Source organism: Ursus maritimus, unplaced genomic scaffold (genome assembly GCF_017311325.1).
Source record: "Ursus maritimus isolate PB19 unplaced genomic scaffold, ASM1731132v1 scaffold_32, whole genome shotgun sequence".
Taxonomy (NCBI): Eukaryota; Metazoa; Chordata; class Mammalia; order Carnivora; family Ursidae; genus Ursus; species Ursus maritimus.
In genome coordinates this window covers 5,738,029-5,809,951 of record NW_024425786.1, presented here as the reverse complement: position 1 = coordinate 5,809,951, position 71,923 = coordinate 5,738,029, and the positions used below count along the sequence as shown (strand labels likewise).

At 48.3% G+C, this 71,923-nt stretch overlaps 1 long non-coding RNA gene across 1 annotated transcript; it reads left to right on the top strand.

The window, feature by feature from the left end:
• Window positions 1-38,574: 38,574 nt before the first annotated feature.
• Window positions 38,575-40,336, top strand: LOC103666685. The gene is made up of 3 exons (XR_569598.2): window positions 38,575-38,751; window positions 38,916-38,956; window positions 39,163-40,336. It is a non-coding gene; the product is annotated as an uncharacterized LOC103666685 (long non-coding RNA).
• Window positions 40,337-71,923: the final 31,587 nt, after the last annotated feature.

Sequence of the window (71,923 nt, the reverse complement as noted above, 5' to 3'; positions counted from 1 at the left end):
AAAATCTAACCGTAGAAAGCTGATGTAGCTATTCTAACACAAGTGCCCTTTGAAAAATATGGGTTTGAACTGCTTGGGTCCATTCACACATGGATTTCTTTCCAGTAAATACAGTCCAGTAGTGTAAATGTATTTTCTCTTCCTTATGATTCTCTTAATAACATTTTCTTTTCTCTAGCTGACTTTATTGTGAGAACACAGTATATAATACATATATACAAAACGTGTTAATCGACTGTTTATGTGATCGGTAAGGTTTTCGGTCTGCAGTAGGCTATTAGTAGTTACGTTTCGGGGAGGAGTCAAAAGTTATGCATGGATTTTCTACTGTGGGGGGAGGGTGGGGAGTCGGCATCCTTAACCCTCAAGTTGTTCAAGAGTCAACTGTAGTAAGCACAGTAGACCTTACGTCAAGGAGAATTGTTGCAGTTACAGAGGAACTTTTCGTAATGAAAAAAGGGTCATTCCATCAGGAAGATTTAAAAAATGCTAAGTTTGGGGCGCCTGGGTGGCTCAGTCATTAAGCGTCTGCCTTCGGCTCAGGGCGTGATCCCAGGATCCTGGGATCGAGCCCCGCATTGGGCTCCCTGCTCCACTGGGAGCCTGCTTCTTCCTCTCCCACTCCCCCTGCTTATGTTCCCTCTCTCTCTGGCTGTCCCTCTCTGTCAAATAAATAAATAAAATCTTTTTTAAAAATGCTAAATTTTAATGCAGCCAATATGACAATCCCAAAATATATTGACAAAATTATGGGAAATAAACAAGTCCACTTTTACAGTGGAAGATTTTAACATACCTCTCTTCATAATGAACAAAGAAGATAAAATAATCATTAAGGCTACAGAACATTTTATTAACCTAATTAACAAATCTGACCTCACTGATATTTACAGAACTGTCTCCAATCACCATACGCACATCCCTTTCAAGTGTACCCGAGGCACTGACAAATAGTGACCAAATGCCACACCTGTATGCTAGTTGTAACACATTTCAAAGGGTTCAACTGCACACAGAATGTTGTCTGAAAATAGCGGAATTAAACCGGAAAATTAATAGCAAAAAGTCAATAGAAAATGCCCTGAATCTGGAAATTAACTGATCTATTTCTAAATAACTAGAGTCAGAGAAGGAAGCTTACTACAAACAACTTGGAGCATATTTTGAACTGAATGAAAATGAATATACCACACCCTCAAACCATGTTGAAAGGAAGACTTACATCTTCAGTGAGCACGTGGCATAGAGGAGAAAGGACAATCAATGATCTAAATAGTCAACTAAAAAAAGTGGGAGAAAGAATGGAAAATTACCCCTCCCAAACAAAAGGACATAAATAATAAATGTAAGGTCAAACATCAATGAAATAGGAAACACAGGTGAAAACAAGAATCAGTAAAGCCCAAGCTGATTTTTTGAAAAGATTGACTTGGGAGGAATTATCAAGAAAAAAAGAGAGAATGCCCAAGTAACCAGTATCTGGAAGGAAACAGAAGTCATTGCTATAGTTCCTACAGATGTTAAAAAGATAAAAATCTATAACTGTATGCCAATGAACTTGAAAATTAAGGGAAAAATTCCTAGAAAAAAAAAAACATACCCCAAATGTAGGTATCAAAGAAAGTGCATCCATCATTTTAAATCTTCCCACAGAAAAGCTTCAGGTCCAGATGACTTCATCAGTAAATTCTTTTGAACATTTAGGGAAGATAAAACACCAATAGAAAAAGAAACAACATTTCCCAACTCATTTTGTCAGCATCAACTCAGTGCCAAAGCCTGACGAGGGTGTTGAAAGAAAGAAACATCTCTCTTGTGATTATTGTTTATAAAGTCCTAAACAACAATCCTAAACTAGAAACAATTTCAGTGATTAGATATAAAGGTTAAAATATCACAACCAAACTGGGCTTGTTTCAGGAATGCAAGGTTAGTTTGCTATTCAAATTCACTACCTTACCGGAAAAGGAAAAGACATAGGATCGTCTCAATATATGCAGAAAAATCATTTGATAAAATTTAATGCCCACTCAGGATGAACATTTTCAGCACATTGGTTAATAGGAAGGAATTTCTTTAGTATTATAAAGGGTATGTACAAAAACCCTGGTCCTAGCCAGTTCAGTAAACCAAGAAAAAAAAAAATGATATGAAGATTCAAAAGCAGGAAGTAGACTGCCGTTATTCATAGACCTCATGATTGGTTAGGTAGAAAAATTTTAAATACACCAATAAACTATTAGAATTAATAACTGGATTTAGCAAGTTCTCACTGAATGCAAGATCAGGATAAAAAGTCATATTTCTCGGGGCGCCTGGGTGGCTCAGTTGTTAAGCGTCTGCCTTCAGCTCAGGGCGTGATCCCAGCGTTCTGGGATCGAGCCCCACATCAGGCTCCTCCACTGGGAGCCTGCTTCTTCCTCTCCCACTCCCCCTGCTTGTGTTCCCTCTCTCCCTGGCTGTCTCTCTCTCTGTCAAATAAATAAATAAAATCTTAAAAAAAAAAAATTTGGAACATAAATGCTACTTCCTATGGTCTGAAATTAGGATTTAGAATTTAAAAAAAAGTCATATTTCTCTATTCTGCTAACAACTAGAAAGCAAAATTTAAAAATAAGATAGCATTTACAAGTTTCAAAGAACATCAAAAACACAGGAGAAAACCTAACAAAAGAAGTTCATGATCTATATACAGAAAACTACAGAAGATTATCGAGATTAATGAAAGAAGACCTAACTAGCAGCAAGCATTATCAGCAATAGCCAAACTATGGAAAGAGCCCAGATGTCCATCGACAGACGAAGGGATAAAGAAGATGTGGTCTATATATATAATGGAATATTATTCAGCCATCAAAAAGAATGGACTCTTGCCATTTGCAACAATGTGGATGGAGCTAGAGTGTTTTATGCTAAGTGAAATAAGACAGACAGAGAAAGGCAAATACTATATGATCTCACTCATATGTGGAATTTAAGAAACAAGACAGATGAACATAGCGGAAGGGAAAAAAAAGAGAGAGGGAAGCAAACCATAAGAGATTCTTAACAATAGAGAAAGACTGAGGGTTGATAGAGGGATGTGGGTGGGGAAGGGGCTAGATGCGTGATGGGTATTAAGGAGGGCACTTGTTATGATGAGCACTGGGTGTTATGTGTAAGTGATGAACTTATACGTAAGTGACGAACCACTGAATTCTACTCCTGAAGTCAATATTACACTATATGTTAAGTAGCTAGAATTTAAATTAAAACGTTGAAAATAAATAAATATAATTAGATTAAAAAAAAAAAAGAAGACCTAAGTAAATGTTCATGGGTGAAATACATAATTTTGTAAAGACATCAGTCCTGCCCAAATTGGTCTGCAGATTCCATGTAATCCCAGTGCAAATCTCAGCAGGATGTGTGTGTGTGTGTGTGTGTGTGTGCACGTGCAAACTGAAAAACAGATTCAAAAAAATAAATAAAAATGCAAAGGTAAGAATATCCAAGGTAAGCCCAGGACAAAAGAGTTGGGGGACTCCCTCTATCAGAACTCAAGATACTTGAGTTTCTCCAGTCTTGTGCTGTGACACAGAGTCCTGCGCGAGGCCGGTGTTGCCTGTATGGTTCGGGGGTCTCAGCAGTGTACCTCACAGGAACACGTGGTGTCTGCTTGGGTGTCTTTTCCTACGACTAAAAGCCACTTGCATATTTAGTCTCTGCCTTGTGTGTTCATACCTCTAGTTGTTCTCAATGTGGATATTGCCCATTTAACTTCTAGAAGTTGTTTGCACATTAGGTATTAAAATGAGCTGTTATGAAATTGCTCTCTCGTTAGGTCAGAATGGTTAAATACCAGCAATTTCAGGTGGCTTAACTTAATGTATTAATCCATTTGTCTGCAATAAAACTGTAAATGTTTCCTGAACTTCGTTGTTTGTATTTGTACTTGGCTTATGACGCTGTTGGCCATGCAAATTTTATCGCATTTATGTAAACACATTAACAGTCCTTTTCCTTATTGCTTCTGGGATTTGAGTCATAGTTAGGAAGTTTCTTGGTTATAACTCCTAGTTCATAAAGAAACTTCCCCATGTTTTCTTCATTTTACATCTACATCTATGATCCATTTGGAATATATTCGGGTGTATGGTATGAGAACGGACTCAATTTTATATTTTCTTCATATACCTTCCAGTATCTCAATAACATAGATCAAATTCTTCCACTGATTTGAGATGCCACCTTCATCTATACTTTTTTTTTTTTAAGATTTTATTTATTTATTCGACAGAGATAGAGACAGCCAGCGAGAGAGGGAACACAGCGGGGGGAGTGGGAGAGGAAGAAGCAGGCTCATAGCGGAGGAGCCTGATGTGGGGCTCGATCCCATAACGCCGGGATCACGCCCTGAGCTGAAGGCAGACGCTCAACCGCTGTGCCACCCAGGCGCCCCCACTCGGTATACTAAATTTCTATATTCATTTGGGTCTATTTCTGGATTTTCTATTCTGTTTGATTTGTCTATATATGCGTTCATTCTGATACCACATTGATTTCATTATAGGGGCTTTATAATGTGCTGTAATAGCTGGCTAGGCTAGTCGAACTCCCAACACTGCATTTCTTTCTTTCTTTCTTTCTTTCTTTCTTTCTTTCTTTCTTTCTTTCTTTCTTTCTTTCTTTCTTCTTTCTTTCTTCTTTTTTTAAGATTTATTTATTTGAGAGGGAGTGTACGAGCAGGGAGAGGGTCAGAGGAAGAGGAAGAGACTCTCGAGCAGAATCCCCACTGAGTGGGGAGTCCAACGTGGGGCTCAATCCCACAACCCATGAGATCATGACCTGAGCTGAAATCACAAGTTGGTCACTTAACCAACCGAGCCACCCGGGTGCCCCCAACACTGCGCTTCTTTTCCTGCCTTTTCTTTGCTTGTTTGCTCTTCTTCACGACATTATGATCAACAGCTCCAGAAGCCATCATGAGATTCTCATTGGTGTTGTGCCATTCATCAATTTAGGGAAGATTGGGTTTTCTATTTCCTCTCCAGTTAGTTTTGACAAGTTTTATTTTTTCCAGAAATTTGCCCATTAATGTCAGTATTCATCTTCATTGGCATGAAGTTTTTATACTACTGTCTTTCTATAGTTTGCATTTCTGCTGATTTGTAGTTTTGTCCTTTTTCATCCTTTGTGTTGTTTATTTTTTTTCCTGATCTTTTTTTTTTTCCCCATGATCTACCCTTCCAGCGGGTGGGTTATCGATTTTCTTTGAATTTTCAAAAGGTAAATGTTCGTCTGTCTTATATGTCTATCTCTTATTTTTCAGTGGGTGTTTCACTCATTCCTTTCCATCTTTTCATGTTTACTCTTATGGGTGTTCAATGTTATAACTTTGCTCCAGGTTTTAGCCTTCTGTCACATTTTGAATTGTTGTGTTTTCTTCATTGTTATTTTCAAGACATCCTGCAATTTCATTTTATGCTTCTTCATTGATTTATCAGAAGTGTTTACATTTCCAGGTGAAAGGTCCTTTCGTTTTTTATTTGTCATTAATTTTGAACTTTTATGATATTATGGTCATTTCACAAATGAGGCCCAGAGAGGTTAAGTGACTTGCCCAAGGTCACACAGTTAGTAAGAGGTGGGGCTGGAATGGAAACTCAAAGTCCATTTCCCTTCCACTGCCCTTCCCTGCTCCTATGGCTCATGGGTAGATAGGCTATTTAATCATTACCAGCACAATTCCAGCAGGTGTCATTATGAGACAGTGAAGCTTAATTGATAACACTGTAATGGACTAGTAAAATTTAATTTCTTTGGGTAGGAAATTAAAATGTCAGTAGTAATAATTAAGTGGGGGGGATTTTTCGTGATACAAACTCAAATTATTCTCCATCTGGGTTCCCTCAAAAGCAGAGCTGGAGAAATGTTTACTTGGGAGTGTAAACCCAGGAAGCAGAAGGAAGGGTCAGAGAAGCAGACATAAAAGGGAGAGAAGCCGATTCAAGGATGTGTTACCGAGCTGGCCAGGGGCTCTGTCTGGTGGGGCTTCCTGAGGAGCCTCATGAAACCAGTCTCGGAACTGTCCTCCTTGGGCAAGAAGAGGGAGAAATGTACCCACCAGCTCCTGCCCACCACAGCTCCGTCTCCCCACACCTCTGGACTGGCCAGCGTATATGTGTGTGGGGGGTCAGTGCTGATAGGCACCCCTTCCCCGCATCACCTGCTACCAGAGATGCCCTTCGCGGGCTTGAGACAGGGCTGCCCCCCAGCCCACCAAGCTGATAGGCGTCAGCTCAGAGCCAGCCGGACGGAGCAGGGGGGGGAGATGGAGAGGACTGCAAGTGGAAGCCAGAGTGCCTGATACAGAGATACTTACAAAAATTTTTTTTGACACCAATCTTCGAAATTGCTGGTCTAGTGGAAAGTGTGGCTGCCTATTTTGAAAGGAATGACCATTATTATCGAAATGGATATGGGGAGCTTAGAATTTCATTACGACCAGGGAATATGTCATATTTAATAAGTTTGCTTCGTTTTTGCTTCTGTGTTTGTGTCTGTCAGGGGTGAGAAGTTCGAACCACCAGCAAAGATGTGATTATAAATGAAGGAGGGATAAAACGAAAGGATTAAAATCTGTCTTGACAGCGAACTCATCTTGAAAGCTCGGAGCTAAGTTATCACCGTTTCTATAAACACGCTCTTTTCCCCCTAGTTTCTCCTGTTAACCGCACGTAGGGACCCACATAAACAGAGGACTCGGGGGCGTTGACACACATTTAAAATCGAATCTCTTATTCTATACATTTATCCTAAGGCTAATTATTCTAACTTCCAAATCCTAAGTTAATGTTTAAAAATCTACACCTATCTCTGTGGTATTCATGACTCATTTGTACAGTTAATGCAGGCAGGGAAATAAATACCGTCCCACAAATAGCTTAATCCACACTCGACTGACACAATTTCCATCGTCCACTCAGAGACTTGATACAATCGGCCTGATTATCCCTCAAGAAATGCCCAGGGGTCGTTTCATCCGTAGTGACACGGGCAAAGTGACTTTTGCCCTGACACAGACCCCCGCCGGCTCTGGGGCACCGTTGAGCTGCTCTACCCTATAAATGCGGGGTGCTGTGCTTGTCAGCACACGGCCCGCGGAGAAGAAAGTGAGAGGGGAGACCCAGTGCCCACCCAAGGGCCCCCGGAGCACCTGCTGCACTGGGACTCACAGGGAATCATCCTCCCTCTTGGTTTAAACTTCGACTGTTTGCATCCTTCTGTGTTTCACAAGATAATGTTCTTGCCGTTCTGAACTTTCGGGGGAAGAGTTCCCATGTGACCCAACACGGGCTTGAATTTATGAACATATGTGGACTCCAGGACACATTTAAAAGCAGATGGAAGTTTTCCTTCTCCCTGACTAGTGTCCCTGTGGAAAATCACAGAAGCCCCAACTGTGAACATCCCTTAGAGGGAAAATGTCATCACTGTTATTATTAATATTACTGTAATAATCACTTCTCAAGAACTCGGTCTTTCACGGAAACCAATGAGTAAATGAGAGGCTCCCAGGGGAAAATGAAAATCTTTGGGCTGCCTTTGACATGTAGCTGCTGGGTTTGGTGAAATCAGAGAAAAGCCTATGGAAGACCTTGTCCCACCCCCGTCCTACACCAGTCACCCCATTAGCTTCATCCAGAGATGGTCAAAACAGCACAACCAACCTCAAAAAACCTCTGGAAGTGACCATCCTAGGACTGAAAGGGTAACAGTGCCTCATTAAGTCTCCGTGTGACACTGGCTCATTGACTCATATGTGTCATAGTTCAGATGAATAAGACTTTCCTGGATTAACTCAAATATAACTCAATTGCCCAGCGAGGAGGAGCAATTTTCATTTACAGAAAACTATGACAGCCCATAAAACTCTACCCGTGACGCTCGCCAATTACTGGTGACCCAGGATGGGCAGTTGCATGCTTCCTGTGTGCCCCGTGCCACCGGGGCGGCCAGCCTTCCCGCCTCCGCGGCATGGAGCCCTCAAGCTGGACATTGCTCATCTCTCAACAACTTTCTGGTCATAACGAAGACTCTCTCTTCTCGTCACACTAACGAGTGATGCCTGTCGTTCAGAAGATGTGTGCATTCGTTTTTAAGGTCTGAGTAGCAACCAACAGAAGTTTGACTTTATGGAAGTGTTGATTCTCACCAGTACTGTTCCCTGGACCCAGTATTGCAAACACTGGAGCGTGTTTTTCTGTGCTGTGTTCTGGGAGACATAATGCAACCATCAAGATGATTATGTGGTCATTCCAACAAAGGCATCCTCGTTTCTTTCCCTCATAGGAACTTGGACTGGAGAAACCCAATTACCTGCTTCCTACAAACCTGTACCTGATTTGCTTAGCACCCCTGACCGGAGAAATCTCCCAGCCAAAGATTGGGGTGCCACTCATCAACTTCACCTGTACTCTTGATCCTGCCAAGTGGTCCCCACCATGCTCACCTGCCCAGCCCTCCCAGCGAGGACTGTTTCTGTCTCCCCTCCTTCAGACACCCGGCCACCCTCCTTCCCGCTCTATTTTAGCAGGAGACTTGGTTTCCTGTTTGATACAGAAAATGGCAGCCAACAGATGCTCTCTGCTGCCAGCCATCAAGCGGGCAAACCCCTTTGTGTTTTCTTCTATCTTTTCCTCCTTTCCATCCTCCTATTCAAGGTCAAGTTCTCTGTGCACTGACCTACGGCCCCTCCTTCTCTGAGCTCTCCCTCTCTTATCATCAACTTTTCTTATGCCCTTAACATCTCTCTCTACTGCCCCTGTGGACCTGGGACCCCAGCGCTCCTCCAGCTAGTCCCCATCTCTATCCTTCACAGCCTGACTGCTTGGCACGGTCGTCTGCGGCCATGATTGCTATGGGTTCCTTATTGTCCACTCCCCTTTTTCCTTCTGGAAATAACCCCTCCCCCCCACCAGCGTGACTGGCCACAGGCTGGTGGATGTGAGGGTCTGATCTGGCTTTGGTTAGATGGACACAAAAAAACACCCTGGGGACAGCAGAGTGACTTGCAGGAGGAGCTCAGTCAAAGGACGACCTCATGGAACAGAGCCACCCACCTAAGGGGCGCTGGGCTTCACATGAGAGAGAATTAGCCCTCCCGTCCTGTCGGAGCCACTATGATCCGAGGCGGACTCTCCGTGCCTTCCTCCAGCCTCTGGGCTGTCCCCTCGCTGCTGCCTGCTCCTCTCTCCCCTTCCTCTTTTCTCCTGTTCTCACCGCACCCCTCCCTCCCAGGGTAGTTGTACTTCCTGCCATGCATTCAACCGCAGAGACAAGGCTCTGGCCAATTTATACTACAATGGAATTTATTAGGACAAGGAGTAGCCCGTAGGATAAAGTGAGAGGGGAAGAACCAGACTCAGAACAAGAGCAGACATCTAGGAACAGGAGCAAAGTGACAATTTCATCAGGCTGTTCCCTCTGGGACAACATATCTCCGGCCATTTGAAACTTCGGTGTAATTCTGCTAAGGATTTCAACTTCAGGGAGAAAGCATTAGACCGATCTACCTTAAACCATGAACCCAGCCCTTTGAAGGGGAAGAAGGAACATTTTAACTGACAGTGTTTTCATGACTGTATCCAATAAGAGAGGACTAAGTTCCCGACCAATGTTGGCATGCCGCATCAGAAGGGGAAAGAACGGATGCCAGGGGGACTCCTGGTTGAGCATCTGACTCTTGATCTCAGCTCAGGCCATGATCTCAGGGTGGTGAGATCAAGCCCCACATCGGGCTCTGCGATGGGCGAGGAGTCTGCTTAAGATTCTCTCTCTCCCTTTGCTTCTGCCCCTCACCCCCTACTCGCACTCTCTCTCTCTCTAAAAAAAGCAAGCGAGCAAGGAAGCCAGGCCAGCAGCAATGACAGATAGTCATCCCAGTCCCCCCCAACTGGCCAATGCCCACACATCCTGCTTTATATACAAATAATTCCAGATGTGCCTGAAATAGAATACAGCTGCTATCTGTGCAACGGCCGTCATCCGGCTCCCAATAACTCATACACGAATGCATCCAGCTTCAAACTCAGGGTCTGGAGGAAAGCCTGCTCTCCCTCTGGTTCCATCACGATCTCATGTGGACACAATGCAAGCTATGGATTAAAGGCTGAATTTAGCCCGAAAAACCTCTACCTTAGGTAACCCAGAAGTCAAGAGAAAAAGAGGTCAATTACCTAGAAACCAGCACACACACATGCGTGTGCCCAGACACCCCTGTTCTTTCTTCGCCTGGCACCTTCAGCTGGCTCCCCATTCTGAGCTGGTTGGGGTGACTCGGACCTTCACTGTGGGCAGATCAGACCCTGTGGTCATGCTGTCCTTCTAGAGGGACCAATTATTCTTTTCCATTAGACCCCCCAAGCACACAATGCCTTGAGCCTACCTACATTTCTTATTTATTCATTTTGAAAGATTTTACTTATTTGACAGAGAGAGAGAGAGAGAGCAGGGGGAGCAGAGAGGCCAATATGGGGCTTGATCCCAGGACCCTGGGATCATGATCTGAGCTGAAGGCAGGTGCTTAATCGACTGAGCCCCCCAGGCGCCCCGAGCCTATAAACATTTCAAGCATCTTTGGACATGATTGAGTTTTGAAAGAAATATTGGCCACAAAAAGAGACAGAGAAGACCAAACATCAAATGAATAATAATGTCAAAAGCAAAATTGTAAAAACCCTCTTCAGAAATTTAATATCAAATACACGTACGTGGGATGAGTGCATTTTAACATGACGTGATAACGGGAGGCAGCGGGGCCTCCACTGGCTGGAGTGTGGAGACTGCCCTGTGCAGGGCTGCGGGGGTCCCCCCATCAGTGTTTGCCTCCAGCGGGAGGGGGGAGCTTCGGCTCATAGACTCAGGGCCACAGCAACCTGATTCCTACCAACAGGATCGATCATTTCGACCAATATTATCAACCTGTCCCCTTTGGGCAGCAGGGAAACCTATTTGTCCAAAGGCATAAGATGTCAAAAATAGCCTGGGAGAGTCTCAGGGTAGAACCATTACTGTGTCTGGAAACTAAATCCCCTAAACCAACAGATCCATGGCCACAGAGGGGTTAGGAAGAAAACACTGGGTGCTATCAAGAGAGGCATCACTCCCACCTCTGTCCCACGGTCCCCAGACATACATATTTTAGTCACAAGGAGAAAAGCTTCGAGCATGGATCTCTGGATGGGGGTTGGACATCCTACCTCCTGAAGGATGGAGAACTTCGTAGGCTCTTGACTCCCACCTCAAGACGCCATGTCTGAGCTTCGGAGAATCATTTCCACATCCTTATCAGTCAGGAATCTCCAGAGAAACAGAACCTTTATATACATATATAAATATCTCCTTTCTCCGGAGCCCCAGGAAAGCTGATGGTGAAAGTTTCAGTCTCTATGCCAGCAGGCTCAAGACCCAGGAAAAGCCAGTGCTTCAGTTTGAGTCCAAAGGCAGGAAAAAGACCAATGTCCCAAGTCAAGGCCATCAGGCAGAAGATGTTCCCCTTATTCATGAGTGTCAGCCTTTCTGTTCTCTTCAGGCCCTCAACTGATTGGATAGGGCCCACCCACAGTGGGGAGGGCACTCTTCCTTATCCAGTCTACTGATTCCAATATTAATCTCATCCAGAAACGGCCCCCACAGACACACCCAGAATACCTTTTGACCGCATATCTGGGCACACCATGGCCCATCCGAGTTGACACGTAAAATAAACCATCACAGCATCCTAGAGAGCCACCAGCGGCTCCTGACGGTAGGAGGGTGGGCCGTGAACTCTGAGGGTCAGAGCCACCGAACTGTAGCCCAGCCCTGATGAAGAGCCTTCTCTCGCTCTCCAAGCTGGTGGCTTTCTGAGCCACCCAGTGGTAAATCGGCAAGAACAGGTCATCCAAAGATGCCATCAGCGACGTCCAAAACCCAAGCCTGTGCCGCATTCATATCTGATGGCAGGGGACCCGAAGGGCAGCAGCCGTCCCCTCACGTGGGAGGGGAAGTCCCAGCAGGCCCCAGACCACCAGACCCCCAGAAATTTCACAGAAGGGGACCCTTGCGCCTTCACAGGGCTTAACCTTCTACCTGCAGACATCCGTGTTTTTCAACAAGTTCCCTGAGACACCTGCTACCTCCTACAGTCTGAACGGGGAAAGTCAGGGTTATGGCTGTTTGCCTTCCACCCCACCCCCACCCCCACCCATCAGTGAGTTCAAGAGAAATAGTACTTTGTAACACAGGATGCAAGGACTGTATTACAAGGCACACGTATCATAGGAGAAAAACTGGAAGGGCACCGTGAGCAAGAAGAAAAATCAGCTTCGTTATTTTATAGCTGTGGATTTAAAATATGTATGCCTCATGTTTATGGGGCTTTTGCGAACCCTTTTGTTCTGTCCCATTGACTTGACTTAATGAGGGTAATGAACTTGGAAGCTGAAAAGAAGGACTGCCTGGGCAGCTCTTCCAGGTTCCCGACGTTTCTTTTCATGTGGTCTGTTTCCTGGTGGCCATAACATTTGTTTACCTTGAAAATGAGAGAAGACACTTTTATGGCCGCAGGTCTCCATGGCGCCTGGATCCGCGCTCACGAGCCTCCGCACATCCCGTCTCTGCGAGGAGCCCGGGGACGCGGTGAAAGCCGCCGACTCCAACAGGAGCAACATTCAGTCGCTGAAAGGGGAAAGGGACAGATTTATTCCCGTCCCACTTGTCCTCCAGAATGCAAAGGGCAATAATAGTCCCAGGAGAGAAGTTTGTATTGCACTGAATATTTTGTCTGGGGTTTGAGATCGGGAGTTTGGGAACATCAGCTCCTGCGATAGGTTCTGGTGGTCCCTGCGCTGCATTTTGAACGCTTCTAGTGTTTCATGGCTGAATATCTCCCCCTTCTTGAAATAAGCCAAGCTGTTATGAATGATCATATGGTAAACATTTTCCGAACTCCACTGTTTAGATCCTGTGAAAAAAGCAAAAATGTTCTCAAGGGAGTATGGGAAACAAAATTTCAAATACAGCCTCTAAGTGCTGACACCATTGTACCAACTCCACGTGACTCTCGGTCGCCCTCCATCCCCAGAGAAACACGGAGGTCATTCCCTTCGATCCACGTGTGCCCGGGACAAGTAGCCACCGTCCTATTCGATTCCTGGGAAGAGTTTTAAGAATGTTAATTTTTGTGATGAGTATATTTTTAGAGATTGTAACAAAAACATAAGAAAATCTGTTAGATTTTCTGCTTACATCTTTTTAAGGAGGGATATGCGAGAAGGATCTAAGCTTCTTTAGAAGTCCGAAGGACTCTGGTTTCCAAAAGAGTTTACATCCGAGACAAAAACGTTTCTGGGGAACACATCAGAGTACCCAATGGATAAATCTTGAGCAGGACCTAGCAGTGGGTAACATTTGTTAGAAGGGAGACAGGGGGCCTTTTTTAAAAAAGCATAAAGTGGAAAATCCCTCCCTTCTGCCTGGAAAAGCCAGCAGCACATAGACCTTCCCCATTTTGTGGGGCGACTATAATTCTTCCCATTTTTGTCTTCTTTCTCATGTTGAAAAAAGAGTTAAGGAAGGCCAAGAAGGATAGAAAGGAAAATTGATGTCTTTTCTCTGATTAGTTGGGGGCAATTCGAGAAGAATATTCTCACTAAAGAAGAAAAGTTACTGGCAGATTAAAGAAGTGGCCAAAGGCAGCTCGTAGCAACGGGACCCCCAAAAAAGCATCCTTGGAGGAGGGCACAGGACAGAAACACTCTGGCCAAGACTCCGTGAGCTCAACTGGCAGACATTAAGCGTGAACGTAGGCAAAGCACAGCGTCCATTTGTTTTAAAATCTGTTGAAACAGTTGGAAAATGTTTTATTATGAAAAATCTCAAACACATATAAAAATAAGAGAAGAGTGTTTCGAGCCTCATGCGCCCATCACGCAGCTTCAACAATCCTCAACCCCTTCCCCTCCAACACGTGATGAGACTCCCAGGTATTAGGTCATCAGTGAATTTTTCAGTGTGTATTTCTAAAGGATAAAGACCTTTTCAAAAAATTACTGCATTATGACACCACATAATTCACTGGAATCCCTATATTATCAGTGCTCAGATCTTACCATTGGTTCATTTGAAGCAGGAGTTTCACATAAGATCCACACACTGCAATTGGTCTCTTAAAAATGGGCACACTTTTTGGGGACTGGATTGGGGTGGCTTGTATATAACACGGTATGTGGGCGTCATTGCCCACTGCTGCAGTAATTCGGTTCTCTGCATGGATTCTTGGGTGAATGGGGCAGAGGTGACGTGGCTCTTGGGCTCCAAGGCTCAGGGAAGGTGGTTAAATAAAGATTTTATTTATTTATTTATTTGAGAGAGAAAGAGTGGCAGGGGGAAACAGCAGAGGGGGAGGGAGAGGGACAAGCAGACTCCATGCTGAGCGTGGAGCCCGTTGCGGGGCTCTATCCCAGGACCTGAGCTGAAACCAAGAGTCAGATGCTTAACTGACTGAGCCACCCAGGCGCCCCTGAATACATTTTTTTTTAAGTTCTATCGGATTATGGTTTGGACTTGTACTTCCAAGTCTGGAGTGCTTGGTCAAAGCTTGTGGCGCTGTGTGCGAGTGAGGAGAGGAGGCCCCGGGATTATGGCCTCATGTGACCCTGCAGAAGCCACTTAACTCCTGGGGCTCGGTCTCTGCATCCCTCAAGGGATCTGGGGAGCACTGCACGAGTTAGCACACGTGAAGTGCCTGATACCAACCAGACAGAAGTGCTAGGTGCCGTGACAGCCTCGCCACCTGCCCAGGTGTGGCCTGGCCTCCCACCCCTGCCTGCTGCTGGAAGTGCACCTGCTTCCTTTCTGGAAACTTACTAAGCTCATGCCTCACCTCTAAACCCGAGCGTCCTCCCCTGTGTCTGTCTCAGCCTCTGCTCTTCTCATCGTCCACACTCCAAAATCTTGCTTACTTTCCAGTCTCCTCTTCCTTCTCTTGACTTTGTCTATTACAGCGGCCTCCCAGCCATGTCTCTGCCTCCAGTCTTGCCCTCAGCAGGTGCCTTCCGCATGCTGCCCCTCCTCGGGGGCCATCGTCTCCGTCAGCGCCCTGGTCCCATAGGCACCCGTCACTCCTCTCACCTTCCTGATCTGAAAGTATCTTACTTGGTTTGTTTTTCCCCCTTGAAATGATGAAGCCCGGGGCTGCCTGCTGTGCTGTGAGCACCAATGTCCTGTCTCCGACCCAGAAGACCCACGTCTCCTGCCAGCATCCATGAGATGTGGCAGGCTGACAAGTTAGGGAAAAATCTCAGACTCTTTGCAGGTCTGGTAACTGAAGGGATTCATTCATTCATTCATGCGTATTCACTGTCCTCCTACCACGTACGTGGCGCTATTTTAAGTACTTGCACAGAATAAAATACTCAAGGGGTGCCTGGGTGGTTCAGTTGGTGAAGCGTTTGCCTTTGGCTCAGGTCGTGATCTCAGGAGAACGAGCCCCGAGTCGGGCTCCCTGCTCAGCAGGGAGCCTGCTTCTCCCTCTCCCTCTGCTGCTCCCCCTGCTTGTGTTCTCTCTCTCTTTGTCAAATGAATAAATAAAATCTTAAAAAAAAGAATAAAATGCTCAAATATCCCTGATCTCATGCTTATACTTTGTTGCAAAGGAAGACAAATAGTAAACTAACTACCTAAAGAATATAATATAGAGAGAGGTGCCCAGCGTATTATTATACAGCATAATATAATGTATGATGTGATAAGTTACATGGAAAGATAGATCAGGGAGGGGCTGGGCAGTGCTGGGCAGGGGAGAAAGCTTATCATTTTAAATGGATATGAAACAGATCTGGTCTAGATTTTTTAGTTTTGTTGGCTAAGGGAGGGAGTTCAGACTATTCTAGGGATAAGGGGAACCACTGATGGGTATAAGCAGCGGAATGATGACATCTGATTTGCTGCTTTAAAGGTTGCCTTGGCGACAGAGCAAGGAAGGGATCATAGTGGGGAAAGCAAGGAAGCAGAGGCTGTCGGGAGACCACTGTACCTGCCCAGGAGAGAGGCTAGATGGAGAAGGAGATGGAAAGAAGCACCATATTCTGAAGAAGGGAAGGGAGATGAGTATATTTGGGAAGTAGAACTGACAGGGGTTTTGGGTGGCTTGGTTGTAGAGTGTGAGAGAGAAGAATCCAAGACCACACCTGGATTTTGGACGCAAACCACTGGGTAAATGGTAATACCACTGACTGAGGGGGAGCAAGTCTACATTGAGACCGACCATGTTGTTTGTGATTTACAGATTTCATATAAATGAACGCCTCTCCAGTTACAAGTGAGAGCCATATTTCATTATAATCTGCCTGGATGTGGAAGCCTTCCTTATCCCCGGCATCTCGCTGCATTGTATCCAGTGCTTACATACACGAATGTGTGTATCTGTGTGTGTAGATGCAGGGGGTAGATCCAAAAATGTGATAATGTCACAGTAATAGAAATACATCATAATAAATATACAAATCATAGAAAGATGTAAAGCACAATATAAAACTTACATATTATAGTATATATTATATATAACATTTTATGAAATATATAAAAATTTTAAATGTCTTTTAAATCTCGAATATATATATATATATTTATAAAATGGTTACAAAGTGATAAGTTGTAACATAGATCATTCATCAAATCAGTCCAGGAATATCAAAATCTTTGTTGATGTTTGGAAATTGCACGTAAATTTGTGTTCGTTTGTTAGGCACGGCTGTCACTAGGCATATGACACCACCAGCAGGTGTAAGGTCTGAGCTGTCACTGGACATGAGGAATGACATTGTCAGGAAAAAGTATGAGAATTTGGAAATGGGTAAGACGAGAATACTGGTCCTTCTGGCTTACATGCTCCTTTGTTTTTGAGCTCGTTCGCAGCTCTGTATGTTGTAGAAACTGACGGTAATATAATTGATCTTTGTGTACAGAAATGCGAATGAATCTTGCCCTAGGGAGATATGATAGATCATTGCCTTGGGGATATTGACCTGGTTTGCACCATTTTGCTCATTTATTTCAGCATTTTTAATTTTCTACCTAGTGTATTCTCTGAATTCCCCTTTGATTGGATTGTAACTACTTACTGGTTTCTTCATAAGTTAATCAATTAAATAAACTTTGACAGGCATTCCTCTAATATTTACATGAGTTAAGCTGATTGGCCATTTAAGAAATTGTTGCTAACAGCATCAAATTTTTCCCAAGATTTCTAGTAAGAGGATAGTTTTTAGATTATCTATAGTCTCCATAACGAGAGATTTTCTCTTGACTTCAGTGATAATGGTCAAGATGCTGAATCTTCTCTTGACTTCCACTGAACTAGCAGCAATCACCTTACAATGGTTTCTCGCTTCCTTTATACTGCCTGAGATTTTTAAAAAATTCAACTTCTTTATTATCAAACAAGTCATAAACATTTTCTTGAAATGTCATTTAATTAACTGGCTTCCTGTATTAATTTTTTTCTTTATCCTCAATCCACAAACTCGGTAAACCTCACGGGCCAAGTTTCAGGATTCGGCAAGTTGGAATAGCTCAAAGTGTTCAAGGTTCTTCATGTGAATATGTCACATACAATTTCAAAAACAGGCTAAAGGTTCTAATCTTGCAATTGATAAAGTTTTCCCAAATTCTTATACCTCATTTTCTTGTTCCTACCATGTCTTTTTCTTCCTTTTCGTAGATTCCTCTACAAGGAAGTTCAAGGACTTTATCATCACTGCTCCCACGTTGCCTTTAATAGCGGAAACACTTCTTTCTTACAAAGCTAAGAAAAACATGGAGTTTGTTTTATGACCTCATTTAGTAAAGTCACATATGTAAATGATTTTTTGTTTTCCAGCCTGTTTACTTCCATTTCATCATTAATTAAAGTCCCATATCTAAATGATTTTTTGTTTTCCAGACTGTTTACTTCCATTTCGCAATTTATTAAGATTAGCCTTCCAGGCTTGCTATGATCTGCGGCTGGCTCTTGTAGTTCCAGGAGATTCAAATATTCCTCTAGCTTTCATGCTTTCTATTCCTACCTTTTTGATTTTTTTTTTTATAGTCACTCAACACGTGGTAAAAAATATGTAAAAGGATGTACTGGCTGTGATTCTTTCATCATAATGACCCCAAATAATCAAAAAAAACGTCTCTTAAGCGAGAGTGTCTTTGTGTGTTTTTAAAAATGGATTGTAAAATACATCCAATCAGCCCATTCAGATGCCACTGGGTATCGTCAAAAGAGTCACACAGAAGGTGTGTTCTTAAATGTCTGTATTTATAGTGCCCTAGAAATGACCTCTTCAGCTTGTTAAACTTAACATGAGCTATTTCAGATGTCAAATTAAAATATCGGAGGGGGAACATAGTTTTACAAAATCCCGTTAAAGGGCGCCTGGGTGGCTCAGTCGGTGAAGCGTCTGCCTTGGGCTGAGGTCATGATTCCAGGGTCCTGGGATCCAGCCCACATCGGGCTCCCTGCTTGGCAAGGAGTCTGCTTCTCCATCTACCCCTCCCCTCTGCTTGTGCTCTCTCTCTCTCACACTCTCTCTCACGCTTTCTCTCTCAAATAAATAAATATAATCTTTAAAATTTTTTTTAAAAACCCCAAATCCCGTCAAGGAGAATATGCACCAAAGCGTGGAAGCCCACGGCGGTACAGCATTCTACATAAGGATATTTTATGAGTTATTTGACCTGTTGATGGACGTCCAGGTTCCTGGAAGTTCTTTGCTGTCATCGACAATGTTGCGACAAACATCTGTGTGTTCACATGCCCCTGGGCAGAAGTTTCTCCAGCTTACACTGTAAGTGGGATTTCAGGGTGAAAGAAATGGGCATTTTTAACTTCACTTGGTATTTTCATCTGCTCCCGAAAGGGATTTCCCGTCTTTCCACAGTGTCTCGGCTCCTGATTCCCCACATCCTCAGAGACACTCGGCCCCATCAGACTTCTTGATCTTTGCACATCTGGTAGGTCTGGAGTGATACTAGGTATCCTGGTCATCCTCTGATTACCAGGCGCGGGGCCAGGCACTTAGAAAGGGACCTGGCCTCATCTCAGAGGTCACTGCTGAGCGAAGGGAGGTGAGTCCAGGATAACTTCCAGGGACACCAACCCATGTCGGGCTCATTGTACTTTCCCATCTCCAGTACCGACAGTCCTCCCCAGAGCGGGTGTATGTGGCAGAAATGATCCAAAAGCCACCCTCCTTGTGTTCTGGAAAAACCCGAACTCACTGGGGAGATAGAGCTGGCTGTCCCTGGGTGGGAAGAGTCCCTGAGACTGGTCAGAGCATTGAGAGCAAGTCCATTCCCCCTGGAGGACGCTTGGGCACCAGGGATCCGGTCTGGGGCAAGGTGCCAGTGTCCAGGAGTAGGTGGGGGCGAAGGGGACTGGAGTTACAGTGCCCTCAGATGACTCTGCCTGGAGCACTGGTCAGCATGAGGGAGCATCAGGAACCCCAAGAATGAATGACATTGACTTTCCTGCTTCCCTCGCAGGATGGAGGCTTGGAGTCAAATTTGATTGAAGAGGAAGAGGGAAATGGCTGTTTCCGTGCACCTGCGCGTGCCGATAAGTCACATGGTAAACCAGCAGTCTGCGTGCGTCGTAAAATGTGTGCCTCTACAGGGGAACAGAGTGCATGGGCACCACATGGGCATTCGACTCAGTCCCAAGGTCAGGGGAGATTGGAGGGGGGCATGTCCCTGAAGGGGGAGGAGGAATTGGACCAGAGGGTCAAGTTAAGGAAATTGGGCTGCTCTTTGGAGTAATAAATGAAGGGATATCCAAGAGTTGCTTTCTTTCTTTTAAGGAACGTGACGTGAGTAAATTTTCATTCATGAAAGATTACCCTGCCTGCAATGCAGACAATGGATGAGAGGGCAGGGGACTGGAGTGAGCCAAGGAGACTTGGCAGTGATGCAGGTGACAAAAGATGGTGGCCTGGACAATGGCAGGTGATCAGGAACAGATCCCTGAGGCTGCTCTGGGGGGCGGGGCTGGGAAGCCAGGCCACAGGCTCCCCAGGAGGAGGAGCCCGGAGAAGAGCAGGTACGGGTGGGTGGGTGGGTGGGAAGACGAGGGTTCTGTTGGGGCACGTTCCATTCAGGAGCCTTGGACTGTGGGGACCTCACGGCATGTGAAGGGAACCCGGTGAAGCTCATGAGCAGGACTGAGCATGCACAGTTTCGTGTAAGCGTCACCAGGCTGTGTGCTTATAAGCAAAGCTTTGGGGGTGATGACGTCACCCAGGGAAGAGGAGAAGGAAAGGGGGTCTGGGACAGGCATGGCTGTTTACGTAGTTTTAAGATAAATTCAAGTTCCATTTTGCACGGGCTGCCTCTGCCTTCTTATTGCCATCCCCAAACACTGTATTTATAGTCCTTTCCCCAGCCTTATCTTTGAGAGCATGTCATATAAAAATGGCTACTACGGCATCTAGCATCTCTTTCTGTTATCACGAACATCATTACAAGTCTGAGAAAAACCGAGTCACGAGCTCCAATGGCCACATGCACGGGGTTATGAATTCCCGGCTACCTGGTGTTTCGATCATGAGACTCTTAACTCATGGGTAGCTTATAAAATTCCTAATTAAATGGGAATGGGAAAATACATTTATTATGTATTTATAAGCAAACAGCCTTTGACAATGAAGGTAGGCATCTTGACGGCATACACTGACATGATCTTTTCCAATCTGGGCTCACCGGAAACGGCTATAAAGAAACGGGATGGGACAGACTGTTTTTGCAAACACACCAGAACTTACATATTCAAAAGGTGTTTTCCTCTTCAAAGCAGGAGATTTAATCAAATGATCTCAGCCTTTGGAAGGACATGATTCTCTGCCGAATCTTTGGGGGTAAGATTCTCAGCTGAGCATTGCCTCAGGGGCTCATGCGTCTCTTTGGGGAAGTACGAGGGGGCTTGAATTTTAGAATCAGCCAAGTCGTCGTTTGGAGCCAAGTTTGATGAATAGGAGGAAAGACTGAGCCAAGGAGTATCAGATCAGCAAACCTGCGGTGCCCCCTCCCCCATTCGAAACTGCTCCTCCCCAATTCTCGCCCACTCATCACCCCCCGCCAGCCTGAAAACCAACTTCTTTAAAGCATTTATTTATACTTTAAACCTATTTGCACCAAATTCTCCCCCAGTCCAGTCATGTTATTTCTCTAGCATACTTTCCAGAACTTTCCATTCCCTCCCTCTCACTGCACCATCCCAGACCAGTGGCCACCACCTTCCAGTGAGGTTCTGGGCTGCACTCCCTCCATCCCATCCACACCCTGCACACAGCCTTCCTCTTATAAGGCCCGTCCTGCCGTCTCCTGCTTGGCACCCTCTCCCAGCTCCCACTGCCATCACTGACAACCAGACGCATTCTCTGGTCACTGCCAGTGCTGTTCTGTCAGCCCTGGTCCCCTCTTCTCCCATTCTCTGTGTGCCTGGCTCCTACACATGGATATTAGTTTCCTGGGGCTGTCGTCACAAACGACCACAAACCGTGTGGCTCAAAACAGCAGAAATGTCTCACCATTCCGGCAACCAGAAGTCCAAATGCAAGGTGTTGGCAGGGCTGGGCACCCTCTGAAGCCTATAGGGGTGGATCTTGCTTGCTTCCTCTAACTTTTGGTGTTGCCAGCAACGCTTGGTACTCCCGGGCCAGCAGACGCATCGCTCCAGCCCTGCCTCTGTCTTCAGAGGTGTTTTCCTCTGCGTGTATCTCTCTTCTTCTAAGGATACCGGCCAGGTCGGATGAAGGGCCCGCCCCAGTCCAACATCACCTCACCTTAAGCAACTACATCTGCAACGGCCCCAGGTCCAAATAAGGTCACACAGGTACCAGGGGTGAGGACTTTGACATGTCTTTGGAGGGCGGTGGGGACATAATTCAACCCGTAACAGTGGCCTTAAGGTCTCAGATAGACCCCCCCTCCTCTGAAATGATTTAGCCAGCCAGGATGGGCTGTTCTATTCAGCTCAGCCCTTGGCTGGTGCCCTTGGCCGAGCTTCCCTCCTCTTAGATGAACTTGTATATTCTGTTGACTTGTCTTGGCGTCTGTCTCTCACTCGAGTGCTGGACCCATGTGCCCACTGTTCCTCCAGAGCCTGGGAAAGTACAGAGGCAGAGTAGATGTTCCAAAAACTTTTATTCATTGAACTTCAGATGGACTTGCAGGCTGGAGGAAGTAGGTGGCCTGACATGGGACGACATAAAGTCCCAAGACTGTCACCTACATCCATGTCCTGTCCTCCTCAGTGATTTCAGAGCCATTATGTCATGTAATTTGCATCCAGCAACCGAGCAAGATAGGCCAGGCAAGTCTAAAAATCCCTATTTTCAGAAGCGAGCACAAAAACCAAGCTTATACTGAAAGGAAATGCCATGGTTAAGACAGGACTGAAGATCGTTAGAGCTGGAGGGACTCTCATCAGACATCGGGCTGATCTCATTGACGGAGGAGAAAACGGGCTGTGATTCACTTAACGGCATCTTGGCTGCTTACGAGGAGAGCGAAAACTAGATTCCAAGTCCCTCAGTTTCTAATCAAATTCCAAGAGAATAATTCCAAACATGTTGGAGAATGGCAAGACCACTGCAGTAAATTAACGTGTGACCTCCCCGTCGTGATGCAGCAGGAGGACACTCATTTGGAATGCAGGGTGCCCGACTGCCTGGGTGGGAATCCGGACTCCGCCCCTTTGGGGTTTGGTAAACTTGAGGGACCTCATAAATTGATTGAGACATCCATGATTAATGTGATGTCTATCCTGGTTGAATCTACTTTTTAACAGAGAATGCCTGGAAATCTTTAGCCCCCAGGCACAAGTCTCTGGGGCTGGTGCCTCACAGAATACCTGACGGGAAGTTGGCACTCAGTACATAATGGAGCTAGGCACAGTTGACCCTGAATGTGGCGGAGGTTGGGGAGCAAGAGGGACCGTCCTGAAATTCCTCAGTTCATTCTACAGATGGAACGCATTACCTATTCTCCACACGCATAAGGTTTTGGTAGCCCTGAAGACTTGTTTTGCGGAAATCTGGCAAAATTGTAATGATAGGGTAGTAAGCTCGATTATATCAGTTTTTAGGGAGTTAGAGTGGATCATTCCATGAAGGCACTGGCCAATAGGTTTCTGTGGCCAAAAAGCCCATAAGACACTTGAAGGATTTCAGCAAAGCTGAAAATACGTCCCCACTTTTGTCTACAACCTAGGATACCGTACACATTTTTAATTATTGTATGTCAAGAAAATATCTGAAGAAGAACCATTAAAATAGTTAAGAGAACAAGAGGCTGATATTGGGGTTAGAATAAGTACGTTAGGATCTTTTTTGCCTAGAAAGAGGACAGCTGCAGGGAAAAATCGAGAATAATTTCTTGATGGATTTTCTGTTCATTAGACAAATGTATCAAATGCCTACTTGGTCCAGGCACGCCTAGGTGCTGGAACTTACCAACACGCAAGACAGACCAAGCCCCGTCCTTGCGGGGTCAATGGATACTAATATAAATTTTTTTTTTCCAAATTTTGGAAAATTAGGTAGAAAGACGATCTTATAAAGCCTGGAAGGGGTATATTTAGAACAAACAGAAGAACCGTGCACGATGCCCAGGACCAGAAAGGTGCCTCATGGATAATTGGTGATTTTATCTAACAGAAGAAGTGCCGATATTCTTAATATCCTTATTCTATCTGCCATTAAAACTCGAAGAAAACTCCAGAAAAAGTAGGCAAAAGACAGCAGGCAATTCAGAAAGAAGAGCTAGAGGGGCGCCTGGGTGGCTTAGACGGTTAAACTTCTACCTTCGGCTCAGGTCACGATCCCAGAGTGCGGGAATCCAGTCCAGCATCGGGCTCCCCGCTCAGCGGAGAGCCTGCTTCTCCCTTTCCCTCTGCCTGCCACTCCCTCTGCCTGTCACTCCCTCTGCCTGTCACTCCCCCTGTTTGGGCTCTCTCTCTGAATAAATAAATAAAATCTTAAAAAAGAGAGAGAGAGAGAAAGAGGGGCGCCTGGGTGGCTCAGTCGTTAAGCGTCTGCCTTCGGCTCAGGGCGTGATCCCAAGGTCCTGGGATCGAGCCCCACATCAAGCTCCATCCTCCGCTGGGAGCCTGCTTCTTCCTCTCTCACTTCCCCTGCTTGTGTTCCCTCTCGCTGGCTGTCTCTCTCTCTGTCAAATAAATAAATAAAATCTTTAAAACAAAGAGAGAGAGAAAGAAGAGATAGAAACGACCAATCAAATTAAATACAAATTAGAATATATGCAAAATTAAATGCAAATGAAAACCTAACAGTGCGGCGTTGCTAGTCAACTTTAGGAATTAGTAGTTACTCAGGTAGAAAGGGCTAAGAGATTCTGATAAATCCACACAAGGAATGTAACGATTGATGAGTGAGAACTGGACATCGGGGGATAGGAAAACTAACACCTGAAAAATAATTTGCTGCAAGAGGCTCCTTGCACATCCGCTCACAGAGGTTCCCCCGAGATTTCTGTTCCACACGCTCACAAACCCATTCCTCCGGACCACCATGGGGAGGCAGAAAAATGCTGAGTTGAATTTTTGGCCCGCGGCCCAGCCGGGCTTTCTTGTGTAACAATGGCTTGAGCTAGTTAGTATGAGAACTTTTGAAATACGAGCTAAGGGTGGCCAAGACAAATATGTGGCCAGATTAAAACCAACTTGGCCAATGTTTCTCTAACATTCCTGCTTTATAAACATGGAAAACAGGAATAAAATAGAAGGCTGTGTTTTTGCCACAAATCATGTTGGTGATCCCTGTTCGCCCTTGTCTGTTACATTGTCTTCACTCTCGAAAGCTTGAACATTCCACAGAGTCCATCCAGAGCTTTCGAAACACTAACCAAAACAAAACAAAAGTCAGGGATGGAGAGAGGCATGTTCGCTGCTCTCCGCGTGGGTGTCGCAGAAGTTTTCTCTTTCATAACTGCTGTGGGATCTTTCAAGCAAACACCTAGAACGCTCCCCTCTCCGGAAACCAGGTGTTTGTGGACCAGGCGATGTCCTTGATTAGTATGCTGTGCCTTTATTCCCAGAAGAAAGGGAATGGGACAGAACACTCTGTCAAATAAACAATTGCCCAAGGTCTTGGGCAAGAGAAATTGGGACAGGAAGCAGACAGTGGCCTCTTTGCCCCAGGTAACTGCCTGATAAGGTAAACACGCTGTGTACAATGAGTTCCTGTCCTCCTGTGATAAATATTTATATGCTGAGCCCTGTGCTTGAAAGCACTAAACCATTTCTCAGTCTGAACATTGACCTTTGGATGCAAAACACAAGGCTAATTTTACAGGTGATGTAATTAATTTCTGTGGCTCAAAGCCGTAGTGGGAACAAGAGAAATTGTTGTTTTGGTGATTGTTTAAGAAGGATTCAGCAGGTGTGCACACCTTCCAGGGAACAGTGTGTCGACTCACAGTCTGGAGATCTTCTCGGTCACACCTGGAACTCAGGGCGTTTAGGAAGATGGCGACGTGGAAGTTTGTCATCAAACAAACTCAGGTTCTCCGGGCGTCGGAAGAAGTGATGAACTTCTTCACTGTGTTGAGGCATGGCCTCGTGTGATTTCTCAGAGCACACCGAGGACTTTATTTTTAACATATGGGTTCAGCATGGCCCCAAATTTCTGTGACCTAGGTGTATTTCACGTTAATATTAATAAAATGTACAGGAGAACCAGTCTTTCATGGTGAGCTGAATTAACCCCACCCCCCACCCCCAAAGGAAAAGGCCAATCACAAGGGAGGGAAGATATTTGCCACACGACAGCACCATCTTTCTAGGTGGGAGAAGCTGGAAACGAGGGTCCAATCTTAACACTTGCCTCTCTCTCACCACTGTATTCTGTGTGTCTGAAGACCTTGTTTCACCCCTGAAAGATCTCAGATCCACACACTGCCCCCATCCCACTCTGCTAATTCCTTGGCTTCTCCAACTTGTTCTCTGTACAGGTGCCCCCGGGCACTAACTCACCAAGACCAAGCTCAAGGTCTTTCTCCTACAGCAGGGCCTTCTGGGCTTCTATTTCTCATCAAATAGTACCCTCTCCAGTTCTACCCGAGGGAACTGGGACTACTTCTTGGGTCCCCCCTCTCCCTCCAGTAACCCACCCTTTGCCAGGCCTTGGGGATTGTCCTTCTGGAAGGCCTTGGAGCCATCCACCCACTCACGGGGTGTTCACTGCCTCCAGCCTTTCTCAGGACACCTTCACCTCCCACCTGCACCACAGAAATGGCCTCCCGTGACCTCTGGGGTCCACGCAGCACCCTGGCTTCATCATCCCCAGAGAAGCCAGAGGGACCTTTCCCAACCACCAACGTGACGGGGCCGCTTCCTGGCTGAAAACTGTTTTTGATTTCCCTCCGCCCTCAGGATGAAGATAAAAATCCCCATTGCACTTTCAGGGGCCTGGCCACTACCCCCTGTCGCCCCCAAGGTGTGGCCACAGCAGCGCCCAGCACAGAGCCCAGCCAGCGCCCCACCCTGACATCCCTACAGTGCACTTCCAAACACTCGTCAGCCTCTGAGATTCGCTTCTTTACTGGCTGCACGTCACAGGTGCCCAGTGAATGTCTGTGGGATAAACGAGCGGGTGAAAGAGCCAATCAAGGAAACTTCCAGGTGATGGGTGATGAACTCATCCAAGAAAACGGCAGAGCTTAAAGAACCATGAGCTGTGCGCCTGGGCCCTGGAGGGCTGTCTTATTCACAGCTGTGGACACGGAGTCTAAAATAATTGCTGGTCACCTTAATCTGGAACTCTAGTCTCTGTGCCCACTCCCCACTTCCCTTCACATGTCCTCCTTCACCTTCCAGCTGGAAGCACATTCTCTCCTGTGTCTGGACACACCCGGCTCCTCTGGGCCGCAGGGCCTTGCACGTGCTGACATCTCTCCAGCAGCCCCCCTCCTTCAAACTGCAGCTCCAGCATCCCTTCCTGAGAAGAACCTTCCTGAGCCCTGGACTCGATCAGATCTCCTCACAGCACGCAGGCCCTTGCCTTGACATGGCTTATCTCATTTTGTAATCACATATTCGGGTAATTCTGCCCCTACGGGCTCTCGTCCTGTCCCATGAAGGCAGGGACTGTGGGGTTTTCCTCGCCCCACCACACAGGCCAACATCCGACACAGCAGCTTGTCTAGAGAGGTCCCCAATGACCATTTGGTGATTTTTATCTTGCAAAACAAGTGTTGCTACTCTTATATCCTTTATATATGTGATCCTAAAAGTCTAAGAGAACAGGTAGGCAAGGGATTCAGCACACAAGTCAAAAAGGAGAGGTACAGGAGTGCCTGGGTGGCTCAGTCAATTGAGCATCTGACTCTTGGTTTTGGCTCAGGTCATGATCTCAGTGTTGTGAGATTGAGCCCCACATTGGCTCTGCACTGGGCGTGGAGCCTGCTAAAGATTCTTTCTTTCCCACTCCCTCTACCCCTCTCCCCCCTCTAAAAAAAAAAAAAAAGGAGAGATACAAACAGTTAATCAAGCTTATTAGCAATAAAAGGAATGCAGGTTAAAACAAAACAAAGTATCATTTCAATATGATAATTTGCAAACTCCTTAGAAAGTAATTGTAATGTCTACAGGTTCAATGCAATCTCTATCAAAATTCTAGCAATCTTTTTTGCAGAAATAGAAAATCCATCCTAAAATTCATATGGAATTGCAGGGAACTCCAAACAGCTGGAACAATGTTGGGAAAAACAAATAGGAAGCCTCCCACTTCCTGATTTCAAAACTTCCCGCAAAGCTACAATAATTGTAACAGTGTGGTACAGCCATGAAGACAAGGCTTCTAGACCAGTGGAACAATTAGACCAGGAGAATAAAATAGATACCCCAGAAATAAATCCTCACATAACTGGTCATTTGATTTTCAGCAAGGGTGCCAAGACCATTCCATGGGGGAAAGGACAGTCTTTTCAACAAAGGGTGCCGGAGGGGCGTCTGGGTGGCCCAGTTGGTTGAGGGTCCAACTTTTGATTTCGGTTTGGGTCATGACTCAGGGTCATGAAATTGAGCCCTGCGTCCGGCTCCATGCTGAGTGTGGGGCCTCCTTAAGGTTCTCTCTCTTCCTCTTCCCTCTGCTCCTCCCCTGCTCATGCTTTCTCTCTGTCTCTCGAAAAATAAACCAAAAAAACATGCTGGAAAAATTGGATATCCACACGCAAAAGAATGAAGCTGAACTCTTACCTAACACGATATGAAAAGTTAACTCATAAGGAGAGCACATATTGCGTGGTGCACTGGGTGTAATACGCAAATAATGAATCATGGAACATTACATCAAAGACTAAGGATATACTGTATGGTGACTAACATACGTAATAAAAAATTACTATTAAAAAAAAAAGAAAAGTTAACTCAAAATGGATCAAAGACATAAACATAAGAGCTAAAACTAGAAATCTCTTAGAAGAAAAACAGGAGAAAAGCTTCATGACACTGGGTTTTGCAATGATTTCTTGGATATAACACTTAAAAACACAGGTAACAAAAGAAAAATAGAAAAAAAATTTGACTTCACCAAAATGAAGAATTTTGGTGCATTGAAGGACACTATCAACAAGAGTAAAAAGGCAACCCACAGAATGGGAGAAAAGATGTGTTAATTGTACATCTGATATGGGATTAATATCCAGAATATATACAGAACTCCTAAGACTCAAAAACAAAAAAACAAACTACCCAACTTGGAAACAGCCCAAAGACTTGAACACGCATTTCTGCCAAGAAGATAATCAAGTGACCAAGAGGCACATGAAAAGATACTCAACGTCACTAATCATCGGGGAAACGCAAATCAAACCCACAGTGAGATACGACGTCACACTTGACTTACACTTCCCATCGCTTCACTCCTTTAGGATGCTCTTATAAAAACAATGAAAAAATGTGGAGAAACTAGAACCCCTGTGCATGGCTGGTGGGGATGGAAAATAGCAAAGCCTGTGGAAAACAGTACGGCAGTTCCTCAAAAAATTGAAAACAGAATTACCATAAGATCCAGGGATTTTACCTCTGGGTGAAAAAGAATTGAATCGAATTGAAGTCAGGGATCCAAAGAGATCTTTGTACACCCAAGTTCGTTGCAGTGATATTCACAGGAGTGGAAACAACCCAGGGTCCACCAGCACGTGAATGAGCAAAGAAAATGTGGTGTATCCACACAACGGATGCTAAGGATTCACGTGTGTCGCCTCAAAAGTCCAATGTTGAAGCCTTAACCCCAAATGGGATGGTATTTGGAGGTGGGGCCTTTGCAAGGAGATTAGGTTTAGATGAGACTGTGAAGGCGAGGCCCCGTGATGGGGTCAGTGCCCTCGTAAGAGGAGACGCCAGTCCACTTGCTCTCCCGCTCTCTGTCCCCACCACTGACGGTGTAGACAGAAGGTGGCCCCTAGAAGCCAGAAGAGCATTCTCACTAGAAATCAACCATGCTGCCATCTTGATTTTGGACTTCCAACTTCCAGAACTGTGAGAAAATGCGTTCCTATTGTTTGTCTCCCAGTCTCCGGTGTCTCGCAAAGGCAGCCCGAGCGAAGACAATGGAATATTATCCTGCCTCACAAAGGAAAGAAATCCTGATACACACTAAAACAAGGCTGAACCTCGAGGGCATTCTGCTCAGGGACATGAGTCAGTCACAGAAGGACATCACTGCAGGATTGTGCCTGCATGGGACAGCTTGAGAGACAGGTGAGGTAGAAGCTGGCTGGCAGGGGAGGGCGGGGGAGGGCGGGGAGGAGCACAGGGAGTCAGTGTCTCATGGGGACAGAGTTTCAGTGTTGCAAGATAACAATGGCTCTGGGGATGCACGGTGACGACGGGTGTGCCACGGCGTGAGTGTATTTGATACCACACAGCTGCACACTCACAATTGGCAAATTTTGTTGCGTCTAATTTACCACAATTTAAAATTTTTTTATATTATTTTTTCCCACAATTAAAAAAATAAATAATATTCTTTTCGAAGGTCATAGCGGCTCACACGACATAATGCTTCCTGTTCAGGCGCTTTATTTGTTTCAGGGACTGGTCCTCAGAACCGCCCTGGAAGATGAATAATATGCTTCGCATTCGTCCCATCGGGAAACTGAGGCACTGGCTCTCGTCGGCACCCGGCAGTGCCTGGGCGGGATCCAGCCCGCAGACGGATTTGCAGGTAGGGTTTTACTGGAGTCCGGCCATGCCCATTCATGACCCATCGTCTCGGCTGCTGTCACGATCCACCTGCGGACTGGAGGGGTTGCCGCAGAGACGGCGCAGCCCCCGAAGCCCGGAATATTCGCCTCCAAGTCAGGGCAGCTTCGCGCACCGTTTGCAGGGCCCAATGCAAAACGAAGGTTCGAAGCCCCTTGTTTATAGACTGTTGAGACTCTCAAAGCAGAGGCAGAAGAGCGTTAAACCAAACGTGGCCCCTCTGAGCCGGTGGCCCCTGTGATTGTCCAGCATGAGGCCCAGGAAGGCGCCTCCTCCGCCCTTCACAGAAGAGCCGAGCAACCCTGCGCTAGAAAATCCGGGGAGCCGCCCTAACGTCAGAACGAGGGTTCGGAGCGAAGCAGGGGTCCCGGATCTGTGCTCCTGACCTCTCTACTTCTCTGGGGGCTCCCGCCAGAGCGCCGGTGCCCTCAAGGAGACTCCGAGTTTGAGCACAGGGTGTCCACAGAGCCCAGAGACCGCATGGACGAGGCAGCTCTAACCGGTTCCTGCGACAAGTCCTGAACCGGTGCCCTGCTCTCCACCTCCCCCAGCACCGCGGCTGACTCACCTGGATGCCTGTGAAGGCTCCTCCCCCGTTTCCTGGTCGCCTCCCCTCCGACCCTCTCCCCTCCACCACCCATTCTGCTCACCTGTCGCTTCCTCCCTTTGGACCCCTGTGGCCTCCCGGCTCTGTCCCAAACAAGCCTGGCTCGCTGGCCTCAAGCCCTTGTCCTGGCTTCTCCTTCCAGGGCACCCGTAGGCTCTCCGGGTCTCACGGCTGCCCCGTGTCTTCCAGGTCTCAGCTCAGATGTCCTCTGCTCCGAGGGGCCTTCCCGAGCCCCTCAGTCCCTGTGACAGCAGCTCGTAGCTATCCTGCAGACTCGCTTGCCCCCCGCCCGTCTCCCTCCTTTCCCCGCGAGAGGGCAGCTCCAGGGCCCACGCCTGGCATAGCAGGTGCTCGGTAAGTGCTTGCTGACTGAATAAATGGAGTATCAGAGTGATCTTCTTCTTTTTTTTTTTTTTAAAGATTTTATTTATTTATTTGACAGAGATAGAGACAGCCAGTGAGAGAGGGAACACAAGCAGGGGGAGTGGGAGAGGAAGAAGCAGGCTCATAGTGGAGAAGCCTGATGCGGGGCTTGATCCCAGAACGCTGGGATCACGCCCTGAGCCAAAGGCAGGCGCTTAACCGCTGTGCCACCCAGGCGCCCCTCAGAGTGATCTTCTAACTGGAGAGTCCATCGTCTTAAATGCAAAAGTTATCCATCTACCGCGATGTGTTCACTCCCTAGGGGCCTGAGGCCAACGACCTTAGGCAAGTCATTTGACCTTCTCGAGACTTGGTTTCCTTTTCTGTGACACCGAACGTCAGCCGAGAGGGCTCGTAAGACTCTTCCCCAATTCTGCATCACTACTCACTGCAGACCCCTCTGTTGCCATTTGCCACCCTTCCCACTGGGGAAGGAAGAAAAAAGGACCCATTTATTGTGTCCAGGGNAAGAGATGAAGCTTCCGACCCTACAAAGAAAAGATGTCCTTGTCTCGTCTTCACGTGTCCTGCCTTCGGCACCATGTTTTAATGCTGTAGCTTTCGAACGTTTTGGGACATCAAGTGCAGCCCTGAGCTCCTCCGGAGGTCCTGACGGGGCTGCCGCGCCTTGGACCGAAGGGAGCAAACCCACCGCCAGCTCGAGGCTGGTGCTGAAGTCGCTTTAAGGTCCCGTCACGTGGAACGCTGAAGAGTGAACGTGCAAAGATTCCTTTGAGTGTCTTCAGTCTAGACTCCAAATGCCTGAAAGTCTGCACATAATCATTAACTTTTATTAGGGACGTATCGGGCTTTACTGCAGAAATAATGTAATTATTTGCTAGCTCCCCATTAGCTCTCACTCGTAGGGGCAGGAGGACCTGTGTGGAGAGCTGCTAGATTTGGGACAGAGGTTTTCCTCGGGCACTTTCCAGTTATTACAGCCAGGGAAAGGCCATAAAGTTGACATCCGGCACCAGATCACTTTTACAGCTGGAAACCACCGAAGCTACTGTAGTTTTGTTCTAAGACTACAGCTCGAGTGTGAAACATCTCAGCATCCCACTTGCTACCTGTATTTTTATTTTATTTTATTTTATTTTATTTTATTTTATTTTATTTTATTTTATTTTATTTATTTTTTTGGTGGCAATAGCAGATACCAGAGTCAGGATATTATTTTCTCTACCTTGAGTGCTTTCATGCACTTCGACTAATAGGGCCTTCCCCTTCCTGGCTCCCATTATCAGGTTGCCTGCGACACCGTGACCCTTTCCATCTCTCCAATATCCAAATCTGTGCGATGTGTCTCAGGAGAGGCAGAAGTTAGTCACCAACACCCAATGTTACAAATAGCCTGTCCCCAGCTTTTCTAAAGAGCTAGCCGAGCTTGGGAATCCGTGTTAGCGAGGACCCAGGTGACTGGCTCACTGCTCTTGCAGAGCGAATAGTCACAGGATGAATATAGGGTCACTGAAAATTTTTCTTTTTGGAAAATGGGAACTTTCATTTTTCACAGCTTTATTGAGATACAGCTCACATGCCAGCCAGTTCACCCACATCAAGTGCACAACTCTATGGCTTTTCGTGTATTCATAGACTTGTGCCACCATCACCATGATCAATTTTAGAACATTCTCGTCACCCCAAAGAGAAACCCTCATCAATTAGCTATCATCCCTTCCAGTCCTCCCTTGCTGCCAGCCCCTGGCAACCACGAATCTGCCTTCTGTCTCCATGGATTTGCTTATTCTGCACATTTCATATAAATGGAATCCTACAATATGCGGTCCTTTCTGCCTGTTTCTTTCCTTTTGCGTACTGTTTCCAAGGTGCACCCCCACTGTGGCAGGTGTCAGTGCTGCGTTCCTTTTACTGCCAAATAATAGTCCATGGTGTGGATGAACCCCTTTATCCATTTATGGATTGATGAGTTACAGAATTTTAATGCTGGAAAGGACATGGCAGGTCCTCCGATGCAGCCCTCAATTTTACGAAGGAGAGAGGAAGCACACAGAGGGGAGGTGACTTGTCCAAAGTGACACAGCCAGACTGGGAGGTCTGACAGTAGGGCTTTGGTTTTGTAAATCATGAAATATTTCATGATACTGAAAAGTATAGAAAAAAAATGTAGTGAATTTTCAGTTCATAGTCTTCACCCATTTCCCTTTTGTGTTCCCTTTTATTTAATTACTTGTAAGAGTTCTTAGTAAATCCTAAAAGTGAATCATTTGTTGTTTATAAACTGTACCTCTCTTTTCCCAGTCTGTGGCTTGCATTGTCCTTTGTTTCTGCTGTTGCTGAAGTTTGGTGAACAGAAGTTTCTAATTTTAATGAATTGTCTGTCTTGTTATTTGTGGTTTGTACTTTCTGAGTCTTGGTTAAGAAATCCTTTGTGGGGCGCCTGGGTGGCTCAGTCTTTAAGCATCTGCCTTCAGCTCATGGTGTGATCCCAGGGTCCTGGGATGGAGCCCGCATCGGGCTCCATGCTCTGCTGGGAGACTGCTTCTTCCTCTCCCACTCCCCCTGCTTGTGTTCCCTCTCTTGCTGGCTGTCTCTCTCTCTGTCAAATAAATAAATAAAAATATTTTTTTTAAAAAAATCCTTTGTTAGTATTCTCCTAACTTTCCCTCCCAATGTTTTCAAATTTTGCTTTTCACATTTAATTCACCTGGAATGTACTTTTGTGTTTGGTATGAAGTGAATTAACTAATTTTTTTCTGGATGCACAATATGATTTTCAGCACCAATTATTGACCACTCCAGTCTTGTATCACTAACTTGTTGTAGGGGAGAAAAAAATATCTTTTTCCTTCTACCCTTCTAGGTTCTTTGGCAGGGGCTCTGTGGCAAAGACAGATCAACAAAAAGCATACAAATTTACTTAGTATAAGCTCTACATGACCCAGGAGTCTTCCCAAGGAAACGAAGACCTGAAGAATAGTTAAATCTGAGTGTTTTTATACTGGCTTTGATGAAGAGTGGAAAGTCATGGGAAAACATGATAGGACAATGGTGTATGAGCCAAGAGGAGTAAACTGGGGGAAACTTAGGAAGGTCTATTCATTCAGATTTCTCTTGGCATCCCCCAGTCTTTGGAGATAAGGATGCTCCTTTTCTCTGGGTACGGAGAGGGCACCTGTCCCATGAAGGCCTATGATCTATTTCAGGGGAATGTCAAAGAGTCCTTCCTGCAGTTGTCATTGCTCAAATTCCTTCCATTTAGATTATTCAATATGCCCAGGTGCCATATTTGGGGGAAGCATGCCTCAAACCCTGTCATGACAGTGCCACCTCTACCACATAAATAATACCCATATATCTCAGGTTTAATTTGGGGCTCTGTTCCTTTAGTCTGTTTGTATACCTCTATGCCAATACCACAAGTCTCAATTCCTGTAAGCTTATAATAAGTCCTAATATTTAGAAAGGCAAGGCCCACAACCTCTCACTTTTCTCTCTTTCTTCAAAATAGTATTAACTAGTTGTCCTAACTTGTTTGCTTTTCCATCTAAACTCCAAGATAAGCTTGTCAATTCCTCAAAATTCCTTTTGGGGCTTTGACTGGTATTGCATTGAGTTGATATATTAATATGGCATGTACTAACATTTTTATGAGATATTTAAGATCTCTATCCATGAAGATGGTATATAGCTCTCCTTTTTAATACATTTCAATACGTCATTTTAAATAATTTTATAAGTTGTCTAATTTATGTTATAAATTTTTTAATTGTAGTTCTACAAATTTCTTTACAGAAATCATACACATATTTTGTTATATTTATTCCTTGGTTATATAATTTTTCTTGCTCTTATAAATGGTAGTTTAAAAATTGTACTGTTGTTGGGGTGTCTGAGAGGCTCAGTCAGTTAAGCGTCTGCCTTTGGCTCAGGTCATAATCCCAGGGTCCTGGGATCGAGCCCCACATCAGGCTCCCTGCTCAGCGGGGTGTCTGCTTCTCCCTCTTCCACTCCCCTTGCTTGTGCTTGTGCTCTCTCTCTGTTAAATAAATTAATTAATTAAATCTTAGAAAAAATAAAAGTAAAAATAAAAAATAAAAATTCTACTTTTGCCAATATATAAGAATACACTTGAATTTTAAGTATTAACCTGAAATTCAACAACCATGATAAACTTTTAGTTCCAAAAAATGTATTAGTTCAAACATTCTCTTGCATTTTTATGCAGATGATCACTTTATCTGTGATCTATGACGGTTTTGTTTTTTCTTTTATACCGTACACCTTTTATTGATTTTTCTGTTCTTAATGCACAGGTTAGGACTTGAATCCTTCATATGGTTGAATGCAAGTGCAGACAGTGGGCACTGCTGTGTCATGCCTGACATTAAAGGAAGGCTTCTCATTTAATCTTTTTTTTTTTTTAAGATTTTATTTACTTGAGAGAGAGAGAGAGAGAACGAGTGGTGGGGAGGGGCAGAGGGAGACAGAGAAAGAAGCAAACTCCCCGCTGAGCAGGAAGCCCAACACCGGGCTCCATCCCAGGACCACGAGATCATGACCTGAGCCGAAGGTAGACGCTTAACTGACTGAGCCACCCAGGTGCCCCCTCATTTAATCTTAAAGTATGATATTTGCTGTAGGTTTTTGGCAAATGTCCTCCACCCCGTTATGGGGGATCCCTTCTATTTCTAATGAGTTATGAATCTTTAATCTGGTTTTAAGAACAGTTTTTATTAATTCATATTTTCATTACAGAAGTAAGATATGCTCATAGAAAAGAAATCAAATAGGAAGAAAGTAGAAACGCACCTTTCCAGCCCCAGCCCTTCTCTTCAAACAAAACCACTGTTAACATTTTGTTTTTCCTTCCAAAAATTCTCAGTGCACATATTAGCAGATAGTTGTATGCCCTGTTTTTCCACACGAAGAGATCACACTGTACTCCCGTTCCGTAACTGGATTTTTTCAAATAAAGCATCTTGGACATGACGCTATGCCAGCACACATAGGTCTACTTCATTCTTTTGAATGGCTGCAACATATCCCACCGGATGGATGCCCATGGTTGTTTAACCAGTTCCCTAGTAAGGTACCTGTAGGCTGTTTCCTCGCTTGTCTGTTAGTCTGCGTGCGGCTGTTACACATCACGCCTTAACGAGCAAATCTTTGTGCTTTTGTGCCGGTACATCAGCAGGACCAACAGGAAAAGTTCCCAGTTGTGAATCTCATTGTCTAACTCCCAAGCTTCCTTCCCTGAATCACCCTGCTCTTCACTAAAGGAGACTCAGGAAGACCGCCCTGGCCTCAATCAAGACCCTCCAAAACACGTGGGTCTTTGCGTCTCCTTCTCTCCCTGACAAGAAGTCAGGCCAGGGACACGGAGGGCAGTCAGCCCGCTTGCTGGTGCTGTTCCTGTGGACCCATGGGTTCCTCTTGGCCTGTCTCAGCCACTGCAGACTTTGGACCCAATTGTTTATCTAGACTCGCAGTGTCTCCTGCTCCTTCCTCGTCCATGTCCTGCCTACTTGGGTGCCTGGTACGTGTGGGCTCCTCCCCACGTTCAAGGACACCCGGGGTCTTGGACTTCGCTCCATGGTCTCTGCTTGCTCTTCCTGACGCTGACTCGCACTCTGCGTCTCCTGCCTCTTTGACTTTCGTTTTGTCCTTCTTGTAAAAACTGACTTCCCACCCCCACCCCTTGCCTGATCTTGGTCCCATGCCTCTGAAGGGGGATCAAAATATGCCATCCTAAAATATGCTACTTTGGCAGAAGGATAATTTTGGACTGAAGGCAACTGAGAGTAAGTGACCACAGGAAGGGCTTTCTGCCCCCAGCTGTCTGCCGGACCCTGCCAGTGAGGGTGTCCTAGGCTTCTCTTGTACCAGGACAGGGGGAGCAACGCTATCGCCAGAGATGGAGGTAGCACTGAGGCGGCTCTGCATAAGCAAACCTTATGAAATAACCCTGTCTGCCATTGGTTCCCCCATGTATTTCCCTTCCCACAATTTGCTGCCCCCTAGAAACCCCCCCTTTTTGTCTTGGCTCTTTTCCACAATACAGTGCCTTTTGTTGAAATGGTACACAACCCCCAAGTCTAATGGGGGGGGGTTCTTTGTGTTTTCAGTTTTCTGTGACACCCCCGTGTATGTAAAACTAAAAATAAAATCGGTATGCTTTTTTCTCCTATTAATCTGCCTTTTGTCAGTTTAATTTGCACACCCCACTCACAAACCTAAGAGGGCTGAGGAAGCTTTTCCTCCCCTCCATTCTCAGCCACAACCCTGTGCCGACCAAGTTCCCACGGGGAGTGCTTACTCCACTGAGCACAGTCTCTCACATACGCTCTACCCTCCAGCCAGGTGATCTTTTAAAATAAACACCAAATCGCCTTACTTTCTCTTTTAAGATCTTTTTATGGCATCTCAATGCACTTCGAGAAAACCCAGACACCACTTAGTGACCTGCCTCTGGTTCCCCCTGGCAACTCCTGTCACCACAGGGGGCCACAAGCTGCTCCTTCCTCAGTTCCAGCCCTTTCTCTCTTCCTGGTTTGGGTGTGCTGCTCTGTCTGCCGGGCGTGCCCTCCACCATCTCCGCGAGGCTCAGCGTCCTCCCCATTAGAAGGGGATATCCTTTATCGCAGCAGCCCCTGTCCTCCTCTGCCGGCTCATCATGTTTCCCCCACCAGACTGCAATGGATTTTCCTGGGAGGAATTACCTGTCCCCCAAAATACGGTGTCGACCAACAGGCCCCACCTTCCCAAAGGATGTGGCAAAAACCCAGCCACTCAGACTCTCTCCTCTGGAATTTGACCCCTGACAGTCTGGCATTTGAATTTTCAACAACAACAAAAGAGTTGGAGCAGATTTATTTCAAAGGTGGCGCCCTGAAGGGAATGGCCCTTGGCTGTTGTTCTTTTGACAATCTGTCCCCCTGGCTGCTTCTCCCCACCCTCTCTCCCCCCATTCCTGCCCATCCCCCTCCCTTCTTTACACCCCCTCCTTTTCCTTCTTTTCTAAGAGTTTCCCCTTCTCTCCCCTAGTCTCCCCTCCTCATCAATCCAGCTGACTGAATTTCTCTTCTTTGCACTCAAAGAACCTTCTGACACTCTCCACCGCTTCCCTCCCCTCCTCTGCCCCCGCCCCCGCCTCCCCCATCTATCCGGCGCCCTCTATAAATATTTGGTGAAGGAATTAACAAAGGCTAATAATGAACGTGTGGCACTTTTCAAGGGGAGGAAAGACACACCGAACAGGAGTGAAGCCTTTCGAGAAAAGCGCAAACAGCGGAACGATTCCTGAATCATATGCTGTTGGCTGTTTATGCCGCTTCCTTGGGCGCAGCCACGCGGCTTCTAGGAGCCGGCTGGGAGGGATGAACGAAGCTCTGTACCCACATCCCTCTGCACTGAATCACCCGTCGCACCACCTTCACCCCTGTGGCTGATATCCGCGGTAAAAGTATGGGATTTTTTATTATTACTAGTATTCTGATGAAAGGGAACCTTTACTTGATGAAGGAGTGGAACTCCATTTTCCAATAATTTTCTAAATGCTGGAGACCGGCTGTTTCACCTCTTGACCTCATGTGTTGCTAAACGGATTCTTTTCTCTTTCGGACCAAGATGTGTTGCTGCGTTCCAGTGACCCAGAGGAAGATGTGGAAGTGAGTGCTGGGCGGGAGGGAGACCGGCACAGCACAAGGAGCTGAAGGTGTCTGTCCCCAGGCTCCGCGACGGCCACCGAGTCCCAGCTCCCAGCACGCTGCAGGAGCTCAATTAATCCATGTTCCATGGCTGCCTCTTGCTCCTGGTGTTTTTGTTCAAAGGCTAACGTGGCAATAAAGCAACTTCTTTTTTCCTCTTGTTTCAGACGTAAACTAGAGAGATGGAATTCGGAGTTGGAAGATCCTCTCCCAGCGTCCGTCTGAACAGGAATTCCCTCTAGACCCTTTCTGCATTTCTGCACAGTTCTGGATTTGGGCAGTTTTCCCTTCTGTGAGGCCAAAGACCATATTGCAAGTGTAGACAAAACGAGTCTACACTCGAACATGTGATCAGTCCTCAAACATTTGGAGGCATCCTATCCTTTTCTCTGGGACCAGCCCCCAAGCCCTCAACTAAAATAACCTCCCGCCTCCCCATCCGACTCACTCTTTCCACTACCACTCCACCCCCTTAACCGTAGACCAACCTCTGTCTATTCCCCAAAACCGGGGTCTCCAGGCCTGAGTCCCGGCCCTTCTTCCCCAATCACTCTAAAGGGTCTATCTCACTCATGCCCATGACTCTAAACATCTTAGTCACTTAATGTTTTCCAGATTCACACGTGCGGCCCCGACGCCTGGTCCCCACGCCAGACCCACACCTTCACTCAGCTCTCTGGCCCCTCCCTTGATGTCACACCACCTCACACTCTACCTGCTCCCACCTGGCCCCTCTCTTAGCGAGCAGCAGCCCCTTCGCCGCCGCTCAGACGCAAACCTGGGAGTCCCGCTGCTTTCTTCCTTTCCCTCCCCTCCTCAATCCCAATTAATCTCCAAGGCTTATTGCTTGTATCTCCACGGCTTCTCGAATCCCTCCTACTCTCTACCACCCCTGCCATCACTCTAGTGCAAGAATTTCTTGTCTGAGTGGTTAGAGGAGCCTCCCCTCACTCCTTTCGAAAAACCCATTGATGACTTCCCATGGGACCTAGAATAAAATCAAAATATGAGCCACCGTCCCTGACTCTTCACCTTCATCCTCTGAGTTTCTACTCTGATCACAACCGTCTACACTCTGGCCTTATTTTGGCTCCTTGGGAAAACCAATCTCTTTCTACCACAGGGCCTTTGCATATGCAGTCTGGGTCCCCTCCTTCTGGCAAGGTTGCCTCCTGCTTCCCTGAGCCCCCTGGTACTTTCGTATAACACCTAGACCAATGTGTCATTTAACAAGAAATTTGTGAATACTTACTTATACATATTTTTGCTGCATGCCTGTTGCCACAACTAGATTCTAAATTCCATGCAGGCAGAAATCTGGTCTGTTATCTTTCTCCCATGTCATTCCCAGCACCTAAGAAAGCTCTTGGCACATAGCAGGTGTTTGCTAACTATTTGCTGAGTGAACATGCTAATGGTTCAAGCATACATCTCCTGCCAGGCTCTCCGCTGGTGGCCCATCGGCTAAGCAGCTCTAACTACTCAAAACCCACCTCATGCTCTCTCTCCCCAGTCTGTTTCTCCTTGCGTAACCTGGGTCTCAGTGAACAGCCCCATGACCCTGGGGGCCACCATCACCCCCACATTCAGAGTCAGGCCAAGTCTTGTCCATCCTATCTCCTTAATAACTTGTATTTCTGTGCCGAGCTTGCTTGCTTTTTCTTTTTTTTTTTTAAGATTTTATGTATGCATTTGAGAGAGAGAGCATGATGGGGAGGAGGAAGCAGAGGAAGAGGGAGGGAGAAGCAGACTCCTCACTGAGCAGGGAGCCTGATGTGGGGCTCGAAGCCAGGACCCTGAGATTGGGACTGAGCCAAAGGTAGACACTTAACCGACTGAGCCACTCAGGTGCCCCTCTGGGCCAAACTTTCTGTCCTTACCGCTCTGAAGGTTCTGTTCAACCTGCAGACCTCACACCCAGTTGCCTTTATAGCTTCTGATCCCAGGACACCCTCCTTCCAAAATTGCTGTCTGCACCCCATCAGCAAAGCACCGTTCCTAACTTCCGCATGAAAACATCACTCCTTCCTTTGTCATTGGTTGGGGGGACATCTCTCTGTCCCACTCACCCCCCCCCCAAGAGAGGGTCAACTTCCCCTACCAGTGTGTTTGCAAGAAGGGACTGAGCGCCCCTTCCCACACCAGCCATGCCCTGCTCCTTGGTGCCTGCAGCTTTCGAACTTAGGGAAGACTTGGCAGGTCCACTTGGCTAGGAAACCAGCAAGGCCATATCATGTTCTGGGATATCCTCTTTGTTCAGAAATAAAAATGATGCTTTGATCTCCACCTGCCGACTCCTGTCCCAAGTGCACCATCCTAGTGCCTACCCCCGGAACAGCGAACCTTAAACGTAAGATAAAAGCGTCTGGCACAGAAGTTCTTCAGAAATATCAGGTAAGAGAAACTTGATAGGGAAGAGGATTATTATCAGCCCCGGTAAACCTCAGCAGTCCTGCCAAGCCCCGGCTCTGGGGACTCACACATCAAGCCAGGGGATGTGTTCATCCAAAGTAAAGCTGTGCACTCGAGTGGGAGGGAAAGAACAGCACTTCATGAGCAAGCCCCAAACCACACCATGATCCCTCAAACCAGAGTGGGGCTGCCCAGAACCAGCGCGCCCGGTCTCTGCGGGGGCTGCTTTCATTTCCTGCAGCCTGCAACCCACTTACTCTGCACTGAGGGCCAGTGCTCGCTGGGGCCATGACTCAAAGCCTTGTCATCTTCCGATTAGCTTCTCCTTCTTCCCCCTCCTTCTCCCCCTCTCCCTCCTCCCCCTCCTCTCCCTCCTTCTCTCCCCCTTCTCCTCCTCCATCCCCTCCTCCCCCTCCCCCTCCTCCTCCCCTTCCTGTACCTTCCCCTCCTAGTTCTCTCTCTCCCCCTCCTCCCAACCAAATCCCAGGTCTGCCAGGTCTACCTCTGAATGATTCCGGGACTGTGTCCTCCCTGCACTGCTCCTGCTGCTTGCTTCTCCGGAGGATTTATTCCCACTTCCCAGCTGCATGGCTCCCAACCAACCCTCCCCCACTCTGCAGCCAGAGGCCTCCTTGCTCTTGTCATCCCCAACTTGGAAACCCCTTGACAGCTCCCACTGCTCACAGAATAAAGTCCAGACATGTCCCTCATCAGCTCCTTTTTCAGCTTCTGGTCTTCTCGGCCTCCCCCTGGGCCCATCAAGCAGGCAGGGGAGGGGGGGAGGGGGCAGACACACGAGCCTTCTTTCCCCCACAGGCCCTGCCATCCGCAGACGTCTCCTGTCCTATTAACCTCTCAAAGGTAGGACGCCCGTCCAGATTCTTAGTTCGAAATGGCAAAACTGACTGGCTAATTTAGACAGAAGGACAATGCTGGCAGGGGACCGTCTAGAGCAGCAACCAGTAGGAAGGCTCAGAACCAGACTTTAAAACGGCCAGGGTGCCGCACACCTTGGGCCAGGCCATTTTCGGGGTCCGGTCACGTGCGCTGTAACCACAGCTGGGGCACAGTCTGCGATCACCATAACTTGCTGTGGGTCTGTACTTACTTCGAAATAAGCAGTTTTAACGAAAGAAAGACGAGCCAGAGCCAGACACGGACAGGGCAGGGATGCTGGCCACGGCAGACAGGCCCGTGCTGCGCACACCCATTATTGTGCGGGGCCGACGGTGCTGGCGAAGTCTCGCACCAGTCCCCACTTCCACATGTGCCACCCGAGAGCACCGGATCAGCCGCACCCAGGTCTCCGATCCATGCCCCAGCTACGAGGGAGGAGACAGGCTCGTCCTCACCCGTCTGTCCAGGCAAGTGAGGTCTGTTCCCACCAAGGCTCCCAACTAGGCAGCTAAAATCAATGATGGGAAGCCAAGGAACAGGGCACAGTCCTCTGCAGGGAAAGTCTGTGGCCCCGTAGCCAGGAGAGTTTGCATATCTTTATCACAGCAGCGCTGCGACACCCGAGTCATCGGTCATTCAACGGACATTAACAAGCGCCTACCTGGGCCAGCCGTGCAGGGGCTGCTGCAGACAGCAAAGCAAGCAAGACGCGTGTGCTCAGCGTGCTGGCCGTCCTCCCCGGCCGTCCCGCAGGTTTCCTCCCTCTTTGCCTGCTGGGACCCCCTCCACAGGAACATGCAGAAACAACATGGGACAGGAGAAATCCTGCTTTCCCGTGGCTCCCGTGGCTCCTGTGGCTTCCATGGCTCCTGGCAACACTGCTCCTTTGTCTGCTGTGACCCCCCAGGTGTCCTGCCCTGATCATTTTCCGTTTCCCTTTCGATTGTGCTATGCATTCCTGAGATTACTCTCAGAGGTCCCTATTTTGTATTTGCCCATGGGTAGGTAACTTTCTTTTCTTTTTAGGTACCTGCTCTTAAACATCTCATCTTCCCCCTGGAACGAACCCTGGGGAACCCTCTTCGGAAAGAAAGTCGTTTGTAATGACACAGTTGGAACTACTCTGAACCGATCTCCCCTTTTGAGATGCATGTCTTAGAACCATGAGACTTCCCCACACCTTTTGAGATCTCCCATGCCTAACTCTGTGTTATCCTTCCCGGATATCGTGAATCCTAAAATCACACAGTTGGCTACTTCCAGATGTCTATCATGTCTATTTGGCTAACAGTCCCTCCATAGGGTGGCCATTCCTGGGAGTAGTTCTGTTGAGACAAGAAATTGTTAATAAATCAAGAATTTGTCAGAAGCCTCACGATCTAGTTTCCACATAGTAACAAACATGGCCTTCTTAAAACATGTCACCCCCACTGTTGAACACCCTGAAATCCTCTGCCCTTCTCAACAAGCTTGTCCTGCACCACTCCTACTGTGTTCTTTCCACTCTTTGAATATCGCCAACCCTTTCCTGCCCCAGGACCTTTGCACCTGCTATGTTCACTCTCCTTTGCTTAGCTAGTTTCTCCTCTTCCTTTAGATCCTAGGGTGGATTTCACAACCTCCAGGAGGTTTCCTCTGATTACACTTCCCTCCTTAGGTCCCTCTCAGTTATTCTCCACCTTAGCTCCTTGCTTACTGAGTGCCGAGGTCATCTTGCAATTACAATATTTCTTAGTCTGTTAACTTGTTTGGTTTTGGTTCTGGTTTTTGCTTGCTTACTGCCGTTGGAAGGCCAGGTTTGGGAGAACAGGGACTATGACACCTGTCTCGTTCACCACTGTGTCCCCAGCACCTATCCCAGTGCCTGGGCAATGATGGATGCTCAGTAAACATGGCTGGGGGGGGGGGTGCGTGAAAGAATCTGATTTTTGTGAAGATGCTTCCAGTGGATGTCTCACTTCTAGACTCTGCTCTCTGCACATTTGCAGAGCTCGGTTGGAAACAGGATGGACCTTCTCCTGGGTTCAGGTGGCCTGCAGTCTGGTGTAATGACAGCTACCTTCTGTCCTTCTCTTAGCTTTACCGTAAGTCCCTCTTCATCCCACGTCCCTCAGACTTACAGCCAGGTCTCTCTGTTTTGGATGGAGCCCTGACTACTTCACTCTGTGAGATCCCACTTCCGGGCCACAAGTATCACTTCTGCCTGTCCTCACTGTTCTCCCGGTGAATCACCGGGTACTTCCTGGCCTCCCATTCTTTCTTCATCACCCGCTGTCCCACACAGCAACCCAGATCGCTGGTTCCTGGGAGTTTTTCTCCCCCCTCTGCAATATTCAGCTCACAGCATGCTCGGTATGCAGCCGGGCCTTGGGCAAATGCATTGTGTCCCTGGCCCCTGCGTCCCACCTCCAGCGAACAGCCTCCGCATTCTGGACTCTTAAGATCTGCAAGATCCAGGAAGTCAAAATTCAAATAACCAATCATTCATCTCTCTCATTTTCTTTTTCAGCTCCCCACGTCAGCAGGAAGAGGTTGGGAAACCTCTCTGCTCCCTCCCTCAGTGCTGGGCCGGGGCCCCAGTCTTCTGAGGGTGCTGCCGGGCGGCCAGTGCCACAGGCTGGGGGTAGGGGTGGGGCTGGGCGGCCACTCCAGGTAAGACTCGGGGAGACCACACATCTCCCATGGCCATGTCAGGTCCAGGGGGCCCCGCCACGCCCCTTCGCTGGGAGTACCCCACCCCTGTGACTCATCCTTCTCTCCCAGACAACCTCCCTGATTCTCTGGAAGACATGGTTTCTCCCCGGGGCCTTCCCACCCCCACCTGACTCGGGTTTTGATTCCTTGAACTGTCCTATTATTCTGTGAGCACATGTGACCGGGCCCTGCTCTCTGCAAAGGCCCAGGCGCCACACCAGACCGGCTCACACCTTCCCTGAGCCCCAGCCAGCAGCTAGGCTTTCTCCTCTGTGCCGAGCCCCAGTCTCCTGCTCTCTTTGGTCTTGGCCTGGATTTAGAGGGATCGACTGCTTGCTTCCTTCATTCCTACTGGAATGTAAGGCTGGATCCATTTAGAAATGGAAGCCTGAGGTCAGGACCACCTCTGCCCCATTTGTCCCGCAAACCCCAGCACCAAGCAGTCCCTGCGCAGTGCAGGCTCTCCGATCTTCGTCGAATGAATGAAGACACTACTTCTGGGAACTCTTCATCCTCCCCAGGGAAGCCAAAATTCGTCCTGGATGGCTTCGTCTGCTCTCTGGGCTTGACAACCAGCTTGTATCTGCGGCTGCTCTCACCCAGAACGATGCGTGCTGCTTGTCGACCGTCCTTGGGACTGCCGTCTTGGTGTCTGGGTTGGGAATGGGATCCCCAGAGGGGTTCTGAAGGTCCACGGCTGCGAGGTGATGAGTGTGAAGTACCCATTTGGGTGCCCGGCACGGCCAATACAGGCAGGTACCATGACTACAACAGTCAGGAGCAGAAGGAAGAGGAGGAGTTTGACAAAGGTGACAGTGCTGACCAAGGTGAGGACGAGGACCCTCCCTGGCTTACTACCGAGCTGAACTGCGTCTATTTCCTAAGCTTGGTTTCATCCCTACCCCATCCTGAGGAAGCGTTAAGCCACTCCTTCTCATACTTTCATATTTTCTCCTACCCGGGAGCAGGAATAAAGGCTTGGCTCCTATCAACCAATGACGACCAGTCAGCACGGCCAGTGAGAGCAGCCAGGCAGTGAATCACCTGGCAGATGGGAGGAAAACCTTCCAAGGAAGAAAAGCATTCACATTTCTTTTTTTTAGATTTGTAAGTCTGTGCAAGCAGGAGCTCTTATCGGTTTTGTCTCCACACTCAGGAAATGGATATTCTTGGGATCTGGAGAGGATACAGATAGGTCTAGAAAGAATTTTCAAATGTTTCCATGCCACAATGATAAATGGGATGTTCCTTTCCCCCAGTGATTTATCATGTAATAAAATCTTAGGGATCAGATTTAATTATAGAACAACCCATCTTAATGAATTGAATTAGAAAATATTGTAGGGGAGGAAAAAACTTTCCTTTTCTCTCTTAGGTTCTACGCCTGGGGCCTATGAATTAGGCTGACAAAAGACAGATTAGCAGGAAATAGGCATATAAGTTTTATTTGTCGTAATATTTTCATTTTCACATGGGCAGAAGCCTTCATAGAAGAGAAGCACTTATACTTGGGGAGTTTATATACTATTTTAACAAAGGGGGATAAAATGTGGAGAAGTGACAAGACAAAGGAAAAGGTGGGTGGGCTTCTAGGGATGGTGAATGTGGGCAGATAAACGTACTGGGGAAAGTAATGAAGACAAGGGTTATTTAGTAAGGTTTTGTTTATGTAGACTCATGTCAGCACCATCCCCATCCCTGGTGATATAGAATCTTCTTCCCTTCCTCGTAGGAGGAAGGGGGGAAATCTTCAAAGGAAAATATAGACCCTACTTTCACGTAGATAGCAGGAGGGCAGAATGCGTTTCCTGTGTCTGCTTTTTCTCCTTTGCCTTCAGCTCAAAATAATCCTCATGACAAAGTAGCATATTTTGGGGTGGCATAACTTAATCCCCTTTAATATTTTTAAAGAAATGTAATTATATTACCCTCAAAACTGTATAGAAACACAAAGGAGAGGAAAAAAGAAGCTTGCTCCTTGGAGACACAAGATTTATTCAGGAAACAGAGAAGGATCATTGAAATCAACATTAAGTTACAAATGAGGGCAACTAAAATCACGGCAAGAATGTTTTTCTCTTACACAATATGTTTTCCCTCCGATCTTTCTTGTGCAGCAAAACTTTTTTTTATAACGTATATGTAAATGATTGTATACTTCAAACTAGTGAGGCTGACATAGGTAATGCTTGATGTGACTTATTATTTAGAAGAGGGTAAATCATTCAAAAGGAAAAGTATCTTATTTGTAGGTTTCCTAAAAAGTGTGGTCTTAGTATCCCTGTGAACGGAGGGGACGGGTTCCCTGACCTTCTAGGAGCCTGTATCACATCACGCCTCTGCTCAGCCCCAAGGTAGATGCCTGGGCTCTCGTCAGCTTGAGCACGAATGCCCAGGCCTGCCTTCCCCTCTTGAATTATGCATAGCACGGAAGGTAAGGGAGTTATTGCTTTGGGCAGAGAGGATTAACTCCGGGCCTTCCAAAGACATTCATTAATTTCAGTGGAGGCTAAGACAACTGACATTCACATCCAGGATCGGGACGACTGACGCTACTCAGACTCTGTCCTCCCCAAAGCCCAGTGTTCTATAAAATGACATTTTAAACATTTTCCCATCTCCTGAAGAAAATGGAATTAATTTCATTATATATGAGCACAATCACAGAAGACCATACGGTTAAAGTTGAGAATTATATTTACTGTAACATCAAAAGTAGTGGTTTTTTGCTCTTAGGAGCTTTATAATTTTTGTAGCTATTTACTAAATAACTCTTTAAATTAACAAAGCATCAAGGAGCAAAGTCAAGAGAAGGAAGCATTGTTTTAAATAACCCAAAGTTGAAGTCAGATTTTCTCATGGGTGTTGCCTACCCACTTGAGGTTGGGTCAACGTCTTGGACGGTGACCTAGTGCCCAGAGAGAGGAAGCTTTTAGTAAGTACCCAGCTGACTGAAGTAGCCCTTCTCCTTCAGGGTAGAAATCCAGAGTAATCACCCACAGCTAGCAACCTGCGAGCCCCAGTGGGCTCCCAGGCAGGGGGCATGAAAGGTGTCCAGCCTGAAGGCGGTCCTAGTGGGACGGCTCCTGGTCCCTACAGGAGGCCAGCCTAGGCAGTTAGTGTTTTCTGCCTCAACTCCCTCTTTTAAGAGTTCTTGCCCTTTGCACATCCATCCATCCCTCTGCAAACAAAACACACACAGGGTGCCCGGCACTGCTCATCCCAAAACAGGGGTCCCTCCCGTCACCAGGAGCTGCAGAATCTCAGCTGGGGACCATGGGTCTGTAAACCCTCCACTCCCACCCACAGACCCATTTTCTGGAGAATAAAAGCAAATCAGACAAAAGAGCATTATGCTCTGACCCTTTCTTTTTGAGCTCAACTGCTGGGGTTTTGCAGTTTTGAGCTGAATGAGGGTGACTTCAGCCAAATCCGGCTTGTTTCAGAATAAATGTAAAATAAATTCAGACGGCCCTGACTCACAAGAGATAACCGTCCAGCTGCTCTGGGCAAATGTTAAAGAACCGAGATGGGGTGTATTCAGCACTGAGCCGTGCCTGAGGCCCGGAGCCCCGAGAGTACCTCGATAGTCTCCACCAGGCCTGAGCAGCCTGGTTATGTTATATGGCAGAGACACCTGCGCGCTCAAGTCCAAAGCCAGAGTTTTCTGCCAGAGCTGTCTTCCAGGACTCCAAGCTCACGCCCTCTCTGGGCAACCCCTGGGAAATTTCTGTAAGTCATGGTGATTAATACACGGAAAGGGCCGGCAAGTGGCGGCTTTGAAACCCATTCTTATGTCACACCTTGTCTTTTTTCTAGCTCTAGAATGGCTTTTTGGGGCGCCTGGGTGGCTCAGTGGGTGAAAGGTCTGCCTTCCGCCCAGGTCATGATCCCAGCATCCTGGGATCGAGCCCCACGTGGGGCTCCCTGCTCCGTGGGGAGTCTGCTTCCCCCTCTGCCCCTGGCCCTGCTGTTGCTCTCTCTCCCTCTGCTCTCTCTCTCAAATAAATAAATAAATAAAATCTTTAAAAATAAATAAATAAAATGGCTTTTTTCTGGGGCAGACAACAAGGCCCATCAAATGTCAGGGCGGAGAAGCAGCAGCTCCTTGTGGGGCACCATCCCACCATCCCACCCTCCTGGGGGTAACTGGGTGCCACCTAGTAAACTTCTGTATTCTCTCCGTCAAGTGCGGATCCATGCTGCGGCCCTGAGCCCCCAAGAAACAGGACAAGCCTAAGAGGATGAGCTATGTCTGACCTTTAGGAGGAATCAAAAGCTAAATCTGTCCTCCAGTCTGACATTGCTCCCAGCTCAGAGGGGTTCATTACCTAAGAGAGGATGGGGCTGGGCTGATCTTGCAGGCGCTGGCGGGGGGGGCGCTTGTGCGCAGCCTGAGTGCCCCTGCTCAGGGTCTCCAGCAGCACCGCACAGCCCCCCACCCCAGCCCAACCCTGAACTTGGGTCAGTCCCTTTTCTCGGCCCCCAGGGACTCCCCCAGGTCACAGACAGTCCTGGAAGGTCCACCAATCCTGTCACTGGGTCAGGTGGCAGGAGAGCCAGGGTTCACTCCAGACCTGCGGCCGCTCAGACGAGCACTTCCAGAAGGCTCAAGTTCAGGAGTTGAGTAAAAATAAACACCGGCTATAAATAAGCGGGTAAATGTCTTCAAGGCACAAGCGCGACAAGGAGAAGGTGCCACCGCACAAGTGCTCACTTGAAAAATTCTCGACGCGTAAAAATAACTTTGATAACCGCGAGAAGACGCCTGGCTCAGGGGAAAGGAATGGGCCCGTCGCCCCAGCCCGCTTCCCGCGGCGCGGCCGGCGGGCCCCCCCGCCGCCAGCGCGTCTTCGCCGTTAGCAGCAGGCCCCCTACCCACTCCAGCGCGGCACCCGGCGGGGCAGGGCGGGGGGCGGGGGAGCGCGGGGGCGGGGCCGGGCATGGGGTGGGGGTGGTCCGCGGGGGCGGGCCCGGGAGGCGGGGGCGGGGCCGCGTGACTCACCGCAGGGCTGCGCCTTAAAAGGGCCAGCGCTTCCGGGGGCGGGAGGGGGCAGGGCATGGTCAGGGGGCAAATGGCCCCAACTTTCGCCTCCTTTGCTGTCACACTCAGGGGTGGCCCCCGTTCCACCCCGAGGCCGACTTCCCTGCCTGATCCAAATTTTCACCCCGGCGGGCCCCTCTCCCTTTTCTCCTCTCTTCCTTCCTCCTCCCCCTTTCTCCTCCTCCGCCCCCCCATCTTCCCCCTCTTCCTCGCCTCCCCCTTCCTCTTCTCTTCCCCCTCCCCCTGTCTGCCCCCCTCCATCCTCTGCCAGCCCTCGCCCTCTCAGTCGGGGCAGTTGTTTCAGCCATAAAATACGCTCAAGCCGCTACTCCTCCCCATCCCCATCTTTAAAAAGTCTCACCCCTCAAATGGTCAGCGCCCTCCTCCTCTTTCCCTTCATCCTTGAACGCCTCCACAGCTCGGTCCCCAGGCACTAACCCACCGATGGCTGGCCTGTGTCCTGCACCGGCCTCAAAGTGTGATTTTTAAAACAAGGAGGTCTTTATCATTTTAAACCTAAAGGACTCTCAAGAATATTTCAAAGAACCCCCCCAAATCCTTCCACCAGATTCTCCCCTCGTGAATGTTTTCTACATTCTTTCTCTCTCCATATATTTTTTCTAAGCTATGTGCAAGTACACCGCAGACATCGTGTCTCCTTACCCCTAAATACTTGGCTGTGTTTTTACTAAGGACAAGGACGTTACTGGCAGAGTTAGCAAAAGAAAAGACTCTTTTCGGGATGCCCAGTGACCTCGGAGCTGCCCAGTCCAGTGGCCTGCCAGTGTTCATTGGGCTTGACCTTTCTGCCCCTCGGTAGCTGTCTCTCTGTCTCTCGCTCCTCTGTTTCTCCCTTTTCATGGGCTCCTCTCCTGCTTCCCCCAGAGGTGGGTCTCTCCAGGGTCTAGCTTTCTGTCTCATTTTGCAGATTGTCCGTGGAGGGGACCATGAACTCCGTGAGGTCAGCTGTCGCCCATACTCAAGAGCCCTGAATCTTCAGCCTGGGCCCCCCTCTAATCTTCTACTTGAAAGTGCTTGGCTTTCCAGGAACTGATGTCTGAATCCCTCACCATCCTCCCACTCAGCGTTGTAGGCTGGGCATGTCTAAGAGCTGGAGTCCCTGCCCCTGTTCCGCCCCCTCCCCCATGCTCCTGGCACAGGGCTCTTCAGGCCTCTGAAATCTGACCAGTTGCTGGTCACACACCCGGCCTCCTCCTTCTGCCTTTCTCCCATCTCCTTCCCCTTTCCCGCGAACTCCACTTCCCAGAGCCCCAAGCCCACCCATAGTCTCTGCTTGGCTTTGGAAGCTGTCTTTCATCAAGTCCCTGCCTTGATTGGGGTCACAGCCCCTTAAGCTTCTTCCACCCGGTTCCAAAGGGGAATTCTTAGGTCCCTGAAAAGGTATTCACATGTCAGGGGAGTGGTGGGGAATTTTCTGGGAAAAGGCTTATAAGTTTCATGAAATTTTTAAAAGACTCTGTGGCTTCCCCCAAATAAAAGAAGCCTGCTTGCGGAGGTTCAGATTCCTTATGGGATTCGAGACCATTTACTCTGGGCTCAATCCAGCTTTCCCAACCCAGTTCCCAGTGCTTCCCAAACTTGCCGGTCACAAGAATGACCTGAGGCACTGGGTAATAATTCAGATCTGTCCCTTGGCCCCTCCCCTGTGGATTCTGATTCAGAAAGCCTGGTGGGGGTGGGTGGGGGTGGAGGCAGCCCCAGGTATCTGTATTTAGCAAGGAGGACCTGCTGCCAAGGAAACACTGGGCTACAGCCAGCCAAGGGCCTTCCTGTCTCCATACCTTTGCATGTAGTGTGGTTCTCTCGGAAATTTGCACCCACTCCACCCCCTGCACTGATAAATTCCCATTTATCCTTGAGTGTCCAACACCAATGTCAGTGCCTCGGGCAAGTCTTCCCTGATCGTGCTTGAGCGCGTGAGGTCAGGACAAAGCTGCTGTAACAAAGAGGCCCCAGATACCCTGGTTTCACTGAGAGATGTTTCAGCCTTTCCCGCAACAACCAGGTGGAACGGCTGGCACGGAGGCTGGGCTGCCGTCTCAGCCTTGGTGTTAACGTCACGTTCCAGGGCATTCGATGCATCACTGGTTGCAACGAGGTCCCTGCCAAGGCTGTCGGCCCAGAGGAGGGGAAGGGGGCATGAGGGGCCGGGCCCGGTGTTTGAAGGCCCTACCAGTAAGTGGCACATCTGACTGGAGCTCACGTTGGCCAGAGTTTGGTCAAGTTGGTCCACCAGCTGCAGGGGAGGCTGGGAAACGTAGTTTTTAGCAGCATGGGTCTGTTGCCTGCCGTTTGCTCTCTGAAAGACCTGAAGCAAGCATTTATTAGGCATTTACTGTGTGCCAGGTACTAAGATGGCCACTGTCTTACATCACCTTTTTTAAATCTTCGCAAGTATTTAACCAACTCCAGGGCAGCTAGGAAAGGGCTTAATAAATGTTAGGCTAAGTGGTCAGTCAGAGTGGGATTTTTAAGTTAGCACGTGAAAATGGCATAATGTCACCTCATTGGCTAGTTTTGGTTACCCCGGGTCCACTGAGTGAGAATTAGTGGACAGGCCCTATAAGAGGCCAGGCAGAGTCTGGACGCCGACCCTAGAGATATGACATGGGGTTAGATGGGACCCTTGCAATCCCAACATGCTGTATTTCTCTGCCACTCAGTTGTGGTAACTGAGAGTGTATTCGTTCTCCTACTCAGCAAACCCGTGCCGAGTGCCTCCCCGTCCAGCTAGTGAGCACTTAGTCATGCCCTACGGAGGCTCCTGCAGCATCCATCCTGGGAGGAAAAGGTGGGTAGTAAACATGTCAATAGGAAAATAACAGCAACACAGACAGGGATAAGAGCTAGGAAGATCATGAACTAGGACAAGGTGGGAAGTGTGTGCCTGAGGACCAGGGAAGGCCTCTCTGAGCAGGTGACCATTCAGTAGAGAACCTTCTAAGGGAAGGGACAGCTAGGAAGAGCTTTCCTCGAGGAGGGCCCAAGCCCAGGGCTGGAGTGTCTGGTGTTCCCAAAAGCAGCCAGGGAGGCAGAAGACAAGTCAGGGCAGGTGGCTCAGGGCTGCACAGCCAGGGGCTGGGACCTGTCCTAATGGGCCGGCAGGTCTCACTCTGCTATGAGCAATTCTGCGTAGATCGTTGGACAATCATCCCAGCTGCTACGTAGAAGGTGGAAGCAGGACACGTGATGGGAAGATTTTTGGCCCGTCCTCCAGAGATCTGAAGGAGACTTCAAGTGGGGTGATGGCAGTGGAGACGAGAGGTGGGTGTCTGTGTTCTGTAGGAGGCCCAGAAGCCTTGCTAAGAGAGCTTCTGTCTAGGTAACTACTGTCTCCTCATCCCTTATGTATTAATACTTAGTCACTACACTCCCTGGAATAAAGGAATCACAACGCAGGACCTCTGTGGTGATCAGTGTGACCTCCGACCTCCTACCCAGGTGCTCAACTGTGCAGATAATACTCACGGTGGAGCTCGTCACATTGGCCTTACTCACTCTTTGGGCAGCAGTCACTGGAGATAATCATGGACATGGGTCCTGCTTCCACCAAGCTCAATCCCATTGGAGAGACAGACAATGAACAAATAAATCTAAAATGACACCTGTGAGGAGAGGTACACAATGCCAGGAGGACACATGAGGGGGCTTTGACCCACCAAGAACAGTCAAGGAAGGACTAGAGGAGCTGAAACTGGAAGGGAGGAGTGGGGTGGGAGTGGAGAGCATGTGGACAGAGTCAACAGCATGTGCAAAGATTCTGGGCCATGAGGGTCAGTGTTCCTTCCAAGAACCTTTGGGTAAGATGGGGACAAGAATGGGTGGGTTTGTATCAGAAGATGGAGGCATTCCCTCACCATCCGTGGGTCATCTGTGAGGATGAGAAGGCAGGTCCGAGCATTGGAAAGCAGAGAGGATTTGATAAAGGCATTCGAGAAATAACATTCCCAGACTCTTCCTGATTTGAGGGAGAGCTATGTCGCTAAAAATGCATTTTTTTAAAAGATTTTATTTATTTATTTGACAGAAAGACAGCCAGTGAGAGAGGGAACACGAACAGCGGGAGTGGGAGAGGAAGAAGCAGGCTCCTAGCAGAGGAGCCTGATGTGGGGCTCGATCCCAGAACGCCGGGATCATGCCCTGAGCCGAAGGCAGACGCTTAACGACTGAGCCACCCAGGCACCCCTAAAAATGCATATTTAACGTAGAGATGGTAAGTTTTATTTGAAGCCAATTATTTATATGAATGACCCAAGTTCTTTTGAAATCTCCCTACTAACCCAAAATTGAGTTGGCATATAAAATCAGTCTGGCATTTGTAAGCACCCAGGACACTGACATCCTTGGATAAGATTCCTGAATAATCCCGCGAAAGGAGAGGAGGAATGTCCCAGACACTTATGCAGCTATGGTTTTATCCTTGTGAAAATTTCAGGGCACCCCAAAGTTGGCCCCAAACTATTCAAAGTCAGTTCAAAGGAGAGCTCTCTAGACCCAGGGACCTTGCCTACTAAATTTTTCTTTATTAAAAAAAAAGAAAGTGGCTCATTAGGCTAGGGAGAATGAATTACCCAACAATACAGATGACGCTCTCTCGGCACTATTTTTTTCTCTTTTACTCTTAATCTGGGGCACCCACAAGAAAGCAAGCCCAACCTCCCACCCACCCCTGCCCTGCTTTTTTTTTTTTTCCCAAAGATTTTATTTATTTCTTTGACAGAGAGAGAGAGATAGCCAGCGAGAGAGGGAACACAAGCAGGGGGAGTGGGAGAGGAAGAAGCAGGCTCCCAGCAGAGGAGCCCGATGTGGAGCTCGATCCCATAACGCCGGGATCACACCCTGAGCCGAAGGCAGACGCTCAACCCTGTGCCACCCAGGTGCTCCCCCTGCCCTGCTTTTTAAAAGAGCTCCCTGGGGAGAAATTGCCGCATTGCAAAACTTGTGAAATGCCTGCCAGTTAGAAAAATGTTTCTGCAACCTGAAGCAATATGTGTGTAAAAGCAAAATGAAAACACAAATAAAAAATTGGAGGGAGGGAAGTGCTTAAACACATATCGCTTTAAAATTAAAATGACGTTTCCTCAATAAAAAAAAAAATAGCTGGGACCTGATTTAAAAGAGAAGAAAAAATACAAGCAGAGTCAGGACACAAATATTAAGATTGTTTCCGATGGCGAAGAATGGGGGCAGGCAGGTGGGAGGTGCATTAATGCCCAATTTCGAATTTATCCCAAGGAAATAATTTGAATACAGTGAGTTATATATACACAGATGCTCATTGTTTCATTATGTGCAATATTTTAAAGAAGTTAGACTTGATTCTGGGGAGAACGGGAGCAGTGTTATGTGGGAGTCAGATGGTGCAAAGGCATTCGGAGTCCGTGAAGGTGTGGAGGATGGGTCACGGGTAGGAGGGCGGCAGGTAGGGTGGTGGTGAGTTGGTCTAGATAAGAGATAAGGAAGGTCTGACTAAGGCTGTAGCCTCGAGGTTCGAGAGGAGAGATTAGTCAATGAGATATTTAAAGGATCGTCTACACGTGCATAGAGAGAGGGAGGGAAAGATTCTGGAATGATACTCAGCTGGGTGGATGGATGGTGGTGTAACCGAGAAGGATAGGGAGAACAGGTGAATGAATCTGGTGTCTGTCTGATTGGGGGCTGGAGGGAAGGGGCAGAGGGAGTCGGCAGTTCTGGGGTATGCCAGGGGAAGAGGTCCAGAAGGAAGCAAGGGAAAATGTGGGTCTGGGCTGAGAGAGGAAGGGGCTGGAGATAAAGAACCATAAATAAATGTTTCCCAAAAGAAATGAAAGGTCATCTGTAGCTTCCTCCTTTCTTTATCTTGGTCTTCATCTTCGTGGGTCTCTCAGAGTAGCCGATGCTATTGACGGTCTTCTGGAAGTTCTCTCCACGCGAGTCCCCGAACACGCACATTCTTCACCTTTCCTTAGTTCCGCACTCGTTTCTTTCCTTTTCATTTTAGAAGTTATTTAAAAGGATATATTCCTCCCCAAATAATCCATTTTTCCTGTAGGAAAAAACCTAGAAAATACAGATCATTGAAAAGAAACATTCAAGTCACAAAGCATTTTGGTGTATATCCTTCCAGCTCCTACTCACCGTTCAAGCGCCACCTCCTAATGGGATGGGGTTCCTCCCCATCGCAGTCAGGGCACACCCTTCCAATGATCATTGGTCACGGTTAAAACTGAATAATTATTTGCGTTGTTACTTCTCTTAAAAGCTGAGTAGCTTAATGAAAGCATTCCTATAAACACACTTCTTACCCAAATGAGACCAATTGGTAGGTAATGTTTTCTAAGGTGTGTTCCTCGCGCATTAATGCATCCCAAGTACTCTTCACGCACTCGGCCAATTGGCAGGAGCCATTTCGATACTACCTAGTATTGAATTTAACTGTATGGCTGCGTCCAAATTTATCTCAATCCCTTGCTCTTGGATATTTGAGGTATTTCCAATTTTTCTCTAATCTACTGCTCTCGACGTCTTTATGTAGAAGGCTTCACCTGCTTCTTTGATTATCTCCTAGAAATGGAATTGTTGGGCCCAAAAATATGCCAAATGTTTAGCTTTTAATGCAGGTCCACAAAATGTCTTCCAAAATACCAATTTACACTTCTACTTTTTTGCTTTATTAAAACTTTTTTCCTATCACAAAAATAGTGCGTTTTAACTATAGACAGAATACAGAGAAGCAGATAGACGTAAGGAGCCTGTAATCCCCGGATGCAGCTCTGCAGTCCCTCCGAGGCGAATCCGTCCTGTATTTGTCTAATAGACGCCCTCGGGAGGCTGACTTCGGCTGGAGGTACAATGTCACCATCACCGGCTGTGTGGCCTTAGGGGAGTTGCTTGTGTCCCCGGGCTTCTGTTACCTCACCTGGGAACTAAAGATGGCAGTGGGCGCGGGCACAGGTGGTGATAAGGGTGCACGACAAGCACCTAGCCCAGCACCCGGCATGTTATAAACTCGCAAGCCAAGCTCCTATGATTCTGTTTGCACCTTGCTTTCCTACCCTGCTTCTATGTACAAACATCTTCCCTTCGTACCAAGTGGACGCTTCCAGCTCTGATCTTTGACATAAACCTTGGGCCTGTAGCTCCAGTGACAGACTGTCCACACCACTCAGGATATTTCGCTGGTGTCAGGTTTTCATTTGGTCCCAGCCAAACTAGTTCCAAGTTCCTCCTCTCACCTGCCTGCCCCCGACTTACCCGCTGCCATCTGTCCTCTGTGGCACCCGGGCAGAAACCACCAGAACATCCCCTTCCCCTCCCACAGTTAACTGGGTTTCAACTCTGTATGCTGGGTACGACTGGAGTCAGAAAGACCTCGGCTGAACTCCTGGCACTGCTGCTCACGGACTGTGTGACCACAAGCAGCTGCCTCCCTCCTGTGAGCCTCAGCAGCTTCACCTGGAAGATGGGGTGACAGCGGACCTGCCACTTGGGTGAAGTAAGCGAGCAGGTGCTAGCATCTCCAAAGGGGGAGCTGCGGTTAGCAAGGCTATCATCATTCTCACCCTCTGGTGCTCTCGGGCCTTCGCTACGGGTCAGGCGCGGCTCCAGCCCACTTCCAGCGCTGACACGGCCTCCAAGCCCATTCCCACCTTCAGCCTTTCCCAGGCTGAATTTCACTGTGCTGCCAAGATGACCTCTCCATGGCATATCTGGAGCCCGTCACTCCGCTCAAGACTCTCCATGGCTCACAGTCACCAGCAAACTAAAGCCTGAACTGTCCTAGCACGGTGTCCGCCATCCCGAGTCTGTTTCCAGCCTGGGCACTCCTCCGCCGGCAGCCCACCCAGCCTGGCGTCCAGCTCTCCGTCTCTGCGTCAACCTTCCGTCTGTCTGTCTGCTCACTTTCCCACCTCTCTGTGATGGCCCCACCACTGGGACAACACCGTTCCCCAGCATCCCCAGCCTGGCTCAAACATGCCTGCTGGAACTGGTCTTCTCTGACCGGCGGAGCATTCTATTCCCCTCCCCCGAGCCGTGCACGTGGTGCGCCCTTCCCTGCATGACGTGGAGGGCCACGCTGGGCCCTTCTTGACGGCAGATGCCCTTTTTGTTCACTTTTGCCTCCACCAGCCCTGCTCCTTCCCCAGCCCTCGATATTTGTTTGTTAACTGCACTGTTAACATTCTTCTGGGATTTAGATGTACATAGCTTTACCCACAGGCCAAAGGTTTTACAGAGATCATTTACCTGTCCTGTGACTTATTCTGAGATGAAAAGGACAAAGAACGGCAAAGATTGCACCGCCCCTCACCGCAGCTGAGGTGTCCACAGACCGCCCGCACGCGTGCACTGTGACGCATGCGTGCAGTGACTGTGCTCGTGCGGGTTTTCATGCGTGTAGGGTGAGCATGGAACGGAGACCATGTCTGCCTTTCTGATCCATGCGAGGGCAAGGGAGCCGTTGTCAGGAGGCTTGCCCACTCTCCCCCTGGGGCAGGATCGGAGCCGACCCACAGAGGGAGGGGTGGGGCTCAGCGCGCCGCCTTTCTTTCCCAGAGGCATGTAAGTTTCAAGTAAATCTGTTTCGTCCTGTTGAGAAGGATGATGCAATGCGTCTAGAGAGGAAGTGGGGAGTTGCCTACTACTACAAGCTAAGGAATGTCACGTCGCTGGAGTGTTCTTCACATTCCCAGAAATACGGCTCGGTTGAAAAGGAGGTGGGTGACTCAGTGTTGCCCTGGCTTTCAACAGATTAACCACGGAGCCCCAGCGGTGCTAATGGGGACAGGCTGGCGGAAAGTGCAGTTAGTGGGAGTTGCCAAGACCACGGGGGGCCTGTCCCCGCATCTGGGGGCTGCTGTGGCCCTGGGCGTGTGGGGCCGAACCCAGTAAACACAGCACAGTTTTCGCAAAGCTGGAGTAAGGGGCCTGCCTCCTTCCGCCTTGCGTTCATGTCCAGACTATCTTGATGTGCTTGACCAAAGCCCCTGAATTCAGCCATGGTTCTGATTATTTGCTTTGTAGAATTGGGTGTGTGTGCGGGGGTTGGGGGGGGTGACTATCCTTAGAACGGATTCCTGTAATATGATTCCTGTCTTCTTTTCTGAGAAATTGGAGCTTTATTCTAATTTGGCTATTCCTTCCTGGTCTCCGTATTTCCTCCCTCCCTTATTCTCCAAATGAAACCTTTTTCTAGTAGAAAGACCTGGAAAATTATTTCAAGGGCAAGAATTTGGCAACTGTCCCTGAAAACCAAGCACATGCTTGCAGGGGTTTTATGATGTTCCAGAGACCAGCCACCTGTTCCTTCCCACCCACCTCCGGGCACCTGGCCACGGGGCTAATGAGCCGTGAGATAGGACGGGTCGCCAACCTGCCCTGCAGAGGCTCTGGGCTTTTCAGGGGCCTCCTCTGAGCCACAGTCCCCATACACCCCATCTGCATCCTGCCAGCCCGTCCGTAGTCACTGTTCCGTGGCCAGTAGCCAAAAGCAGTGCTGAGCCGTGGCCACCTCCCGGGCTCTGTTTACAAACTTTTATTTCCAAACACATATTTACCCACCTGGAAGAGAGAAAACTCAGATTGCCCAAGGCTGTGAAAAAGAACCTCACCTCCACTAAAGGCAGGGAAGTGCGACACCAGCTCTGAAGAATCCTTGAGATGCCACAGAACAAAAACTAGTGACGAGGAGGCAGGAATGGGGCAGGTGGGTGCCACAGCCCTGCCCACCGTGCAGCCAGCGGATCCATCTCCTAAACTCAGGATCACGGAAACTCTCTGCTCCATGACTCCATGCTTCTTGTCTGTGTGAGACAGGCCTTCTGTATGTCCCACCTCGTGGTGGGGCCTTAAAGCCCCTGAATGTGGATACGAGGCCGTGACATGGAAGCCAGAGGCCAAAGGCTTGGAGCTAGACAGACCGGGGAGAGCTTCCAGCTCCGCATTTTCTGGCTGTGAGAGTTGAATCCCATTAGTTAGCCTCTCTGGTTTGACTCTGTGCATCTGGAGACTTAGAAATAATAACAGCACCCATCTCACAGGGTTGTGAACAGGACATCCTAACTCCTTAATTTTGTAAAGTGCCTGCAACGGTGCCTGGCACACAGACCACAATGCTTGGCAAATAAACAGATGCCAAGATTCCCTCCCTGCGGAGTACTTATTACCAGGTGGTGCTTTTCGATGTGGGGTTCTCCATTTTAGGGCTTCACGGCCTTGAGTCTTGCCCCAGGGAGTCTCGGGGTTAAACCCCACAGCTCTGCCAGAACCGAGTGTTAAACACCGACTGAGCCCAGCAAAGAGCAAGGGAAGTCAGAGTCCAGGTGAGACTCAGAAGGCACAGAAGGGAAAGTCTGCCATCAAAGATGCTTCCGAGTGAAAGATTTGGATGGTGTGGAAGGGGCAGTTTGCAGCCCCTTCCCCACATCCCAGAAGAGTCTGTCTTCTAAGGGGAAATCAGCTTTTAGAAACTGTGTTATTCACCTCTTCCAAACACCTGCTGAGATAGAGTCCACCCCAAATCTGTCATCGTCTGGGTCATGATGGGCAGGAGCTGGAGATCCCCCAGGAAAGGCTGTAACCAAAGGCTATAGGGAAGAAAGAAGAAAGGTGGACACTTAAACTTGAGTCCCCACCGGACCTGAGCCTGTCACCCCTGGGGCCATCGCACCTCTGCTACCTGGTCGGGTAGCGGTGAGACATATAGGGCCCTGTGCTTAGAGGGGACCCGCACATGCGGTTTCATGCTCTTCGATCATAGTCTTGAACTTCATAATTTTATCTCTGACCTTGTGGTTTGTAAGTGAAGTTCCATGGGGGTGATGGAGGGTGTGTCAGGAGCTTGAAGCCTCACTGGCAGTCACGGCTGCCCTCTTCCGTGTCCCTTGGTGTCCTGGGGGACACAGACCCCTTCTCTGTCCCTACTGAGAGGCCACTGACAGCCTTTGCTCCCAATGGGACCTGGCCCAGGTGACTTCGAGCGTCCCCCTCAACACACACACACACACACACACACACACACACACACACACACAGAGTTCCAGGGCGCGGCTCCCAGGCATGTGCGTGTGGGTGGGGAGGCTGTGCTCCCAGTGAGGTCTGCACGGATCTCCCCACCTCACATCCGAGGGAGTATACTCACGAAACAGCAAATTAAAAAACAAAGAAACAGGTTGGGAGAGAGACCACAGGAAAAGGGCAAAGCTTTTTTCTGCTTTTGGAATAAGGAAGGAGTCCTGCCCTGTTATTTTGCACTGGGCCCCCCCCCCAAATCATGTAGCAGCCTTGCCTCTGGCCCTAACTCCCCCCGATGTGCACATCTGGCCTCAGCGGGGGATACTAGCCAGGAGAACACGGTCAGCTTCCTGCAGGTCAGAGTTCCGTGTGTGACAAGCAGAGGGGTCCACGCGGAGGGCTAAGCGGGGGCTTTGTAGTCCTGGGAGCTTGTCACCTGCCCCAAGCCTGACTTCCTTGCCTGTGAAGATAACAGGCAGTATGATTGTCAAGATCTTTTCTGTCTCTAAAAATACCTTACGGTTCTGGGTACAGGATAAAGCCCATTTCCTGTGAAATGGCTCATTTTCTGTGAAAATCCAGTGCGTTGATAAAACGGGATCCTCCAGTATCCTGGTAACGAAGATTTTTAAAACAATTTTTGTGGTGGAAAAGCAACAGAAGGGGACCTATGTTTGAAGTGCCATTCCGTGATCCAGATTGATGGAGAAATTTCGCAGCGGCTCAGACCTGGGCTTGGTGGATGGTGGAGGAGAGGTTAGTAAGCCCTCCTTCTGCCGCGGGGCAAGGTGGAATAGGGAGGTGACGTATAAATCAGAAATATAAAAATTGCCTCTCCGTGACAGCGTGCTACAATTTTTGCTCTCTTTAAAACATTTCATTCCTGGGGGCTCTGGCTGGCTCTGTTGGTGGAGCGTGGCGACTCTTGGTCTCGCGGTTGTGAGTTTGAGCCCCACACTGGGTATAGAGATTACCTAAAAATAAAATCTTTTAAAAATAAGTGAAAAAGTAAAAATTTTATTATTGGGAAGTGGTGTTCTCCAAAAGACCACAGAAAGACATCTAGAAAGGCTAAAGGGAAGTTCCAGGTTGGTGGCTGAAGTGTCCCCTTCCAGATCAGTCCCGCCCTTGTCCACGTCCCCGATGTAAAAATGCCCACCACAGAGTCCTTTGGAACATTGCGCTCCTGCTCATCCGTGCAAAGCCCTCCCCGGGCTACAGATGGGCCCCTCAGCCCGGCCAAACTGACGTGGGGAATGCGAATCACGTCTCCTGTCTGAGACCTTTTCGTCTACCCAAAGCTGTGGCAGACATTTCTACCCCCAGAAGAAGACTCGTATTCAAAATTCCCAAGTTACGTTTACTTCTCCCTAAAGTGGGATGTGGGTTCTGAGAAACGGTGTTATCACCTTGTTAAATGTGCCAATAAATTTTAACATCTGGGATAGAAAGTTAGTACACACTCGGGGACCCGCGCTGTTTGCCTGTGAGATTTCCAGATTATGACAAATACTTCCTACACTTGAGACTGTTTTTATTTGTGTGGTTAGAAAGGGGTTCTGATGACAGGGAGGATCTTACTGTTTCTATCCGGCGTCTTCCAATTGGATGAATTACCCTTCGTGGTGAGAGGGTCACCGCTCTTTGCCTTGGTATGTGCCAGAAACTCGTGGTCTAAAACAGCTCCCTGGGCCCCAGTGAGCCAAATCGTCTTTTAGGATAGAGCATGGCTGGGGTTTCAGAAATCCCGTTATTCAGAGTGTCAGGCTGGCCCAGGAAAAGGGCCAGACAGCTGTGGAGAAAGAATATAAGGGGGGGTAATCATGGGGAAAATTAACAAAAGGCCTCACGGATTGTGTCATAACAGCAGATGCTTAAAAACGGTTAAAATCACACATGCTGTTACTCCTTCGGGTGCAAACTCTTTTCTGAGACAGTGAAATTAGCAACGAAGGAATTTCCTCCTTTCTTCTGAACGAAGCTGGGCAGCAGGTCCAAGATGCCCTGAAAGAAAACGAGAAGACAGCGGCTTCCCTTTCAGCCGTCAGAAACCTGTAATTTCGGAGCAGGTGCAGCGGTCTGGGGCAACTATTTGATGCAAAGCAACAAGCAACGGCCTTCTCTTCAAAGATGTGATCGGTAAAGACCCCGAGGGTTGCTTAGCTGGGATGGAGCCGGTTCCAGGACCAAAACTTCTCCCCTTATTCACACATTCTGGAAAAATAACTAAACCTGCTGGTACGTGAGTTTTTCCCAAATGCAAAATCAGAAAAAAATATCTTAACCCATTTTGCAGAATGCTTGCAAGGGAAGCACAGCCATGAGTAACGTTGGAGAAGGACTTGACTCCTAGCTAATTATTACATAAACGCCTAAGCTCTCCGGGCTCCCGGGGAAGCCTGCCTGGTGTAAAGCTGCAGCCTCCAGGCCAGTTCGCCTGTATGGAGTCTCTTGTGTGGTGTTAGCCAATGTCCCATTTCGGGACCTTAGTGACATAAAAGCATATGGAGAACAGAATGTGCATCATGCCTGAGACTGAACTTTCAGTTGGGAAACCAGTACATCTGAGGGCTCTCTTGGCCCATCAGAGAAATTCTTTCTATTTTGTTACATACACAGTTTCTTCCTTCCCTTGATCATGAATCAGAACCTTTTGCAGCTAGGAGTTTTAGGGTTACTCTAGCTGTTTCTCATTTTACCGTGCACAGGTCCCGGAGCTGAGTGGTGGTAGCAAGCTTTCTGACTCAGAGCACTGCTCAGAGGGAGCTCTGAGCTCCATCCCACTGCGGCCCAGGACATCAGCTGTGCACACTATTCCCACCACAGGGCAGACAGAAGAGCATTCTTCCCTGGACTCGGCTGCGATGTGTCCTTTTATAGAAACACCCTTGCCGGCGGAATGCCACAGGGCCACTCTCAGGATGGGACCCTGGGTCTGTGGATGGAGAAAGTCGGCCAACCACCATCAGTGATTTCCCGAGTTAGCACATTGTGATCTTCCCCGCAATCTTATGAAACAGGCACCCACAGAAAATGCGGGGGAGACGTGTAAGCAACTTCTCCCAACGGTGGGAGGTCAGGCTTTAAGCCCAAATTCCAAGCCTTGCCCTCTTGCCCCTCCCCCCAAGGCATTATCAGAGAAACTGTCCTGGACAGGTGACCGAGGCAAGCACTTGGCCTCAGGGGGGACGTCTGGGCTGGACTCCTGAAACCGGGGGGTAGACTTGAAGGAACAGGCAGGAAGCCAGTTCATAGACCTGGTGCCCAAAGGGAGCAGAGCTAAGTGGATGCCAAGGCTGGGGGCGTGGGCCCCAAAGGGGCATGTTTCCCTTGCCTTCTGCCCTGAGCAAATTCAGCCCCGGTTACTTGTTGACCGATGGGGCCTTGCCTCTGGACTGTAGCAGCCCTCCTGACTTCCACCAGAATGTTTGATGCTGAGTCAACTGCCTTGCAAACTCCTTTTAGCACATAACAGCTGGTCACCGAGCTGGAACATGGAACCCCCCCCCCCCGAGGTTACAAGCAGGGGAGTTGGGCAGCCTGACTTGAAGCCTCCTTCCCTCACTTCCCAGCCGCATCAGCTTGGGCAGGTCAGGAAGCGTCTGTGTGTCTCAGTTTCTTCATCTGTAAATGGAGGACGTAATAGGTGATAATGGCACCCGTCTCATAGGGCTCTGAACAGGAAATGAGTTGGTCCACCCAAAAGTGCTTGGAATGGCCCTGGCACATAGTAGGTGCTCAAACTGGATGGCTATCATTGGTTTCTCTTTTTTTTTAAGATTTTATTTATTTATTTATTTATTTATTTATTTATTTATTTATTTGAGAGAGAGAGAGAACACAAGCACAGAGGGAGAAGCAGGCTCCCCACTGAGCAAGGAGCCCCCCCCTTGACTTGGGGCTCGATCCGAGGACCCTGGCATCATGACCTGAACTGAAGGCAGGTGCTTCACGGACTGAGTCCCCCACCATCCCTATCGTTGGTTTCTGCACACATGGATCAGGGCCCCGGGCAGCGATCCCCTGAAGGGACCTCACCAGGACCTACCCCAGGCCGAGGACATGCTGTGTTCTGAGTCAGGCCATTCCATTTTTGGACTGCTCTGACTAAGAACATTCTTCCCTGTGTTCAGCCAAGTCCACCTCCCTGCAACTCCCACTCACTGGTCCCAGCTCTGCCAGAAGGCAAATGTCAAAAAAATATTCTTGAAAGTGAGGACATAGAAGGTAAATAATAATGAAAGAATCGGGTTAAGGATTACAGTCTCTCTCCCAGCCATTCCCACAGCTAAGCACAGTCCGGGGGGAGTGAGACTTTTGCGTTCAAGTCGAAAACAGGCAAAAGTTCTTAGTTCTTCTGTGCTTCCTTCAGAAATGCACGGAGTGGCTTCTTTCTCCATTTTTTTCAGACCCAAGTATGCTGCCAGACCGCCACGAGGTCAGGTGAAGTCACTCCAATTGTGCAAAGGTGACAGTCACAAAGGCTAAGGAGCTGTGACCTGACCTTGCTTCATACGTGCTGTCCACCCCGTAATCACCGAGCATCGGGCCGTGCCCCGGGAGGCGGGGACGCATGGCAGGCCTCCTGTTTGCAGAGCCTTTCTGGTGTCAGGTGTAAAATCACGGCCCGTGGGTCCCTCTTTCCCGCCTTCCGTGGCGTGTCCTACTCTGTAAGACGAAGCCACGCATCTCTTTCTATGTAGATTTGACAGCTTAGCTCCCCAGTGACTCCCGTTACAAAGGATGCGAAGGAGAGTTCTTCAGTGTTGCCAGATGAGAAGGTTCGGGAGACCTGCTGTACAGCGTTGCGAGTATATGGAACACTACTGAGCCACGTGCTTGAAATGACGCGGACGGTAAGCCCAATGTTACATGCTTCCTACCGCGATAAAAATGTGTATGTAAGGCTGAAACAGATGAAATGATGACAGATGTGCTGCAAAATGGTACAAGAGGATGCAGAAGTTGACCAAGTTATAGACGGATGACTTGGGCACTTTTCTCTAGCATTAGGCTTCGCTGAGAAGTTTACATATACAAGTAATAACAGGAGGAGGAAGGAGAGGGGGGTAGAGTGGGAATGAGTTTATCCAAGGTTGGCACCTGTACAAGGTGGGTGGGTCCTCGTCTGTTTCTGCATGTGTTTGCAGTCTTTCATAATTAAAAAAATAGAAAAGCACGAAACATTAAAAGTGTTAGAAAAAATGACTTGAGCATTTCAAGAATAAATCAGTGAGAACTCAGGACACATGTTGGGAGTCCTCGCAGCTGTTTTACGCATGGGAGGAGTGACTTTGGTCCACAGCTCCTGGCGGTAGAATTGTCACTTAATATTCCCAAACCAATGGCTCTGAACACTTACAGAGTCAGGCAGGTGGAAGTATCAGTCACTAGTGGGGCACTTTGTGCCACCAGGAGCTCATCCAGGAATCCAGGCTGAGCAGCGCCCTAGTCTCTCAGGCTTTGTGGACCCCAGCTCTCCAGCGCTCTCCAAGGACTTGACCCCAGAGACCCTCCCTGCCCCTCTCAAGGTCGAAGGGCCCTCTCTGCACTCCCTGTGTGGCCGTCCCAAAGCCCCACGGGTCTCCTCGCACACAGAAGCTTTCTGCCACATTGCCCCATCACTTGGGGTGAGCCTCCCTCTTTCCCCAAGGGACAATCCACGTTATCTCCCTCCTCGAGCCTAAAACAGAAGAGATTCTTAGCACCCCACCCCCCTCCAGTGGGCACTGTAAGAAGCCCAGACCTCTTAGACTCAACAAGGGTCTGGAAAGGAAATGGTCAGCACTCCCCTGGCGCCTCCTCCACGAGGATCCCACAGAGGCAGATAGACACCCAGGATGTGGGTCTGTCCCCACTCCTCACCAAGTCACGTGAGTGAAGACCTTCGGTGCTTAGAAGGCCACGTGGTTACTCCCTCCCTGGGTCTCCCATGACAACCCAGAGTGTGCCTTCTGGGCAGGACGTCCTGGCGGCACCCTCCGCCTCAGTCAGGCTTAGGGCGGGGGTGGGGTGGACCCATCAGCCTGGGTTCTTTACGGCTCGGAAAGAAAACCTTATTTTTGACTCAGACACAGTTTGCGTTTCCCGTGATTGAAGTATCAGCTGGTACCAAAGCCAACTCCGCCCTCCTGGTCGGGCCTTCATCCCTCGGAATCTGGCAACGGGAACAAGTGGAGTCCCGATGGCCTCCTGACCCGGCTTGGGGACTGCTCTCTCTGGGGCTGAGCTCCCCAGTCCTCTAGAGCAGGCAGCTCATCTCCTGCCCCTTTCTCCTCCTGCCTCGCAGTGCACAGCCCGCACAGCCGGGGCCAAAGGTTCTGGCCTTGGACTTCTGTCCCCCTGCCCTCCTGGGTCACAGCCTCTGGTTTACCGAGGGCACGAACTCTCTCCGGAATCAACAAGGGGCACTGAGTCAGCATGCAGGTGGCCCTCCTGGGCACCCGGACCCCCCTCCAACCAGAGCCCTTCACTCCACCACCTCGCTGCCCAGGGGGGCCCCCTCCTCATTTGCTCCGCCCCTCAGGGGTCCTTCTCCAGCTCCCAAGTCACAGGAGCCCCCCCGGGGGTGGGGCAGGGCTGGCCGCCCCACCAGGTCATCCTTTGACCCACCTGCCACTTTCTTCCTCGCAAACGCCCAGCTCCTATCATCGGCCCCTTTTGTGCAACCTCCACTACCTCTCTCCATCTGCGGTCGGCCAACACCGACTGGCACGGGGAAACTGAACCCGTCGGGGGTCTCCCCTCGAGGCCGCCGCGCATCCCTACCTGTGGGGTTGCAGAACCAAGGGGCTTGCAAGGTGCTCGGTCAGCTCATATGTGCTCTTGGGAGCCTTCCCTTTCTTCTGGAAGGTTCCACCACCTTGGGTACTACCCAGCGTTGCTTCGCCTAGACTCCGTCTCCAGCAAGTATATTACTGAGCACCTGCTATGTGCCGGACGCTAGGCTAGACAGCGCCGCAAGGGTGATGGCGAGATGGAGAGGGGATGGACTGTGGATTGGATGATAGCTTTCTGTTCATGTAAGTTTCCTGATTTGGGTCATTGTGTCGTGGTTGTGTACAAGAATGTTTTAGTTAGAAGTGCACAGAATGCGATGCCTGCTACTTACTCTCAAATGGTTCAGAGAAAATATGCACATGTGTGAGTATGTGTCTATATGTGTGGGGGGATGTGTATTTGAGTGTGTGTGTATATATGCGTGTATGTGTGCATGCACATGCGTGTGTGTGTGTGTGGAGAGAGAGCTGGAAAGAGACAGAGACAATGATACAGCAAACAGACAAAGTGTGAGCAGTGAATCTGGGTCAGAGTATCTGGGAGTTCCTTGCACTAGTCTTGCAACTTTTCAGCAAATTTGCATTATTCTAAAATGCCAAGTTACCAAAAATATATGAACTTAGACAGCAGTACAGCAAATTATACAAACCAAAAAACCCCCATCAAATATGTTAAAGGGATTGCCTGCAGGAAGGAGGGGGTACAGGTGGAAAAGGGATAAAAATGGGGGCACTAAATGAAAGAAAGGAATATATAGAGAGAGACAGAGAGAGAGAGAGAAGGACAGGGGAAAGGAAGAAAGAGGAATGGGAAGGAAGGAAGGAAGGAAGGAAGGAAGGAAGGAAGGAAGGAAAGACAGAAGGAAGGAGAGGGAAGGAAGGAAGAAGGAAGGAGGGAGGGAAGGAGATCAGAGAAAAGGAAGGAGAAAGCCTGGGTCCTTGGAGCTCATTCCTCGAGTGCTCTCATCTTTTCATTTCCGGAGGACAGCTCCCAAATCCTCACCCCAGCTGGGTCAACCACGCCAACCCTGCACGCAGAATTGCTTGGTACAGGACACCTCTTGGGTACCCCACTGTTAACTATGATTCACAACCCCTAATCGCCTTTCCGCCTTTGTCCCAGCGACCTTACTTTGCTGGGGGCCGGCACCACCGCCCCAGGCTCCAGCTCCCTCTCCTTCTTCCCTTCATCCAAATTGCAGCAAGGTCTTCTTCTTTCTTCCTCTGACCTGCTCCTCTGCATTTCCTTTTCTGTTCCAGTGCTCAGAACCTCACCCAGGATTGCTACAATGGCCCCTCACCCAGGCTCCTGTCCCCCAGTCTGTGCACCTGACGTTCAGCGACATTTGCGGCCAGCCCAACTCCCTGTAACACAAGAATACACTCCAAAGCAATCCGCTCCTCACCCATCTCTGAGTTTTTTCACAAATATTTGTTTCATCTTCCAGTTTTCTGAAAAATCCTTGGAAGTAGGCACTGCTCTGACCTGGGACATTGATTGTCCCCTCTGCGGTGTCTTGCACGTGGCTGGATGCCTGGCAGCTGGAGTGTAATAGACACCTAATCCATTAATGGGTTTTTCCTTATTTCTGAGTAATCCAGTGATACCACGCATCTAACATATTTGGAGTGATAAGGAAAGAGAATAAAAGACAAGATCAGAACCCTAGGGCTGTTTGGGGGTCCCACCCCCGGGTGCCCCGATGTCGGGGGCAGTAGCCCTTGGGATCACTCACAAGGCTCTGCCAAAATCTGTCCGGAGGGAACTAAAGGCCAATTCTGGGCAACTCTGTATTTTCATGTCCCTGACCGAAAGGATTTAAAAACTCAAGGTACGGCTTTTAGGACACACATTTATTTCTGTAAATATTCCGAAGCTTAGAACACACTCCCGAATTGGGTGCTGCCTCTTAGATTTCTCATTTCCCAGCCCAAGACATATATTTTTTTGGTATCACCACAAACAGCAATTGATTCTATTTCTAGTTGCTTCCAAAACAACTCGAATGGTCCAGTCACTGTCCAAACAAGGAAAGGGCCGGGTGGGTAAGCCCACTTCTGTCATCATCGGAAGTGAAGTCATCCAGCTACACGTCTCATACCAACCCCAGTCCCATATATTTAATTACTTGTTTCTTGATATTTCATAATTTCAGTTCATAAAAGAGACCCTGATGTCATGCCAAAGGAGCCTTTTCGAGAAGTGACACCAAACGTGGGCAGGATACCTGAGCCAAGTTTGCTCGGGCAAGGGTTCAGGTATCTGTCATCGTGTAAGTTTTCATCCGAGAAGCTGGTTCATAAACAAGGTTCGAACTTCAAAGCCCTGTGGTTTCAGCTCACACCGGATGTACTCCTAGACTCTCTCTGTTGCTGGGGGAGCAGGTACCAAACGTGTATATCCTCCCAGAGCCAATAATATCAGGGACCACTTCCTGCGCGTGGATTGTTTTTTCACTCTAATGTAAACTTCCTGTTGCGATCTTCAGCAATTTCCTCTTGCGCAGTTCTCAGGGGAGACGGCCATCGGTTCGTCATGACCCTCTGAACAGTGCTTTAGCCTTTCTATAGGAACATAGCATGGCCCATCTCTGCTCTGGGGACCATCTGCTTCGGTTTTGTTTGTCCAGGTGTGATGCATTTTTTTCTCCTTAATTCCCGCATTCTCTGTTTACTTTTTGAAATTAGGGCATATACTGGTTCTTCGCAGATCCAGAGGAAAGGACAGCGTCTTGGCCATAGACGGGTGTTCAGACTACGATTTAGGCTCATCAGATGCTATACTCAAAACAGCTGGCTGAGCGAGCCCTGCGCTGTCTCCACTCAAAGGCAATATTCGCAGGAGGAAGAAATCTCCGTGATTCTCAGGTCCAGGCTTCTCCCGAGTGGGCTTCTGTGGAAACCCCAGTTATCCACAGTTGCAGTCTTTACAGACACCGTGAGAGGCATGTCCAGAATTACCCACATACTGGCTCCCCGTCCTCCTGATTTTCTGCTTAAATAACCCAACACAAGTATCTGGAATGATTCTAGACCCTTCTAAACCCCCCCCCCCCCAGCCTGAGGGACCCCTGGCATTGAGGTTGCAAAGATGCAGGCGACTAGCAGAGAAGGTCCACTGCAGGGAGTCAGACTGGGGCCCAGCAGAGGGCACGTCCAGTGCGGCTGCGGGAAGCAGGGTCAGGTCCCAGGGGGCATCAGGCTTCCATTGTCTTCCTGGACTACCGAAAAAAAAAAAAATTAAAATGCAGCTTTAAAATATACACCACCATCACCACCCCCGTTTTTTATTGGATCGAAACAAATGACCAGTAACCTAACCAGGTGGCTTTCAAGATTCTGTTCAACTGAGGGCTTAATACGTACTGGATTCTATTCTAGGGCTAGGGGCACTGCACCTGCTCTCGTGAACCCAGTCCAGGAGGGACGACGGGGCTACCAGATGAAAGATTGTAAGGGTGTTCTTCTACTAAGGAAGCATGCAGAGTTAGATCTGAGATTCACATTTAACTGGGTTCCCTGCATTTCTATTTGCTAAATTTGGCAACCCCAAGTAGAGAAGGTGGACATGATTAGGGAGAGAAAAGGGCTCTCAGAGCCCATAGGGAGGGCCCCCAGCCCAAGGCTAATTGGGATGTCATAAAGTCGCGGGATCCTGGGAAAGCGATCTCCCTTATAATTTTTTAAACTTTCTCCTCTCAACTTTGAATATGTTATATGCAAACAACCTGATATTGCAAGGCTAGTCATGTTCCCTTTTGCCCCGAGGCCACTTTCCATCCTTCCCTAGCCTGCTGAACCTTTGCGCTCTGGCTTCCATTGGGTTTGGCCAGCGGGAGGCACCTGCCTCAGTGCCCAGCCCCAGTGCAAGTCCCATGCCTTGCCAAATACATTCCACTGAGATTTCCCAGTTTACCCAAGCTACCGATTTCCTGCACAGAACTTGTTGCCTGCCCGAATTAATCTGTAAGTACAACACGAGGAATCCAAAGTCCCATTAGGATTTCTCATTTTATTTTGTTTTTTTTTAGAAATTGACTAAATTATTATAAAATTTGTTTGGAACAAATGTATGAAGAACAGACAAAA